This window comes from Procambarus clarkii, chromosome 39, assembly GCF_040958095.1.
Source record: "Procambarus clarkii isolate CNS0578487 chromosome 39, FALCON_Pclarkii_2.0, whole genome shotgun sequence".
NCBI lineage: Eukaryota > Metazoa > Arthropoda > Malacostraca > Decapoda > Cambaridae > Procambarus > Procambarus clarkii.
In genome coordinates, this window is record NC_091188.1 from 8,605,164 (window position 1) to 8,677,252 (window position 72,089).

Genomic DNA, 72,089 nt, shown 5'->3' on the forward strand with positions numbered 1-72,089 from the left:
TAGGGGTAAACAAGGATAGATTATTTAACATGGGTGGTACACGCACAAGGGGACACAGGTGGAAGCTGAGTACCCAAATGAGCCACAGAGACATTAGAAATAACTTTTCCGTATCAGAGTAGTTAGTAAATGGAATGCATTAAGAAGTGATGTGGTGGAGGCTGACTCCATACACAGTTTCAAATGCAGATATGATGGAGCTCGAGAAGCTCAGGAGTCTGTACACTAGTAGACTGAAGGTTGAGAGGTGCGACCAAAGAGCCAAACCTCAACCCTCGCAAGCACAACTAGGTGAATACAACTAGGTGAGTACACTTTTACATACGCCTTCCTAACAATAGTCCTAATTACATAAGCCTCAACCGGTAACCCCTCACTATAACACTCCTCACTATATTACTGCATGTAGGATATTACCCGAGCTGCGTCCGCTCACACCACGTCAACACACTAGTGAAAGGTTAGTGAGGCGAGTTTATCGTATAGAGAAGGTCAGCAAGAGCGACATCATGGGGTGTTGTTCCTGTAAACAGGAGAAGTCTTCTCTTGCCAAACGTTAGCTTAAATTACATGGCGATAAGCAATGGATAAAGAAGCATAAGAAAGTCCTTAAGGTTCGGGAGCTTGGAAGTGGAGCCTTTGGGAAGACTGAACTTTGGGACCTTCCCGGTCTCGACACCCCGGTTGTCCTTAAGATTATGCTTAACCCAGTAACCGGGACCGCAGACATGCTGAAAGAGGTGGCATTCCTGGAGCTGCTGGACGGTGCTGGGGGAGCACCCTATGTGCTGTGCACCTATCCTGAGGAGGCGTGTTTCTTCATGACCTACGCCGGCGCCGATAATCTGGACAGCTTGCTCCAGAAACATAGAAGAGGGGTCGTCCACATGGATGATCAGTTTTCCCTGCTGATAATTAAGGAAATGATCGTTAAACTGATGGAAATACACGAAAAGAAAGTGGTGCACGTGGACCTAAAGTCCGATAATGTTGTTATAGATCACAGCGACCCAATGGCGCCCAAGGTTTCTATTATAGACTACGGAGTCTCTACTTTCGTTGGACGAGTCTCCCCCTTTGAAACCACGTACGAAAACGGAGCAGATAAAGAGCTGAAACAGACTCCGTGGTACTCATATGAGACGATCATAGGGGAGCCCCTCACCTGTAGCACGGATATCTTCGGCTTGTCTCTAATGATCCTTGAGATCATTCAAGTCATGGTGCGCAAGCCTCGCGAACTTGAGACACTTGCAAAACGGGGAATAAGCCGCAAAACGGAAATGAGGCCAACAACAGAAGAGCTGTTGGACTCTACCCTGGATGCTATCTCAAGTTATTGAAAGCCCCCTATTGTTGAGTGAGCCACATGGACACTGGCATACATATCGCTATCCACCTTTGTTGTGTAAAAAAAAAAAAGAGTACGGAACTATTAGGAGAAAACGCCAAGCCATTACGACTATATAGCATTAGGAAGGGGTCAGGATAAGGATTTGGGATGGGACTTGGGAAAGAAATGGTGCCCAACCACTTGGACGGTCGAGGGTTGAAAGTCGACCTGCGTGAAGCGAGACCGTCGCTTATACCCTCCAGCCCAAGTAGTTGGAAAATAGTATAACAAAAATATATAATAAAAAGTGTGTGTGTTTTGCAGTGTGTGTGTGTGTGTGTGTGTGTGTGTTTACTAAAATGTGCAAGAACAAAACAAGAGCTGAGCTCTTGTTTGACTCATCTGAGCTCCATGACTCATGTCCTCTCACCCACCCTAGTAGTGGGATTGAAGCCTTAGCGGAGACATTTTTTATTTAGAATGTCATCGCTGCGTCACGGGGTATTTAGTGAACTCCCCGAAAGTCATCTCTCTCTCGCATAGTTTCGGGGGCGGAATTTTTTTCAGAGTCTAGTTTTAGGGAAATATTTCATAGTTCATATATTCAGAGAATATGTTCATTAGGAGTTTGTTAAAGAATTCTTATGTTAATAATATACACTCTGTTCTCGCTTAAGACTCAATTTTGTCAGAGTTTAATCCTCGCTGCGGCATTAAAGAATTCTTATGGAGAAAATAAACTCTTCGGACTTAAGCATATATTTTTAAAAAGTTCATCAGAAGTTAGTTCTTGGACCCGCCTTTATATGTTTTCAGAGTTTTATTTACACCTGCGGCATTAAAGAGTTCTTATGGATGAAAATAAACTCTACAGACTTAAGCTTCTCTTTTAAAAGTAATTCACAGCATCATAAGTTAGTTCTTGGACCTGGTTCTATATGTTAATAAGTGAAGTTTCACTACTAGTAGCGCAATTGGAGCACATAGCCTTCCCGGCTTGGTGCCTTTTTTTGATTATTACTTACTTGAGCCCAATTTAAGACATTTTCTTACTACGTCATATTTTTGACGTAGTAAGAAAATAAAATAGTTACCGAGCTCTGGCTCTTGTCCCCTGCCTTACTTCATTCATACAACTCCGCTATTATCTGATCAATTTCCTCGAGATTTAAAACATAGTTATTTCAAATGCAGTGAATCAGACTAAGACAGTAACCAAGCTCCAGCTCTTGTCCCCTGCCTTACTTTACTCATTTAACTTCATAAGTATCCAATTCTCCTGAAATTTAAAACCGCTACATTTCGGACGTAATAAAATAAATCAAAGCAATTACTGACATTCAGCTCCTGTCCTCCGCCCTAGTTCATTCGTACAACTCCGCTAATAACAGATCAATACCCTTGAAATTTAAAACAGCTGTATTTCAGACGTAGTAAATTACAGCAATTTAATTACCGAGTTCCAGCTCCTGTCCCCGCCTCAGTTCTCGTAAGTTGTTATTATCAGTTCAATCACAACAAAATTTAAAAACATGCATAATTCAAACTTAGTAAGAGAAGAAAACAGTATGACCGAGCTCCAACTCCTGTCCTCCAGCCATCAAGGTTCATCAAACGTAGTTATTCCTTAAGTTGTTCGACTTGAGAATGGTCCAGGACGGACCGAAACGTCGTCGTCCCTTCAACTTCTAGTGTGTGGTCTGGTCAACATACTTCAGCCACGTTATTGTGACTCATCACCTGCGTAGTTATTCCAGTACATCAGACTGGCACCCACCTATCACCTCTCCTTCAATACTCTTGTTTACTTAACTGTGGAAATACCCACTCACCGGGTAATGATCACACGGTCCTGACCGTCCAAGTCATTGGGCACCATTCCTCCCCCCTCCCCCCCCCCCCCCCGGCCCCATCCCATCCCCAAATTCTTATCCTGGCCCCTTCCGAGTGCTATATAGTCGTAATGGCTTTGCACTTTCTCCTGATAGTCCTCCCTTTCCCCTCCTCCCGCCCCTCCCCCCGAATATTCCCCCCCCCCCTCCATACCTTACTCCTTCATACCTCCCTCTCTCCCTCCATTCCCCTGCATGTTCACTGTGTTCTTCACATTCTCTAACATGTTCTTTAAAATTAAATGTAAAGTTGTTTCTTCAGTTCAGTAACTAGTTCATTGTTATATATTATTAACAGCATTACAGCATTTGATCGCATCGGATAAATTTATTTAATTGCAAATATTAATCGGTCGATCGGATAAATTTATTTAAATTTGATTTGATTGATTGGTTAGCAAATTTAGTTACAATTTATTTAGATATTTACAATTTATTTATTACATAATATTTATTTAGTCATTTGCTAAGATATATTTTCAATCAATTATGTCAATGTATTTCTTTATCAACTTAATATTTCTTACCGCAACTGTTCTTAAAAAAATGCACTTTATTCAGTAACAAATTTACTAAGACATTTTTTCTTAACGTTTCTTAACTAAAATCATTCATTAATCAACTGAAAATTGCCAAGTGAAACTTCTTTAAATCATTTCTTAAATAAAATGACTCCCTGTTCGTTCTTTCCAACATCGTTCTTAACTAAATAACACTTCACTTAACTGAAAATAGTAAAATGTAACTTCTTTCAACACTTTTGTAACTTACATTATACTTTGTGGAGTAAGAAAATTAGACCAAGATACACTTCAAGACATCAAAATACTATTCTTACCATCAAAAGTTATTCCCAGAGTCATCAAAGGTAATCTCGGAATCATTAAGAATACTCTTCAAGCATTAAAAGACTCTCTATGTTTTATTTATGTAAGAATGATACTCTCTAATCATCTTCATTCATTAAAGAATATCTCAAAGACATCTTTACTCAGCAAAAATACGTTCCAAGATATTTATAATTAACATTCGTACTTTCTAAGACATCTTTATGCATCAAATGATTCTCTCATGTCATCTTCGTGCATTTAAAGAATCTCTCCAAGAAAACAATAATACATTCCGATATAACTTAATTAACATTCGTCCACTTTAATCCGTCTTAATATAAAAAAATTTACTCTTTAGAACTTCTTTGTGCATCAAATAATGCTCTCTGTAACAAACATTGTTCTTCATTCAATTAATAAGTAGTCAAGGATAACTTTTCAAGAAATGTGTAAACTAAAGTTTGTGCTAAACTTACTAAGCTAAACTTACTAAGACACGTCATTATATAGGCACAATCAACTTTAAGTACCATATAAAACTAAGCACGTGTAACTTTAAGTACTAATAAACCAATGTGTTAAGTAAAAATGAGTAAAGTCTTTTCATCAACGTAATACAAAAGGGCCAAAACCAGTATGTTAGCGGCATTTTTATTACTATGTTTCACATCTCTGTTCATAATAACTTGTGAATTCTTGAAGTATCTAGTTCAATATTTCGTAACAAACTTTCATTTCTGTTATTAATTGTTATGTTAAAATATATTTTCTTAAGCATTTAATCTTGAACTGTTCTGTGATCAACAATGCATCATCCTATCTAACCTGACTTACTTGAGCTAACTTAACCTAATGTAACTTACCTAGCCCAACTTACCTACTTACCCCCTCTACCTGATGAAACTTCTATAATCTACCTTACTAACTTAACTTACCTAATCTACCCTACCTGAGGTAACTTATCTAGCGATTCCCCCCCCCTCCCTACATGATATCAGTTACATATCCTAGCCTACTTGACATAAATTACCTATCCAGACGTATCTTATATAACTTACCAAACTTATGTAACGTAACTTTACATAACCTAACCTACCTGACATAACTTAATGGTCATCATAGTCACATCGGACTTGCCTTGGAAGCCTCACATCAATACCCTGGTCATCACAGTCCCATTGGACTTGTCCTGGAAACCTCACATCAATACCCTGGTCATCACAGTCCCATTGGACTTGTCCTGGAAGCCTCACATCAATACCCTGGTCATCACAGTCCCATTGGACTTGTCCTGGAAGCCTCACATCAATACCCTGGTCATCACAGTCCCATTGGACTTGTCCTGGAAGCCTCACATCAATACGCTGGTCATCACAGTCCCATTGGACTTGTCCTGGAAGCCTCACATCAATATCAGAGAGTGCCAAGAGGGCTTCCATAAAGTTGGGGATCTTCTTTCAGCTCAAGCATTAAATTTCCCCAGCTATTTGAGTTCAAAAAAAAGTTTTCTCTGCACTTACCTTGACTACTGCTCTCTCGTTTAGGTAAGTTATTTATATACCAAGATTCCTGTTGCAACTCAAAGAGAGAGAGCTGTTCCTCTGAATTGTTACCCATCATCTAATATCCACACTCCAGTGTCTTCCAGTACCCGCACTCCAGTATCTTCCAGTACCCACACTCCAGCGTCTTCTACTCTCTAATTTCGTTGTATGTCGGTATACAGACTATGGTCCTCAACGTTACTATAAGGACTACCAACACAGGAGAATGGGCTGCTCTATCACATAGAGTGAACGACCTATATCTTCTCTGAGAGCTTTGTTCTCCAAGCTGTAAAGTACCTTCGTAGGAGCTTAATCTTGAAATCTAACTCGTTAGTTTTCCCTTTTTTTCCGAGGTTATGAACTTTAGAATAGTCAAGTTTACCTGCATTGTCACTCCTTAGAGGCGCCTGGCTGACAGAGAGGACATTCTGACAAGATTCCCCAGATTTTAGAACAGGCTCTGAGAAGATGCAAGATCCTGTGAAGCAAGTCCTGTAACAGGATACATGGCTGTTTGTCACCGGCACTGTACTGGGATACAAGACCTTCGGTACTACTAGTACTCTAACGGGATGCATAGTCCTTAATCCTGACACTGTAACTTGTATACACGAGTATCTCATGTTGACATTATTATAGCATGAGCTACTTGATCAGTTGGATTCGACATTCTGCCCTTTGGAACCTGATATATTAGTAGGATCCAAGGGCCATTGAACCAGGCATTAATAGGTTCCATGACCTCCTGTAACCTGACATTAATTTAGGATCCACAACCTCTGGAATCTGGGAATCTGACACGTGCTACGAAGCTTGACGTCATAACGTAACACTTTTCGACCTTGTTTGAGAGTCAGTCACACCCCACAAGTAGCAGCGTCAGCTTAACACATATTTTAGTATTAGCATGAATACATTACTGTAACGAGGTGATGTTAGGTTGGAAAAGTGTTTGTTTGGACTCACAGAATGGTGGGAGACGGAACTTTGACCTCATTTCCCTTGCCACCTCCACACACACACACACACACACACACACACACACACACACACACACACACACACACACACACACTCATACTGACCTAGGTCACGTGACCTGTCGTAGCCAATGAGAGGTGACCTGTGACAGTTGGCCATTGATCGGTATACCCGCCAAATACACGACGAAACGACGACATTGCTACAACATTCGAACAAGGTTTAACACCACCTAACAAGTTGTAACTACGTTCTAATACGTCACAAAAACGTTTTAACAAGAGGTAACAACTTTGATGCAACCTGTCATCTTAGAGTTGAGACGTTTGCCCTGCCCTTCCCCCTAACTTCCCCCCACCTCCCTCCCTCCCTTGCTCTGTGCTCAACATGGAATCATCGTCTATAGAGCCTCGTGCTCTATAGAATAAGCCAAAGAATCTGGACAGCATCACTCTCGAGCGCCTGTGTGTGTACTCACCTATTTGTGCTTGCAGGATCGAGCATTGGCTCTTGGATCCCGCCTTTCCAGCTATCGGTTGTTTACAGCAATGACTCCTGTCCCATTTCCCTATCATACCTAATTTTAAAATTATGAATAGAGTTTGCTTCCACAACCTGTTCCTTAAGTGCATTCCATTTTTCCACTACTCTCACGCTAAAAGAAAACTTCCTAACATCTCTGTGACTCATCTGGGTTTCCAGTTTCCACCCATGTCCCCTCGTTCTGTTATTATTACGTGTGAACATTTCGTCTATTTCCACTTTGTCAATTCTCCTGAGTATTTTATATGTCTCTGTCATATCTCCTCTCTCCCTTCTTTTCTCTAGTGTCGTAAGGTTCAGTTCCTTCAGACGCTCTTCATACCCCATCCCTCGTAACTCTGGGACAAACCTCGTTGCAAACCTCTGAACCTTCTCCAGTTTCTTTATGTGTTTCTTCAGGTGGGGGCTCCATGATAGCGCGGCATACTCTAAGACGGGTCTCACGTAGGCAGTGTAAAGCGCCCTAAAAGCCTCCTCATTTAGGTTTCTGAATGAAGTTCTAATTTTCGCCAGTGTAGAGTACGCTGCTGTCGTTGTCCTATTTATATGTGCCTCAAGAGTTAGATTAGATGTTACGTCCACTCCCAGGTCTCTTTCTCGAATCTTTCTCTTTCTCGTGTGTGTGTGTGTGTGTGTGTGTGTGTGTGTGTGTGTGTATGTGTGTGTGTGTGTGTGTGTGTGTGTGTGTGTGTGTGTGTGTGTGTGTGTGTGTGTGTGTGTGTGTGTGTGTGCTTGTTGGAGGCAAAACGATGTTGCCTGTGGACAGTGGAGGGATTTATTGATAAGACAGTGGAGAGCCTTCTCTCTGGTGAAACACAGCACCCGGGGTCACAGTAGATGGATCACAGTAGACGGGTCACAGGAGACAGGCCACAGTAGACAGGGCACAATAGACAGCCATAGCGGAAGTTGTGATAGACAGCAGTATAGCCGCCGATGGGCTAACCTCTGGTCTTTGTTGTCCAATATATTGCAAATTGCTTCCCGGTGCGCCTCTCGTTACTGTTTATAGGTCGTTGTATGCCGTGTTCACTGTGTTGTGTTCACTGTGTTGTGTTCACTGTGTTGTGTTCACTGTGTTGTGTTCACTGTGTTGTGTTCACTGTGTTGTGTTCACTGTGTTGTGTTCACTGTGATACTTCTGTGTGTTACATCACTCTAATGTCTCTCTTACTTTGACAGGGTAAGATAACTACTATAGAAACTAGTGTGGTACTAAACACTTAACCAACGAAGAGGATTAAGATGCTTTTACAAGCTCATGCTATAGTTACATAGTCAATCTTGGGTACAAGTCCAATATATCATCTAGTGTTCCAGTATTAAGACAATGTTTACAAAATTCAGCATATCTCATAACAGAGCCTGTTAATATGGGACATTCTACATTTTAATATTCAAGTGAGTGCATGTTTTCTCTTTCACAAAGTTGACACATTGTGTATATCCCATATTTGGGTTTTGAGAATGCTGCCAGATACGTCTATATCCCAGGCGTATTCTGGCCACTATAACATCACATTGTCGAGTTCTTGTTCTATTAGTTTCATGTATAAATGTTTCCTCAGGGTATTTATAATGTTTAATGCTGCAGCTTTCAGGAGGCCAGATTCACGAAGCAGTTACGCAAGTACTTGCGAACGTGTACATCTTTCCTCAATCTTTGACGGCTTTGGTTACATTTATAAAACAGTTTACAAGCATGAAAACTTCCCAATCAACTGTTGTTGTTGTTATAAACAGCCTCCTGGTGCTTAGAAGTTCATTAACTGCTTAATAATTGTAAACAAAGCCGCCAAAGATGGAGAAAAGATGAACAGGTTCGTAAGTGCTTGCGTAACTGCTTCGTGAATCTGGCCCCAAGTCTTTTTTACATTCATTTATGTATTCTCTCTTCACTGCAAATGAAAACTCTATATTAATTTCTACTACTCTTACCAGTCAGGTAAGGTTAGGTCAAGTCCAGTCTGGGAAGGTTAGGTCAAGTCCAGTCTGGGAAGGTTAGGTCAAGTCCAATCAGGGAAGGTTAGGTCAAGTCCAAATGTTGAATGTATTGCTGAATTTATTTTTATTTACACTGCTTCTCAGGATCGGGACGATATCTTGACAACGTCTTGGATCGCTATTATGACCCTCTTATGTCGCCTCTTGATCTTCTTATGTGGTATCAAGTCTTATGTGTCAAGATCAGTCTTTTATGTTCCAACTAACGTTTCTGGAGCCTGCGTCAGTGTTTCAGGAGTCTGCGTCAGTGTTTCAGGAGTCTGCGTCAGTGTTTCTAGAGTCTGCGTCAGTGTTTCCGGAATCTGCGTCAGTGTTTCCGGAGTCTGCGTCAGTGTTTCAGAAGCCTGCGTCAGTGTTTCCGGAGTCTGCGTCAGTGTTTCAAAAAGACCACATCAGTGTCCAAGAGCCCCACATCAGTGTCCAAGAGCCCTACATCAGCGTCCAAGAGCCTCACATCAGCGTCCAAGAGCCCCACATCAGTGTACAAGAGCCCCACATCAGCGTCCAAGACCCCACATCAGTGTCCAAGAGCCCCACATCAGCGTCCAAGACCCCACATCAGTGTCCAAGAGCCCCACATCAGTGTCCAAGAGCCCTACATCAGTGTCCAAGAGCCCTACATCAGTATCCAAGAGCCCCACATCAGTGTCCAAGAGCCCCACATCAGTGTCCAAGAGCCCCACATCAGTGTCCAAGAGCCCTACATCAGTGTCCAAGAGCCCCACATCAGTGTCCAAGAGCCCCACATCAGTGTCCAAGAGCCCCACATCAGTATCCAAGAGCCCCACATCAGTGTCCAAGAGCCCTACATCAGTGTCCAAGAGCCCCACATCAGTGTCCAAGAGCCCCACATCAGTGTCCAAGAGCCCCACATCAGTATCCAAGAGCCCCACATCAGTGTCCAAGAGCCCTACATCAGTGTCCAAGAGCCCCACATCAGTGTCCAAGAGCCCCACATCAGTGTCCAAGAGCCCCACATCAGTGTCGAAGAGCCCCACATCAGTATCCAAGAGCCCCACATCAGTGTCCCAGAGTCTACATCAGTGTCCAAGAGCCTACATCAGTGTCCAAGAGCCCACAACAGTGTCCAAGACCCCACATCAGTATCCAAGAGCCCCACATCAGTGTCCCAGAGTCTACATCAGTGTCCAAGAGCCCCACATCAGTGTCCAAGAGCCCTACATCAGTGTCCAAGAGCCCCACATCAGTGTCCAAGAGCCCCACGTCAATGTCCAAGAGCCTACATCAGTGTCCAAGAGCCCGACATCAGTGTCCAAGAGCCCTACATCAGTGTCCAAGAGCCCCACATCAGTCTCCAAGAGCCCCACATCAGCGTCCAAGAGCCCCACATCAGTGTCCAAGAGCCCCACATCAGTGTCTAAGAGCTCTACATCAGTGTCCAAGAGCCCCACATCAGTGTCCAAGAGCCCCACATCAGTGTCCAAGAACCCCACATCAGTGTCCAAGAGCCCTACATCAGCGTCCAAGAGCCCCACATCAGCGTCCAAGAGCCCCACATCAGTGTCCAAGAGCCCCACATCAGCGTCCAAGAGCCCCACATCAGCGTCCAAGAGCCCTACATCAGAGAGCTGTGGTCAGGACCCTGCAACACACTAGGGGATGCACAGCACTCTGTTGCACTCTCAGTGATAAAGACAAATTCCTTTCTCTGTCCAGCTGACTGGGCGAGTTGCTTTGACAAGTCTCCCTCGCTAGAGAATTACATATATATATATATATATATATATATATATATATATATATATATATATATATATATATATATATATATATATATATATATATATATATATATATATATATATATATCATTCACTTGGGCACTATAGGAGACTCGAATCATCGACCCTACGAGTGTGAGGCAGTAGCTCCTCCACTGTCCAACGAGACAGCCTTAATAAAAATCTCAGTTGGGCAGCGGTTTGTTGTGAGAGCAATGATGCTCTGGCAATTATTTATCTCTTCATTGTTTCATCCAAAAAATATTTACTTTTCTGTACTGTCCTGTTACCTCTCGTGACCTTTTAGTTTGAACGATAGTTCGTCCCTGGAGGTATCTTTTCCAAAGAAAACTGGGGCCCCAAAAACTTGCTTCAGTCAGCTTCAAAGTTTCCAGTATTCTTAAAATCTTTGCCGCTGTCTTTCTCATTTCCCGAAATCCAGTGACCATTTATCGTGAGTATTTTTGTATACTTTATTTCTGCCCTGAAGATGGCAGCACTGGCGTTGTTCTGACCAAGATGCCTCTATAAGCGTCTTGGTCTACTCTCTGAGTCCCCCCAACCACTTGGGGTGGACGGTAGAGCGACGGTATCGTTTCAAGTAGGTCGGCGTTCAAACCCCCGACCATCCAAGTGGTAGGGCACCATTTCCTTCCCCCCGTCCCATCCCAAATCCTTATCCTGACCCCTTCCAAGTGCTATATAGTCGTAATGGCTTGGCGCTTTCCCCCCCCCTGATAATTCCCTTCCCCTTCCCTACCCTCTGAGCACCAGTTTTAGAGAGAATATTGTCTTGAATGTCTTCTCAGCTTGCGTACATGGAACACATCGATTTCAGCTCTGAAATATTCACTTGTTTGCGTATGTTACAGATACGCAACACCACATATTACGCAAAACAAGGACTCACACACACACATACCAGCCCCTGCCCCCTCCCCTCCCCCCCCCCCTTCCCGCCGGTCTCCCCTACCTTACAAGGCGCTCGAACACAAGACTCGAGGATTTAAGAAGCATTTTCTTGCTCATTTACGCTACACATGTAACTTCCATCAATCATGGCGGCGGTCTGGGGCCAGATTCACGAAGCAGTAACGCAAGTACTTACGAATGTGTACATCTTTCCTCAATTTTTGACGACTTTGGTTACATTTATTAAACAGTTTACAAAAATAAAAATTTCAGAATCAACTGTTGTTATTGTTATAAACAGCCTCCTGGTGCTTCGGAGCTCATTAACTGTTTAATTTTTGTAAACAAAGCCAACAAAGATTGAGAAAAGATGTACAGGTTCGTAAGTGCTTGCGTAACTGCTTCGTGAATCTGGCCCAAGGTGTGGTTGGACGTTGCAATTCTTTCTTGGTTTTGCATGTTTTTGCAGATGACAGGAAGTGCCTAAGTGTATATGCTGGCGGTTGACACTTGGATGAGAGTGTTTGACATTTAGTGCTTCAGCTATATCTAATCTACTATGCATCTGTCGATTTCTTTTTTGTGAGTGTGTTGCTGGATAGTATATATATCTCTGGCGATGATCTGGTTGCGTGTCGAAATGATGGATATGTAATCCTTGTTTTAAAGACTTGTTTCTAGCGCATCGTTAGACGCACTCTCCACGGTCTCCGTGGAGTAGTGGTAAGACGCTCGCCTGGCGTTCCGCGAGCGCTTTGTCATGGGTTCGCATCCTGGCCAGGGAGGATTGACTGGGCGCAAATCCTTAACTGTAGCCTCTGTTTAACTCAACAGTAAAATGGGTACATGGATGTTAAAACGATTCTTCGCGGCAGGGGATCGTATTCCAGGGACCATAGGATTAAGGACTTGCCCGAAACGCTACGCGTACTAGTGGCTGTACAAGAATGAACAACTCTTGTATATATATATAAATAAAAAAAATTAAGATATGTCACCGTGCCAATATAGTTAGCAGGTTACAGTTGAGAGTCCACAGGTGAGGATGCAAAGGTATACACAATTTTCGTCTCTTTCAAGACGCTTCTTTGGGTGTCTATAGAGAGTTCTTCGTGAGCATCTTGGGCGGTCATCTTACTCTTGTCTTGTGTGTCGAGCTGTGTTTACTAGTTGTGTTTTGCGGGGGTTGAGCTTTGCTCTTTCGGCCCGCCTCTCAAATGTCAATCAACTGTTTACTAACTACTTTTTTTTTTTTTTTTTCACACCACACACCCCAGGAAGCAGCCCGTTACAGCTGACTAACTCCCAGGTACCTATTTACTGCTAGGTAACAGGGGCACTTAGGGTGAAAGAAACTTTGCCCATTTGTTTCTGCCTCGTGCGGGAATCGAACCCGCGCCACAGAATTACGAGTCCTGCGCGCTATCCAGCAGGCTACGAGGCCCCTAAGTAAAATAGGGGCCTCTGTGTGTGTGTGTGTGTGTGTGTGTGTGTGTGTGTGTGTGTGTGTGTGTGTGTGTGTGTGTGTGTGTGTGCGTGTGTGTGTGTATGTGCGTGTGTGCGTGCGCGTGTTTCGATAACTGAGTTTGGAGCTTGACTAGCATAACAAGTGAGCCAATTAACGAAAGACAAAAAAAAACTGATTTATTTTTATGGACGCACGAGAGAGCCAGTCTTCCCTATTGGTAATACCTTTTGTTCTGGTGATACGTAAGCCAAGTGATAGATATTGTCCCAGTGTGGTGAGTGGTGAGGGAGGGAGGTGGGAGGAGAGGATTACCCCCCTGGAGCCAGTGTGGTGAGTGATGTGGGAAGTAGGATGAAAGAATTACCCCCCTGGAGCCAGTGTGGTGAATGATGTGGGAAGTAGGATGAAAGAATTACCCCCCTGGAGCCAGTGTGGTGAGTGATGTGGGAAGTAGGATGAAAGAATTACCCCCCTGGAGCCAGTGTGGTGAATGATGTGGGAAGTAGGATGAAAGAATTACCCCCCTGGAGCCAGTGTGGTGACTAGTGAGGGAGGTAGGATGACAACAGCTGGCAGTAATCAGGATGACAGCAAACAGTGAACAAGTTATCCCCCCTTTCGTTCAGATGCAGTCATTTCTGGTCTTCAAGCTATAGGGGGACTAACCAGCTTAGTGAACATATATATAACAGGTTTTCTTGCAAAACTGGAACGAAACCTTTTGGGGATATTGAGCTCCTCAGCCGGTAATGGTCTGCAGGATCAATGTCGTTTTGCGGTCATTAAAACGATACAAAAACGAATCCACGGCATCTGGCTGGAATTTGACATCGAAAACACGACTACAGGAAAAATTCCCAAGGTGAAAATTTAGGAAAGGAAAATGTCCATCGACAGACATTTGTCTTATGTCTATCGCTGTGGAATGTCTTAATGCCGTCAGTCATCTGTGTCAGTGTAGAATGTATATCTTCATATTTGTTATGGTTGAGAATATCTTCATATCAGCCTTGTCAACACAGTGTCTTGATCGGCCAGCCAGCCAATCACAGGGTGTTTTAACCAACTAGGTAGCCAAAACGGTTGCGTCTAACCAAGCCAGCCAACCAATCATAGGGTGGGCTTAACCAGCTAGGTAGCCAAAACGGTTGCGTCTAACCAAGCCAGCCAACCAATCACAGGGTGGGCTTAACCAGCTAGGTAGCCAAAACGGTTGCGTCTAAGGTAGCCAGCCAACCAATCACAGGGTGGGCTTAACCAGCTAGGTAGCCAAAACGGTTGCGTCTAAGGTAGCCAGCCAACCAATCACAGGGTGGGCTTAACCAGCTGTCTCTAGAGGCAGAGGGAAGGAGGAACTAGCCTCGGCAGTCTGTGCGTCTCGTAGCTGCCTCCAGTAAAGGTGATGGATCACTGCACCTGAACAGTCTTCTTTTACTGGGGGCCTCTGTTCTCTGTTGGGGATCTGTGAGCTCTGTTGGGGGGTGTCTGTGCTCTGTTGGGGATCTGTGAGCTCTGTTGGGGGCCTCTGTGCTCTGTTGGGGATCTGTGAGCTCTGTTGGGGGCCTCTGTTCTCTGTTTGGGGCTCTGTGCTCTGTTGGAGGGTGGTATCTGTGCTCTGTTGGGAGGCCTCTGTGCTCTGTTGGGGAGCCTATGTGCTCTGTTGGGGGCCTATGTGTTCTCTGTTGGGGGCCTCTGTTCTCTGTTGGGGCTCTCTGTGCTCTGTTGGGGGTAACTGTTCTCTGTTGGGGGCCCTCTGTGCTCTGTTGGGGATCTGTGAGCTCTGTTGGGGGACTGTTCTCTGTTGGGGGGCCTCTGTGCTCTGTTGGGGAGCCACTGTGCTCTGTTTGGGGCTCTGTTGGAGGTATCTGTGCTCTGTTGGGGATCTGTGAGCTCTGTTGGGATCTGTGAGCTCTGTTGGGTGCCACTGTTCTCTGTTGGGGGATCTGTGAGCTCTGTTGGGGGCCTCTGTGCTCTGTTGGGGGTATCTGTGCTCTGTTGGGGGCCTCTGTTCTCTGTTGGGAGGCTTCTGTGCTCTGTTGGAAGGCCTCTGTGCTCTGTTGGGGGGTCTCTATGCTCTGCTGGGGGGCCACTGTGCTCTGTTTGGGGCTCTGTGCTCCACTGGGAGTTTCTGTGCTCTGATCATAATACTTTCTCCTAGCAGGTCTCGCCCGTGTTGAACGAGTGATGGTCAAGCAAGTCATCAACATCTGCAGAGTGCAGATGTTAGGGTGATGTGCAGATGTTAGGGTGATCTGCAGAGTGCAGATGTTAGGGGCTTTATTCCCACCTTCAACAGTTTCCTCCCTCTGTGTGAGCTAATTGCTCATGGTAATTGTTCCGGGGTAATAACACCTGCTAATTGCTTCATCATAATCTCCTTCATCTCTCAGGTGTTTGGTAGCTGGAATTATCTGGTAAGTGGGGGAGGTTTTCTCCTTTCTTGGAGTGCAGTGTTCTGGGGGACGTATATTGTGGGTTTCTTGCCTTGTTAGTGGATTATTTTCTATTGGCATAACTTTCCATTTTCCATTTCCATTGACATAACTTCCTGCGAAGTTATGTCGTGTTTGTGGCGTGTGATCTAATTACATGTTTGTCGTACATATTAATTAAAGTGGCTTAACAAGTCGAATTTTCCTGAAATTATTATATTTTTCCAATTTTTTGTTCTTGTGGAATGGAGGAAGTTTCTTTTATATTATAAATGATTTGATTTATCTTTATTTCAGTTAGAACTAACGTAGAAATTTGATTAGATCTACCCTAACTTATCTTAGCCTAAATAAATTAGTAATTTATGTTCTTAATGCAGTATAATATATTGTTAATTGGAATAAACCAATTTGGAAAGAAATATTTGAAAATAACGAAATCACTCTGTTAGGCAAATCGTGCTTTGCATACTAGGCCAAGTAGTGCGGCTCTGGAGTAATAGGTATCACACATACGCACGCACACACACACACACACACACACACACACACACACACACACACGCACACACACACACACACACACACACACACACACACACATATATATATATATATATATATATATATATATATATATATATATATATATATATATATATATATATGTCGTACCTAGTAGCCAGAACGCACTTCTCGGCCTACTATGCAAGGCCCGATTTGCCTAATAAGCCAAGTTTTCCTGAATTAATATATTTTCTCTATTTTTTTTCTTATGAAATGATAAAGCTACCCATTTCATTATGTATGAGGTCATTTTTCTTTTATTGGAGTTAAAATTAACGTAGATATATGACCGAACCTAACCAACCCTACCTAACCTATCTTTATAGGTTAGGTTAGGTTAGGTAGCCGAAAAAGTTAGGTTAGGTTAGGTTAGGTAGGTTAGGTAGTCGAAAAACAATTTTTGAATCATATATATATATATATATATATATATATATATATATATATATATATATATATATATATATATATATATATTCCAAGCCGTGACTATGGCAAGCTGTGTATCCGGAATGTCACCTGAGGTTTACGTGGGATGAATAACAATAACTGAATGACCCTGTTTGGATGACCAGAAAACTTTAACCCAGAAAAGATTTACCCAGAAAAGATTTACCCATAAAATTTTTACTCTGAAATCTTTTACCCGGAAAACTTAAAAAAAAAAAAATTGTCCCTCCCAAGGAACTTTTTAAGGGAGACATTGAAAAGTCACGTAATTGTTACTTTGTTTTTCCTGACTGGGATTGGCAGAGGAGAAACGAAGAATCATACTGGAGGGAATTTTACATAGACTCATAGATGACAACTCTGTTGTGATGAAGCCTTTTCTCTGGCATTCTTTGACACAGTCCCCCCCATAAGAGGCTGATGCATAAGCTAGAGAAACAGGCAGGAGTAACTGGTAAGGTGCTCCAGTGGATAAGGGAGTACCTAAGCAATAGGAAGCAGAGAGTTACTATGAGGGGGTGAGACCTCAGAATGGCGTGAAATCACAAGTGGAGTCCCACAGGGTACTGTACTCGAACCTATCCTGTTTCTGATATACGTACATGATCTCCCAGAGGGTATAGACTCATTCCTCTCAATTTTTGCTGATAATGCCAAAATTATGAGAAGGATTAATACTGAGGACAGCATGAGGCTTGAAGAAGACCTGGACAAACTGAAAAAATGGTCCAACAAATGATTGTTAGAGCTTAACCTGAGCAAATGTAATGTAATGATGATATGTGTAGGGAGCAAGAGGCCAGATACAAGGTATCATTTGGGAGATGAAATTCGTCAAGAATCAGAGAGAGAGAGAGAAAGACCTGGGGGTTAATATCACGCCAGACCTGTCCCCTGAAGCCCACATCAAGAGAATAACCTCAGCGGCATATGTCAGGTTGGCCAACATATGAACGGCCTTTAGAAACTTGTGTAAGGAATCATTCAGAACCTTGTATACCACGTATGTCAGACCAATCCTGGAGTATGCAGCTCCAGCATGGAGTCCATATCTCGTCAAGCATAAGAATTGAAGAAGGCTCAGAAGTTGGCCACCAGACTAATGCCCGAACTGGGAGGGGGGGGCATGAGCTATGAGGAAAGACTACGAGAATTAAACCTTACGTATCTGGTAGACAGGAGAGTTAGGGGGGGGGACATGATCGCCACATACAAGATTCTCAAAGGAATTAATAGGGTAAACAATAACAGTTTACTTAACAATAGGAGCACACCTACTAAGGGGACACAGGTGGAAATTGAGTGTCTAAGTGAGCCATAAAGACATTAAAATTTTGTTTAGTGTCAGAGTAGTTGACAAATGGAATGCACTAGGAAGTGATGTGGTGGAGGCTGACTCCACACCCAGTTTAAAGTGTAGATATGATAGAGCCCAATAGGTTCAGGAACCTATACACCTGTTGATTGACGGTTGAGAGGCGGGACCAACCCCCTCAAGCACAACTAGATGAGTTCAACTTGGTGAGTACACACACACACACACACGGAATTAATGGAATTCATTAGGAAGTGATGTGGTGGAGGCAGACTCCATACACAGTTTCAAATGTAGATATGATAGAGCCCATTAGGCTCAGGAATCTGTACACCAATTGATTGACAGTTGAGAGGCGGGACCAATGAACCAGAGCTCATCCCCCGCAACCACAACTAGGTAAGTACAACTAGGTAAGTACACACGCACACCTACCCCTTCAGTGCACTGTACCAACCAATTAATTCTTATGAATGCATAAATCCTGTATCGAGACTGAGAGTTGTTCGAAATTGTCCCAGACCGCTATGATGAATAGGCGCTGTGATTCCCAGCACCCAGCAGGCTGCAGAGGTGTTCACTCATGCCCAGCCGTGAGGTATTAGTATACCCACGACTAGGGCAATGGGGTGCCCTTCACGTACCTTATACCCAACACTCCTTCATATACACACCTTATCCAACATTCCTCCCTCAACACCGTCTCTGCATATCTAAATAAATCCAAAAGTGTGCGTGTATGTGTGTGTGTGTGTATGTGTGTGTGTGTGTGTGTGTGTGTGTGTGTGTGTGTGTGTGTATGTGTGTGTATGTGTGTGTGTGTGTGTGTGTGTGTGTGTGTGTGTGTGTGTGTGTGTGTGTGTGTGTGTGTGTGTGTGTGTGTGTGTGTGTGTGTGTGTGTGTGTGTGTGTGTGTGTGTGTGTGTGTGTGTGTGTGTGTGTGTGTGTGTGTGTGTGTGTGTGTGTGTGTGTGTGTGTGTGTGTGTGTGTGTGTGTGTGTGTGTTTTCGTACGCAATGCATTCAGAATCCTTTGAACGGAATTCAACTAGAATTTGCATGTTCCTCTCCTCCTCCTTCATCTCCCAGAGTATATATATAAGAACATCACCTTTTCCATTTCGCTGTAAAATGTTGAGTGACGGGAGCTATTATGACTCCTTTTCCAGCAACGGAAAGGAAATGGGATGGGTGCGGGGGGGGTGGAGGAGGGACTGGATAATGTGAGTTGTATCGTCATGCTTTTCCTATATGATTTATAAGTTCATTATGGGGTATTTCCCATTAAAATCGTTCATTCCACCCAGCGGCCGACCCCAAAGACTCATTCTTCGGTTTTTTTTTTTTTACACACTGTACTTTGGAAATATGATTTTTTTCTCTAATGAAACTTAGAGAAAAACTCGCTCAGCTGTGAATTGTTTTAATAAGGAAAGATTCCAGACGCAACTATATTGCTGCTATGGAATCTTTCCTTATTACGGTCACTTCACAGCTGAGTAGCTACATGTCTCTACCTCTCATGCGTTGGGTCCGTGGTTCGAGTCTCCTAGAACCCAGGTGAACGGAATTATTATATATTAGCTTATTGTGCATATTTAGGCGTAGGTTAGGTTAGGTTAGGTTAGGTTAGGCGTAGGTTAGGTTAGGTTAGGTTAGGTTAGGCGTAGGTTAGGTTAGGTTAGGTTAGGTTAGGTTCGGTGTTTAGGTTCTGTTGGCGATTATTGGTGGGTGTAGTACGTGGGTGAAGCATTTACAGTGAAGCGATTCGAACAGAGGTCATCATCAGCGAAGCACTGTTCGAGAAACGTTCGAACGTCATCAGTTGTAAGTCGTGTATAAACAGTTTTTCTTTCATAAACAGGGAGTTTAGCGGCTGCATGTAATTACTTTTGGCTTGTATTTGGTCTGTATTCCTGTATTTTCACTTATAAATATATAATAATATTAATTTATATATGAAAACAAACCAATTTTTAATATACAGTATGTTAAAATGGATGAATGCGTCTGGGGAGGACGGCCGCTGCTTTAACCACCCTAGTGTGAGGACGGGTTGGGTAAGGACAGGTGGGTAAATGCCTCACCCACCTGCTCTAAATCAATTAATTACCAACCTGTCCAAAACAAATTCAAATTCAAAATTCAAAACATACCAAAATATTCCTCACATCCTTAAAACATCTTAAATATTCTCTGACTAACTATACACTCAAATATAACATATTATCGAATTTATTTAGAGTTGAGAAATTGCCGATTTTGAATCTACAGTGTGCTAAAGTTTCAGCCCAATGGCCCGAAATGGCTAAATAGTTGCTATATGCTACATGGAAGAAAATGCAGAATAGAACCAGTGAAGAGCAGAGGTGCCATAGGCACAATGAGAGAACACTGTATGAACATCAGAGGTCCACGGTTGTTCAACGTCCTCCCAGCGAGCATCAGAAATATTGCAGGAACAACCGTGGACATCTTCAAGAGGAAACTAGATTGTTTCCTTCAAGGAGTGCCGAACCAACCGGGCTGTGGTGGGTATGTGGGCCTGCGGGCCGCTCCAAGCAACAGCCGGGTGGACCAAACATCTCACAAGTCAAGTCTGGCCTCGGGCCGGGCTTGGGAAGTAGAAGAACTCCCAGAACCCCATCAACCAGGTATCAACCAGGTATGGTACAAGTGCTATCATGTCAGGAGGACGGGGTTGCAAAATTGATGACAGTGTCTCTAGGGTCAGTCGCCGAGTGGAAAATCAAGGCTGCTGGGTCGTACAGAATTGGCTTCCTCCCTCCTAAAGTCATTCTGAAGAAAACGAAATGGTTTCATGGTCGTTACACATCATTCTGTGTTGGACTCGAGATATTGGTTCTTTTACTGAGTTTAGGGCATTGTTTTTAGATGGGGTTTTGTAATTGAAATTTTACATTGTTTTGAAAGGGGGCGTCGTGTGGAGGCTGCCAGAGGCACAATAACAGTCATAAAGGGGAAACGGTGTGTCATCTTCAGAGCCCCGGATGTTATATCGTCCAGGTTTGACTTTTATTTTTATTATGTAGTTGTTACACACACTGCTGCTTCTTACAAGTGATTTTGAATTTTCTTTTAAGTGAATCAACGTTACTTTAGAGAGTCTGTCACGCCCTCCTGAGTTAAGATACTATTTCACGTGTGATCTCAGACTTGCCTGAGCTGACCTTGTAAGTTTATTAATGTACTTCGCTTCTCGTTTTTGATATCTTCCTTCTTGTTGATATCTTCCTAATGTCATGCTTTGTTTTCTCGTGTTATCTTCAACCGGGTGTTATCTTGCGGGTGTGAAATAGTTTGTGCTTGAGGCACTGGTGATTATATCAACTCATCGATAATAGTTTTGCGAGCGCTCAGTGTTGCAGTCTAGAAAAGAAAGGTTGTTGGGCTGTTTCTTGAGTAATGTTGAAATATATTGCTTAATGATAAACTACAATTCACTCAACTGATTGTTTGGCTTCGAGGTTTTTTCCTTTCTGCCAGAATTTGTCATATATATATTTTTTGTAATTGCTAGATGAGGGTAGCCGGCGAATGCTGAGGTGGAGCCTGTGCCCAGTCCTCTCTCTCTCTCTCTCTCTCTCTCTCTCTCTCTCTCTCTCTCTCTCTCTCTCTCTCTCTCTCTCTCTCTCTCTCTCTCTCTCTCTCTCTCTCTCTCTCCCCACCCAAATTCCCCACCCACACATGCACACCCTCACAGTCTCCCCTAAACCCACCCACCTCTCTCTGCCCCTTCACAACCACACCTTCCCCTCTCCGCACATACACACACACACACACACACACACACCTCCCCCATCTCTCCCTATCACCGTAACCATGTTCACTGTTCACCGCCTACTATCATCACACTACTCCATGCTATCACTGTGATCGAACGGTTGGGCCCAGAACATAAATCTGCCACCTGACCATTCGTTACAAAATGACAATATCTGAAAACTATTTATTAAAATTAATGGAAAACTCTACGGCCCTTCCGTTGCATATTTCATATCCGCCGACTTAGCGACTAGGGTGTGGAGGCCGATTTCCCATCAATTTTTTTTTTTTTAATACATGAGGTACATCTGCATTAGTACAGCTACCATAGACTATATGAAGAGGAGTACAGTGTGTCAAAAAAGCTAACTAGGTGATGCTAAAAAATCCCCATCACACAGGATGGTTAGTCATACAGGGTCATGTGTTTAGTAGCCTGCACTGGCAAATTTTGGGTACACTGTGAGGATATCTTCATGAATACGAGAGTGAATAAAGTAATTGCAAAGCTCCAGGTACCTAATGCCAACTGGTCTGAAAGGTCTAATAACTGGGCATTCAGTGATGTAGTGTGGGAGATCATGCCGTAGTTCCTGCTCACAGAGTTTGCACCTTGGAGTGCTCAGGATTGGGAGATCCGTCACCTGCAGCCACCTGCCACAGGTAACGGTAACCCAACCTGATCCTTGCAACCACTGTGTCGCACAGTCTAGTGGACGTTTTGTGCTGCCCATAGATATAGGTTTCAGATCTGAACAGATCATAGCTTTTTATACTAGTACTTTCAGGTCGTTGGGAGTCGGTAATTTCTTTCTTATCAGACCTGAGTGTTTGGACCAATACAGTTTTGACAGCAGAGATGGGGATACCTAGATCTAATTCAACTTCAGACTTGTTACACGCTAATTTGGCTGCAATGTCTGTCTCATTATGATGGGTTATATTTATGTGTGAAGGTATCCATACAAAGGAGATTCGAGACCCTTTACTCTGTGCATCAATTAGGTCATTTATAATTGGGAGTATGAAGGTTCTTGCTGTCGATCTTCCAAGACAAGTTTTCGATTGCTTGAAGAGCAGACTTTGAATCACAGAATATTATTCCTCCTCCAATGTTTTTTAATGTACTGGTAGCTACATTAAAAAACATTGGAGGAATAATATTACCCCATCACGGGTGGTACAGGGCTGATCCCGACCACTGTGTGAGCCTCGCCATAAAGTCCCCAGTCACCATGCAAAGCTGTGTGAGGCTAGCCCAGCCCGTCTGGCCTTCAACTGTCCACAGACTATCCTCATCTAACTTTCATCATCCATAACAGCTGGGAAAACTGTTTGTAAACCTCAAGGGGACAACCAATGCTACTTTTAAAGACTTCACACGAGTCGTTGCTTAAAGCAATAGGAAGGAAGGAAGGAAGGAATTATCAGTGGCAAGTGCCAAGCCATTACGATTATATAGCACTGGGAAGAGGTGAGGATAAGGATTTGGGATGGGACGGGGGGGAGAAAGGAATGGTGCCCGACTAGTTGGATGGTCGGGGATTGAACGCCGACCTGCATGAAACGAGATAGCCAATCCTATTTAAAGAGAGGCATGAGGGCCGACCCCACCCACCTTATAACACTCGCTAACGACACTAGACAACTATACTAACTATAGGTACTATAAGTGAATATAACAGATTGATCACACTTTCAGAAAATGATACAGAACAGGTTAATATCATGAACAAATGCACAAGGGCCGTGACCAGGATTCGAACCTGTGTCCAGGAGCATCCCAGACGCTGCCTTAATCGACTGAACTACGACAACGTTCGAATCCTCGTCACGGCCCTTATGAATTTGTTCATTTGATGAATCACGTTAGTATGATCTCTGTGTGTAAAGGGTAATATCATAGGCCACTTACATGGGCAGAGATTTATTGAGGATGTATTGAGAGAACACAAGACAGAGACGGATGGTTATACCAAGTACAACCTCTACTCTCATGCTGCATATTATGTGGTGGAAGGAACGGGAAAGTAGCAGTCAAAATATACGTAATATCCTTGTAATGAATAGAGCAGACAAGGGACAGAATATTTGGCACGGGTGAAATACGAACAAATGGACATTGGATGAAGCTTAGCAGCCTAATTAAATGAGGCACAAATGTTAGAAAAATCAGAAGTTTTCATTGTGTGAATTAGTGAGTAAATGGAATGTTCTGAGCAGTGAAGTGCTGGAGGCACTGATATGTTCACAGGTTTTAATGTAGATATGACAGTGCCTTTGGAAAAGGGGAAAATTGTACAGCAATTGATTTAAGATTAAAAGGCGTGATCCAAGAGTTAAATCTATGTCCTCGCAAAGCACAGCTAGGTGAACAAAAACAAGGGTGCGTGTGTGTGTGCGCGCGGCACACACATACACATACACACAAATGGCTACTAGAATTCAACACGAGCAAATGTAAAGTTATGGAAATGGGACTAGGAGATAGGAGACCAAAGGGACAGTACACAATGAAGGGGAACAGCCTACCTGTAACGACGCGTGAAAGAGACCTGGGGGTGGACGTAACACCTAATCTATCTCCTGAGGCACATATTAATAGGATAACGACAGCAGCGTACTCTACACTGGCAAAAGTTAGAACATCATTCAGAAACCTAAGTAAGGAGGCATTTAGGGCGCTTTATACTGCCTACGTAAGGCCAGTCTTAGAGTATGCCGCCTCATCATGGAGTCCCCATCTGAAGAAGCATATAATGAAACTGGAAAAGGTTCAGAGGTTTGCAACGAGACTCGTCCCAGAGCTACGAGGGATGGGGTATGAAGAGCGCCTGAGGGAACTGTGCCTTACGACACTAGAAAGAAGAAGGGAGAGGGGGGACATGATAGGAACGTATAAGATACTCAGAGGAATTGACAGAGTGGACATAGACGAAATGTTCACACGGAATAGTAACAGAACGAGAGGACATGGATGGAAGCTTGAAACTCAGATGAGTCACAGAGATGTTAGGAAGTTTTCTTTTAGCGTGAGAGTAGTGGGGAAAAGGAATGCACTTCAGGAACAGGTTGTGGAAGCAAATACTATTCATAATTTTAAAACCAGGTATGATAGGGAAATAGGACAGGAGTCATTGCTGTAAACAACCGATGCTCGAAAGGCGGGATCCAAGAGTCAATGCTCGATCCTGCAGACACAACTAGGTGAGTACAACTAGGTGAGTACACAGACAGGGACCTCGTAGCCTGGTGGATACCGCGCAGGATTCGTAATTCTGTGGCGCGGGTTCGATTCCCGCACGAGGCAGAAACAAACGGGCAAAGCTTCTTTCACCCTGAATGCCCCTGTTACCTAGCAGTAAATAGGTACCTGGGAGTTAGTCAGCTGTCACGGGCTGCTTCCTGGGGTGTGTGTGTGGTGTGGAAAAAAAAAAAAGTAGTTAGTGTAGTTAGTAAACAGTTGATTGACAGTTGAGAGGCGTGCCGAAAGAGCAAAGCTCAACCCCCGCAAACACAACTAGGTGAATACAACTAGGTGAATACACACATTTCGCTGTTCGTTTCGTTTCGTTTCACACACACACACACACACACACACACACACACACACACACACACACACACACACACACACACACACACACACACACACCTAATCTTGGAGCCCCCCATCTAAAAAACACATAAGAAAACACGAAAAATGCAGAAGTTAGCAATGAGACTTGTCTCAGAGCTCAGGAGCTAAACCTGACGACGCTAGAAAGGAGTGAGAGAGTGAGGGGACTTGATATAGACGTATAAAATACTTAGAGGAATTGACAGGGTGGAAACCGAGGAATTGTTTATAATGAATTTCAACAGAACAAGGGGCGGCACGGATGGAAGCTTGAGACTCAAATATATCACATTCAGGTAATATTTCTGACCACCCAACAAGCTGAGGCGACACAGTTTATAACATGTAAACACACATCTTTAGAGAGTCTTGCTCGGGCGTCTCTCTGTGTCTCTCTCGCGCCTGATTGATTTCAGGTTCCTTGATGCATTAACCGTCAATTACCCTCAGGGAGCGATATTGAATATGAATTGCAGGTGTGGGCGGCTCTCCCTCACCTCAACCTCTGGCGGATGTCCTCACCTGGGGCCAGATTCACGAAAGCACTTACGCAAGCACTTACGAAACTGTACATCTTTTCCCAATCTTTGGCGGCTTTGTTTACAATTATTAAACAGTTAATGAGCTCCGAAGCACCAGGAGGCTATTTATAACAATAACAACAGTTGAATGGGAAGTTTTCATGCTTGTAAACTGTTTAATAAATGTAACCAAAGCCGTCAAAGATTGAGGAAAGATGTACACGTTCGTAAGTGCTTGCGTAACTGCTTTCGTGACTCTGGCCCCTGGCCCCGGTGTATAAGGGACACGAGGACACTATAAACTTGGAGAATGCGTTTAAGAATGATTTAACACGTGATGAATAATGGGACAATGTTTAACCACGAAGGCAAATGAAGCAAGAAATTCCTTATACATACTTTCGTGTTAATGAACACATTCTTCTGATGTTATGGTGTGATCCTTAGATGACGTGATATATATATATATATATATATATATATATATATATATATATATATATATATATATATATATATATATATATATATATATATATATATATATATATGTCGTACCTAATAGCCAGAACGCACTTCTCAGCCTACTATTCAAGGCCCGATTTGCCTAATAAGCCAAGTTTTCATGAATTAATGTTTTTTCGTCTACCTAACCTACCTAACCTAACCTAACCTAGCTTTTTTTGGCTACCTAACCTAACCTTATCTATAAATATAGGTTAGGTTAGGTTAGGTAGGGTTGGTTAGGTTCGGTCATATATCTACGTTAATTTTAACTCCAATAAAAAAAATTGACCTCATACATAGAGAAAAGGGTAGCTTTATCATTTCATAAGAAAAAAATTATAGTAAATATATTAATTCAGGAAAACTTGGCTTATTAGGCAAATCGGGCCTTGAATAGTAGGCTGAGAAGTGAGTTCTGGCTACTAGGTATATATATATATATATATATATATATATATATATATATATATATATATATATATATATATATATATATATATATATATATATATATGTACCTAGTATCCAGAACGCACTTCTCAGCCTATTATGCAAGGCCCGATTTGCCTAATAAGCCAAGTTTTCATGAATTAATGTTTTTTCGACTACCTAACCTACCTAACCTAACCTAACCTAACTTTTTCTGCTACCTAACCTAACCTAACCTAACCAATAAAGATAGGTTAGGTTAGGTTAGGTAGGGTTGGTTAGGTTCGGTCTAATATCTACGTTAATTTTAACTCCAATAAAAAAAAATTGACCTCATACATTATGAAATGTGTTGCTTTATCATTTCATAAGAAAAAAATTAGTGAAAATATATTAATTCATGAAAACTTGGCTTATTAGGCAAATCGGGCCTTGCATAGTAGGCTGAGAAGTGCGTTCTGGCTACTAGGTACGACATATATATATATATATATATATATATATATATATATATATATATATATATATATATATATATATATATATATATATATATATATATATGTACATATATATATATATATATATATATATATATATATATATATATATATATATATATATATATATGCGTTGCCACCACCTCCCACGGGAGCATAATAAACGTCTAAATTATATATGGGTTGAGAACCGTGGCAGCTTGGGACCCCTGGGAGTGACCCCTGACCCCTGAGGGTGGCCTCTGACCCCTGGGGGTGGCTCCTGACCCCTGGGGGTGACTCCTGACCCCTGGGGGTGGCTCCTGACCCCTGGGAGTGGCCCCTGACCCCTGGGGTGGCTCCTGACCCCTGGGGATGGCTCCTGACCCCTGGGAGTGGCCCCTGACCCCTGGGAGTGGCTCCTGACCCCTGGGGGTGGCCCTTGACCCCTGGGGGTGGCTCCTGACCCCTGGGGGTGACCCCCGGGGGTGGCCCTTGACCCCTGGGGGTGGCCCCTGACCCCTGGGAGTGGCCCCTGACCCATGGGGATGGCCCTTGACCCCTGGTGGTGGCCCCCCTGACCCCTGGTGGTGGCCCCTGACCTCTGGTGGTGGCCCCTGACTCCTGGGGATGGCCCCTGACCCCTGGGGGTGGCTCCTGACCCCTGGGGGTGGCCCCTGACCACCCCCAGGAGTCGGTCACACGGGCAGCTTCGCACGACGTTCCACTTAATGAATGCAACAAAAAAAGTTACTTTTGTGTTTAAATAGTAGTACGGTGTGCTATTATAACTAAATATATAAATATATACGGTTATAAGGTATATAAAATATATATATATAGATATATAATATAAATATTTAAGGTATATAAAATATACGGTTGTAATGTATTCCTCTATGGTGCTTTTTATTATACTAGTTAATCGGTTCAGAAACGTATGTATCTGTTTGTATCTGTCAGGTGAAACTTATGTATTCAGTTTGTATAGAGGTTTTCCAGTTTCCAGGAATCATAATTCGTATTTTTTTCCAGTTTCCAGCAATGATTTCTTGTTTTTTTTTTTTTATATTCCAGCAAACTAACTTGTCCTCCGCTATTTCCAGCGCCGTTTCCTGGTGGCAGGAGAAGTATTCACGGGATTCGCTCCAGTGCAACCCGGGATTAACATTCTTCCTGAGAGTAAAAAAGATATTTGCGTTCATACAGTTGTTTCGTATATATGTTAATTATCCCTCATTGGGTACTCACCCTCTGGCTTCTCATCCTGGAGGTAATGCAGCAGTTATATATATATACTCCCAAATACTCACCCATTGTTACTCACCCTTAAGACTTAACAGTAATCTGTGTAGCAGGACATGTCGGCCGCTAGGACATGGAGGTCTAGTGATGTAATTAATTTTGGGTTGAGTCCCGGAGAGATGGCTAGCGTCTCTCTCTCTGTGGGTGCTGGTTCAGGTATAGGTTATTACCAAGGGTTATTAAGGTCTTTATCAACCTCTGGAGGGTTATTAAGGCCTATATCAACCTCTGGAGGGTTATTAAGGTCTTTATCAACCTCTGGAGGGTTATTAAGGTCTTTATCAACCTCTGGAGGGTTATTAAGGTCTTTATCAACCTCTGGAGGGTTATTAAGGTCTTTATCAACCTCTGGAGGGTTATTAAGGTCTTTATCAACCTCTGGAGGGTTATTAAGGTCTTTATCAACCTCTGGAGGGTTATTAAGGTATTTATCAACCTCTGGAGGGTTATTAAGGTATTTATCAACCTCTGGAGGGTTATTAAGGTCTTTATCAACCTATGGAGGGTTATTAAGGCCTATATCAACCTCTGGAGGGTTATTAAGGTCTTTATCAACCTATGGAGGGTTATTAAGGTCTTTATCAACCTCTGGAGGGTTATTAAGGTCTTTATCAACCTATGGAGGGTTATTAAGGTCTTTATCAACCTCTGGAGGGTTATTAAGGTCTTTATCAACCTCTGGAGGGTTATTAAGGTATTTATCAACCTATGGAGGGTTATTAAGGTCTTTATCAACCTATGGAGGGTTATTAAGGCCTATATCAACCTCTGGAGGGTTATTAAGGTCTTTATCAACCTATGGAGGGTTATTAAGGTCTTTATCAACCTATGGAGGGTTATTAAGGTCTTTATCAACCTATGGAGGGTTATTAAGGTCTTTATCAACCTATGGAGGGTTATTAAGGTCTTTATCAACCTCTGGAGGGTTATTAAGGTCTTTATCAACCTCTGGAGGGTTATTAAGGTCTTTATCAACCTCTGGAGGGTTATTAAGGTCTTTATCAACCTCTGGAGGGTTATTAAGGTCTTAATCAACCTCTGGAGGGTTATTAAGGTCTTTATTAACCTCTGGAGGGTTATTAAGGTCTTTATTAACCTCTGGAGGGTTATTAAGGTCTTTATCAACCTCTGGAGGGTTATTAAGGTCTTTATCAACCTCTGGAGGGTTATTAAGGTCTTTATCAACCTCTGGAGGGTTATTAAGGCCTATATACACCTCTGGAGGGTTATTAAGGCCTATATACACCTCTGGAGGGTTATTAAGGCCTATATACACCTCTGAAGGGTTATTAAGGCCTATATACACCTCTGGAGGGTTATTAAGACTTACCAACCTCTGAAGGTTATTAAGTGCACCACAATAGGTTCCTGACCAACCAGGAAGTATACTTTAGTCCCCCGAACATAGTCCAAATGAACTAACGTAAACTCTCAGTATACACACACACACACACACACACCGAGACGCTGGGTATACAGCTCTAGGGGTATACACGGTATACACATCCCTCTTCTCCCTGTTGCTTCATTAGAGTGGTGTCGAGGCTGGTGTGAAAGCAGGCGAGGGTGTCCCCTTTGTGGCGGCCACCTCGTGTGTTGGACGGTGCCCACCAAACACACACACCGAAACTACGACGTTGGTACAACGTTCGAACAAGTTTTAACACCTCCTAACCAGTTATAACAACCAATATAGCAAGTTGTAACAACGTTCTAATACGTCATAGACACGTTAAGCGAAGATGTAACAACTTTATTGCAAGTTGTAACAAGCGGAAAATAGAGACAATTTCGGTTTGTGTTTCCAGGGTGGTGGTCATCCCGGCCTCAGGTGGACGGTGTTGTGAGGGGGCTGTGTCACCTGCCCGTCTTCATGCACCTGGTCTTAATTGGATGTGTAAATAATGGCCAAGGTGTTTCACTAACAGCCAGTGTGTGTGTGTGTGTTTCTCGCTTTACTGTACGCGTGTGTGGGTTATCTTGAGGTTGTCTTGAGATGATTTCGGGGCTTTAGTGTCCCCGCGGCCCGGTCCTCGACCAGGCCTCCACCCCCAGGAAGCAGCCCGTGACAGCTGACTAACTCCCAGGTACCTATTTACTGCTAGGTAACAGGGGCATTCAGGGTGAAAGAAACTTTGCCCATTTGTTTCTGCCTCGTGCGGGAATCGAACCCGCGCCACAGAATTACGAGTCCTGCGCCAGGCTACGAGGCCTGGTGGATAGGGGTGGGTGTACTCACCTAGTGGAACTTGTGGGGGGTTGAGTTTTGTCTCTTTGGTCCCGCCTATCAACTGTCAATCAACTGGTGTACAGATTCCTGAGCCTACTGGGCATTATCATATCTACATTTGAAACTGTGTATGGAGTCAGCCTCCACCACATCACTTCTTAGTGCATTCCATTTATTAACTACTCTGACACTGAAAACATTCTGTCTAACGTCTCTGTGGCTCATCTGGGTACTAAGTTTCCACCTGTGTCCCCTTGTTCGTGTCCCACCCGTGCTAAAGAGTTTGTCTTTGTCCACCCTGTCAATTTACCTGAGACTTTTGTAGGTGGTTATCATGTCTCCCCTTACTCTTCTGTTTTCCAGGGACGTGAGGTTTAGCTTCTTTAGCCTTTCCTCGTAGCTCATTCCTCTCAGTTCTGGGACGAGTCTGGTGAAATAACGCTGAATCTTCTCTAACTTTGTCTTGTCTTTAACTAGGTATGAACTCCAGGCAGGAGCTGCATGAGGCTCAGGATGGTTCCACTCTATTTTTCATGAGTTCTAACTCCTTTGTTCGTCGACAATGAGCTCACAGCTCCTCCGACATAAATCTTGCCTTGAGACAGTATTACGAATGTCTCCGGGAACTAAGCGTCTTACTTCTTGCTAACAACCCTGGTGCTGGCCGGAACAGCTTGTTTGGGGTCAGCCGGAAGGCATTCAGAGCGATGGTTGGGAATCACCTTCACCTCTTCCTGGCCTCAAGATAGCAGACAAACTAAGACTGCTTCATACTCTTAAGAATAAGCTCGATGGTTCTATTAGGGATCCAGTCTTTCAGACTCTTACTATTGGGAATGAGAACCGAAAATGAGAACCTCATTTTGAGCTTAGCATTTGAATTCCTAATGCTACTAACCTCATTGTTTCGATGTCAAGGGAATGGTTTATCATTAGTCATTCTGTCTCGACACGAAAAGCATTCCTCTCACACACCTACACGAACACCTGTTCCTCAACCTCCGCCTTACAACCACTCGCCACATACCTGCCTCCACACCTGCCAAGCAGCCGGCCAGGTGTTGTATGGTGAGGTCTGGTGCTGTATGGTGAGGTCTGGTGCTGTATGGTGAGGTCTGGTGTTGTATGGTGAGGTCTGGTGCTGTATGGTGAGGTCTGGTGCTGTATGGTGAGGTCTGGTACTGTATGGTGAGGTCTGGTACTGTATGGTGAGGCCTGGTACTGTATGGTGAGGTCTGGTACTATATGGTGAGGTCTGGTACTGTATGGTGAGGTCTGGTACTGTATGGTGAGGTCTGGTGCTGTATGGTGAAGTCTGGTGCTGTATGGTGAGGTCTGGTACTGTATGGTGAGGTCTGGTACTGTATGGTGAGGTCTGGTGCTGTATGGTGAAGTCTGGTGCTGTATGGTGAGGTCTGGTGCTGTATGGTGAGGTCTGGTACTATATGGTGAGGTCTGGTACTGTATGGTGAGGTCTGGTGCTGTATGGTGAGGTCTGGTACTGTATGGTGAGGCCTGGTACTGTATGGTGAGGTCTGGTACTATATGGTGAGGCCTGGTACTGTATGGTGAGGTCTGGTACTATATGGTGAGGTCTGGTACTGTATGGTGAGGTCTGGTACTATATGGTGAGGCCTGGTACTGTATGGTGAGGTCTGGTACTATATGGTGAGGCCTGGTACTATATGGTGAGGTCTGGTACTGTATGGTGAGGTCTGGTACTGTATGGTGAGGTCTGGTGCTGTATGGTGAGGTCTGGTACTATATGGTGAGGCCTGGTACTGTATGGTGAGGCCTGGTACTGTATGGTGAGGTCTGGTACTATATGGTGAGGTCTTGTACAGTATGGTGAGGTCTGGTACTATATGGTGAGGCCTGGTACTGTATGGTGAGGTCTGGTACTGTATGGTGAGGTCTGGTACTGTATGGTGAGGTCTGGTACTGTATGGTGAGGTCTGGTACTGTATGGTGAGGTCTGGTACAGTATGGTGAGGTCTGGTGCTGTATGGTGAGGTCTGGTGTAAGTGTCTGCACCTCCAACAGCATGTGTGTGTTTCCATGGCTCTTTCAGGTCTGACGAAGCCTTTACTTCGGGCAGCTGGAGACCTGAAGAATCCTCGCTTCCGGGAGATGATCTGATCCGGACACGGAGGGAAGCTGTGTCCTCCAGGGGTGGCTGGACGTGTGCGTGCATACGGCTCTCTTCCCGCGCGAGCACCACTCTCCTGGCAGGTGTTAAAGACATTAACGACGCTGTAGAACTAAAAGAGTTGAGCTTCGGGCGACAACAAAATGTTATTCATGCGGTAATGGATCATTTTAGTTAATATCTGGTGCTTTGTGGAGTGAAGATATTCACTTACTGGTGCTTATACAGCGTGTGGAGAGTTGACCGAGGGGAGAGGAAAGGGTTAATTGATCATGAATTGATCATAAGAGGGTGACGGAACGAGGGGAAAAATTATATAATCTTGATAATCTATCTTAAAAAAAGAGATAATGTTGGTTTGTTCCCATGTTCTCCTTGCCTGTTCGTGGTTGCAGGCCAGACGCTCGGGGCTAATCTCACCAAACTTTCCAGGATGACTGATGGATGTGCGGAGATAGTCATAGGCGGTATGGGGATCAAACCCTCTCGTGCTCTATCCATTTTTTCCCCTGAGGGGGGGGGGCGAACCGTCTCGAGTGGCCTCGGTGGGGACAGGAAGCCGGCGGCTTGTCAACGGTTTTCTCATTATTCCCGAGGGTTTCTCTCCCCCCCCCCCCCCCAGACGATGTTACGGCTTCGGATTTGAATGCTAGAAGATGCTGAGGATGAGAGCCGCATAGTGTGAGAGGAATCTCCACATCTCAGGCTCCCGGTGATGCTGAGGCAGGGAGGGTGGGATGCTGGTGTTCCGTGACGCTGGAGTGATATCATGCCGGTGTTCCGTGACGCTGGAGTGATATCATGCCGGTGTTCCGTGACGCTGGCAGGAATGTGAGGATGCTGTGGTTTACGGTGATGCTGGAGCACGGAGATGATGCTGATCTCTCCGCGATGCTGCAGGTGTGTGTGGTGTGTGGCACTCGTTCTCTGTGGCGCTTCAACGTGGCTAGGTGCACAACACCACACACCTGCCACGTTGATGATATGTAAGCTTTTCCTCAATCTTGCTCACATATTCCCCAACCTTAGGACTACGAATCCCGCCCGCTGTCCACTCAGCCAGCAGGCCCTCCCCCCCTTTAATGTAACAACACACTCATCTATTGTTTCTTAGTAATCCTTCTCTATTCTCTGGCATCCAGTCCTCCCCTCTCCTCTCCCCCCCCTCCTCATCCCTATTCTTCAGTCCACACTTCTCCCCCCTCCCCCCCCTCCTCCCCCTCACCCCTCCTCCCCACCCCCCCATCCCCAAGGCGTCTTTCCCATCTCCCAAACCGTCTTCGCATCCCTTTACCTCCTCACCCCATCTACTGCTACAGACGCTGCCTCTACCCCCTCTCCTTGCTAATGAAGGCGCAGTCTTGTTATGCCACTGGTATACCCATGAATATAATATAGAGCAGGGAGGGGAAGGAGGAGGAGCACGAGGAGGAATAGAAGGGAAAGGAGCACGAGAAGGGACAGGAGCTGGATTAAATGTGAAAAAAAAATATGACATTTCAGAAACTAAAATCCAAATGATACCTTAAATTATGCCTCCAACGCCACCTCAATGTTATCCCCCAGGAGGACAGAGTTAAATATGCTAAGCCATATATAAACACCTCCCCTCCCCCTTGCAGTAAAGGGGAAGGGGGTGGTGTTTACATCACCAAAGTAAAGGTGATGAAATCTTGAGATGATTTCGAGGCTTTTTAGTGTCCCCGCGGCCCGGTCCTCGACCAGGCCTCCACCCCCAGGAAGCAGCCCTTGACAGCTGACTAACACCCAGGTACCTATTTTACTGCTAGGTAACAGGGGCATAGGGTGAAAGAAACTCTGCCCATTGTTTCTCGCCTGCGCCCGGGATGGAACCCGGGACCACAGGATCACAAGTCCAGTGTAGCTGTCCCCTCGGCCGACCGGCTCCCTGTTATGGAGCTTCCTCTCCCCCAGATATAATAATCATGAGTTCTTAAATCAGTAAATGTATAGTTAGTTATATTCTGTATGCTGTATAGTTATATTCAACATCTACACCCAAACGACACGTTCTGGTTAATATATATATATATATATATATATATATATATATATATATATATATATATATATATATATATATATATATATATATATATATATATATATATATACTTGAGCAGCAGGCGTTCATTTAAGCATATTTGATTAAATATAACAAATATAACAGCATTTCTCGCGTTGTTGATCTCATAGTATAAGCTTTCTCTGCTTGTATTGTCCTCCTCTCGAGATTAAGAAGAGCGATCAAGTTATCAAAATTAATGGTAAAGAAACCCTAATGATTATTAAAGGGTAGTTCAAGTTCAAGTACGTTTATTGAGACAAGAAAAAAATACATCTCAAAGGGATAGAGCAGCTTAGGCTACTTCTATCCCCCCTTAAATTGAAGGGTATATTTTATACAACGTTACGTTCCACTCTTGAACATCTTTAGGTAAGGAATGAATATATGAGGTGTAAATATATCTTAAAGATTCGTGTGAAAGAGATGAAGTTGTGTGGATGGGGTGTGGAGGTGAAGTGGTCACACAGGTGAAGTGGTCACACACAGGTGAAGTAATCACACACAGGTGAAGTGGTCACACACAGGTGAAGTAATCACACACAGGTGAAGTAATCACACACAGGTGAAGTGGTCACACACAGGTGAAGTGGTCACACACAGGTGAAGTAATCACACACAGGTGAAGTGGTCACACACAGGTGAAGTAATCACACACAGGTGAAGTGGTCACACACAGGTGAAGTGGTCACACACAGGTGAAGTAATCGCACACAGGTGAAGTAATCGCACACAGGTGAAGTAATCACACACAGGTGAAGTAATCGCACACAGGTGAAGTAATCACACACAGGTGAAGAAATAGGGAAATAATGAGGATGGAAGCCGTTCAGACACTGGGTAAGGCAGTGGGAGAGGAGAACTGGGTAGAGTTGTCGTTATCTAGTGCTGTATGGTGAGGTCTGGTGCTGTATGGTGAGGTCTGGTGCTGCATGGTGAGGTCTGGTGCTGTATGGTGAGGTCTGGTGCTGTATGGTGAGGTCTGGTGATGTATGGTGAGGTCTGGTGATGTATGGTGAGGTCTGGTACTGTATGGTGAAGTCTGGTGCTGTATATGGTGAGGTCTGGTGCTGTATGGTGAGGTCTGGTGCTGTATGGTGAGGTCTGGTACTGTATGGTGAGGTCTGGTACTGTATGGTGAGGTCTGGTACTGTATGGTGAGGTCTAGGTCTCAGCGCAGGCAAGGTATCAAAGTTGTTTTGGCTGTTTTTTTATTGTGTTCAAACAAAGGCTGTTTTTTTTTTCTTCTTTTATGCGGTTTAGCTTCGAGGATTTGCAGTCTTCTCTAGTCAATGGTGGATGCCAGGATTGTTGTATTTTTTCTAATACAACCCCCACTAGGAACACCCACATGTTCCTACTGGGTGTTGTGGTATGAACATGTTACGGACCCGGATCGAGCGTCCGAGGACGGAGCAGTGACGACCACGCCATCTGTGGGTCAGCTCCCGAAACCCCCTCCAAATGGACGACGACACCTGGTGAGGACGAGGCGTACTGGCTACGAGGGCCAGTTTCCAGTCCCGTTCAGCCCACAACACCGCCGCTGCTGACCTCTGGTGAGGTGGTGCTCAGACGACAACGCCATCTATGGAGTGGATATGTCGGGCGTTTGTGTCTGAGCCTGTAAGTGAGGTGCTTTTGTGTGTACCTGTTATTGATGACGTGTCTGCTTACAGAGTCGACCTGGGACTGTTGTAAGGGAAGTTGAGTCAGTCTACCCAAGGCAGCCGTCCCCATACCTTGTGCTTTGCTGCAGCAGATGTGAGTCGCCTCCCGGAGGAACACTGTGGTGTTACCCTGCCAGTGAAGTGGCAGTTGAAGGATTGTCGTACCCGGGACCGACTGCTGGAGACGATTGACCACTGGGGTATTGTGGACAGGAGAGTGATCTGTGGTATCACACGAGGCTCCTGACTAGGGCGCTACCCTAGTATCGCTCGTGGAGTGGCCTGAACAGCGTTGCTGATCCGGAACCTGCCAGCAGCTTGCTGGACTTGTGGTTGACGGCCTCCATGGTGGTGCCCCCAGTGGAACTGTGTTTTGGCTGGCCTGTGTCAGGGGTAGACTCAGCTTGATCGAAGGATTCGTCAAGAGACCACGAGAGCACCGAGGACTTAGCACCGAGAGGATCCAGCGTCTTCAGGAGAAGACGACCGTGTATATACTTCCCCTGTGTAGTGTTAATACCCCTCCCCCTGTGTAACTTTTATATATTACTTATTGGTGAAGGTAATTATAATCTTAAGTTTTTGCCTTTCTTTCCCTTCCCCTTTTATTTTACTTGCGTCACGGATCTCATCCCTTGAAAGCCACTACTGGCTTGGGGCCGGATACCCTTCCTCTAATAACATCAGAGTACGAACCCAGTTGCGACCCGAGAGGGCCGTAAAAGAACACTTTACGTATGGAATCTTGGGGCACCAGCCTGTAGGTGGCAGGTCAGTCTTCTTGGAAGCTTTGTGGTGGTCATACCAATATAAGCAGCTCGAAGGTGACATCCTTCACTGGCACGTGTAAACTGGTATACCACGTTGACTTTTTAGAGTGTTGTATTGTTTACAATACAGGTGACATCCTTCACTGGGACGTGTAAATTGGTATACCACGTTGGCTTTTTGGAGAGTGTTGTATTGTTTACAATACAGGTGACATCCTTCACTGGGACGTGTAAATTGGTATGCCACGTTGGCTTTTTGGAGAGTGTTGTATTGTTTACAATACAGGTGACATCCTTCACTGGGACGTGTAAATTGGTATGCCACGTTGGCTTTTTGGAGAGTGTTGTATTGTTTACAATACAGGTGACATCCTTCACTGGGACGTGTAAACTGGTATACCGCGTTGGCTTTTTGGAGAGTGTTGTGTTGTTTATGGGGGCTGTTCCTATTATTAAATCAGTAGTCCTTTTTAGGTTTTGTAGTAAATCTTGAATTCCAATCTTTGGTCTGAGGCTGTCTCAGATCCGACAGGGAACTGAGACCCCCCTCCCCCCCCACCCCCCGACACCCTCTCCAAAGCATTGATTTGCTTTTAATAAACGACGGACTAATACGACTTACAAGGAAGAAATGTATATGTTTATCACTCACAATGTTCGGCAATATGTTTATTGTTTGTGATGTGTGTCTATGTATATATGAACACGTTGTACTGAACAGGGGTGAGAATAGCTTCAGTTATCTCATTCTTTTGTGTATTTTACCTCAAACTTATTTCAATTTCAATTTCAATTTCAAATCGATTTACCTGCCAATACCTTCTGTTGCAGCAGCCTTTCATCATGTTAGAGGTGACATTCTCTCAGTGCTGCATGTAGGTTATCTTGAGGTTATCTTGAGATGATTTCGGGGCTTAGTGTCCCCGCGGACCTGGTCCTCGACCAGGCCTCCACCCCCAGGAAGCAGCCCGTGGCAGCTGACAAACTCCCAGGTACCTAGTTTACTGCTAGGTAACAGGGGCATAGGATGAAAGAAACTCTGCCCATTATTTCTCGCCGGCGCCCGGGATCGAACCCGGGACCTACAGGATCACGCGTCCATGTAAGGTGATGGTACTTCACAGCTGTTTAAAGGTTCATACAACAGCCACAGTGGAAAACAAGATTGCAAAAGAAGAGAATGAAAAAAATGTTAATCAAGTCTAATTTATTACTCTAATTTATTACAAACAAATAAACTACCACATATATTGCATAGACTTGAATACAAGAAACTAAATTAACATATACAGTAACGTCACAGTAACATGATGTATCTGTTAGAAAATATTGAAACCACATGAGATGGAACCCGCATTCTGGAGAGTCCAAGGACGCCAGTTCGATCCCATTCTATGGCCCCAAATATTTCCTCATAATTGGACATGTTATTCATTAGAGTTTAACTCTCCGTGAAGCAAAAAAATAATGTGTTACGGGCTCTGAAGGTACAACATTTATCCTGTCACAACACAACTAGTTGAACAGTCGCTGAACGTGGATGAACAGTCGCTGAACATGGATGAGCAGTCGCTGAACATGGATGAACAGTCGCTGAACATGGATGAACAGTCGCTGAACATGGATGAACAGTCGCTGAACATAGATGAACAGTTGCTGAACGTAGATGAACAGTCGCTGAACATAGATGAACAGTCGCTGAACATAGATGAACAGTTGCTGAACGTAGATGAACAGACGCTGAACGTAGATGAACAGCCGCTGAACATAGATGAACAGTCGCTGAACATAGATGAACAGCCGCTGAACATAGATGAACAGTCGCTGAACATAGATGAACAGTCGCTGAACATAGATGAACAGTCGCTGAACATAGAAATCATTTCAAAATCGTAATTATCTAAGTCACTTCGCCCAAGAACGTTAACACTTACACGAGTGGATGATTACTCGTTCATTAGGCAGCCTCGTTGAACAGGTGACTTATATTAAAACACCCTTAGATATGTGTTCATTTACGCAGCTATCACATGCTAGGGATTTATTGAACAATCAACCACAATCACCTTCTGTGGTTGACTGTTCAATAAATTCCTGAACTATATGTTTAACAGATCTCTCACCCTGTCCATGGAGGACAGAAGAAAATGTATATATGCTGGTTAGCATTGTAAATGTGTGGCCACGTCTGTGGTAGAAAATAATAATAATAATAATAATAATAATAATAATAATAATAATAATAATAATAATAATAATAATAAAAATAATAATAAAAATAATAATAATAAATATGTTATATGAAGTGTTACATGGGGCAACACGTCCCCTTAAAGTAACGTCGCATTTTTGACGTATACTAAGGGCAAAAAAAAAAATCGTTCTAGAAAATGGTAGTGGCTCGCGTAACTGTCCCGTTTTCTGTTCTGGGTCCTCTGGTAGGTTAGGATAAGGGCACTTTAGTACGATAGTTTCTTGACGTTGGGAATTTTAGGATTACGGGGTGTTACAGGAGCTAGCTGTGTGATACTTAAACTCACCATCTCAAGGGCTGGTGCCACTACAGAGGGCGTGTGATCAATCAGCCTGTTATCTGGACTTGCCAAAACGTACAATATACAAGCTGCTAACCTAACCAGAGGCGCACGAACCCCAGCAACCCACCTAACCTAACCTAACCTACCAATGTATAGAGAATGTGGATATCTGTGTGCCGTTACTTTTCACATTACTTTGTAATTGGTACGTTAGCGGACCATAAGGTACAGAATATGACGTAGTGGTTGAGAGGCCGGGGTGAGCCTGCACATGTCGGGTGCATTATGAGGCTCTCCTCAAGAACCTGAGAGTGGATAAAGTCATTACAAAGCTCCAGGTCCCTCACACCGGCACGTCTGATGGGTCTAATGGCTTGACGTTCATTAATGTAGTGTGCAAGATCATGCCCCCAGTTGCTGCTCACAGAGTTTGCACCTAGAGTGCTCAGGATTGGGCGAATCTGTCACCTGTAGCCACCTGCCTGCAGCTAACGGATGCCCAACAATAGTCCTGGCTATTGTCCCGGCAATTACTCTCTCGCACTGTCTGGCGGACGTGCTGTGCTGTTGGTCCCTGAGGGGGCCCAGCTGAACCATCGGGCCCCCTAAGTACTGTCCTTGTCGCCCTGCCGCCCCTATCTCCTCCGAACAGCGATGTTTGCGGCTGTGTGTCGGCTGCCTTACACAGCAACGATGGTTTCATCTGTCGTAAGTCACAGGGAAAGACTGCTAGACCTGAAGCAGTTAATAACATCGTTAAAGAGATGTTTGACTACAGCTAAAATGTCCAGCACAAAGGGAACTTCACACGACAGACACCAGCAGCCAGGCGGAGTCACCCTGCAGGTAGACAGGTCGTGTGGGACTACACGTGTGTGTGTCTACATTGGCTGATGTACAATATGTATATATGCTGGGTAGCATTGTAAATCTACGTCACAGTACAGCTTATTACAAATCAAACCTGGCTCCAGGCTGCCCTTGGAGAGTAGAAGAACTTCCAGCATCCACTCCAGTATATAAAAGCATAAAAAAATAATTTTATACTCTTTTATATATATATATATATATATATATATATATATATATATATATATATATATATATATATATATATATATATATATATATTTGATAAAGTCCATGTATAAGGTCATAATTCTTTCATGCTAGTACTGCCTTCCAGCTTTTGAGTGTCTGTTGTTTATCTTTCAGACGTGAATAGTTAGGAGCAATATAGTTTTAACAATATAATACTAATTCTATTTCATCTTTTTTTTTCATACTAATTCAGCTGTCCGTATCATCATGGAGAGTTGTGTTCGTGTGAGATGGTATCCACATGAAAGAGATTCTGAACCCACCACCACCACCACCACCATTACCAACCACTACCACCACCATTCCCAACCACTACCACCACTATTACCACCACCATTAGCAACCACTACCACCACCATTACCACCACCTCCCGCCAGATAAAACAGATTTTATCAACAGATAAAAAAGTATCTCTTCGCTGCACAGAATAAATTCTAAGCACCGAACAGTTCATTTTTATATATTGCTAATACAGTATTAGATTTTTGCTGTGTTGCTGGTATAAGGCTTTTTCTGAACTTCAAAGTTTTCAATGAGTTTGAAAACTCAATGAAAACTTCAGCCTCCTGAGTTTTCAGTGAGCTGGTAGCTGGAGGCACTGCAGCTAGTTCTCTTTATGTGTCGAGTTCAGCCCACTTGTTTAACCTGACACTGATTATGTACAAGTATTGAGCAAATCAGTAGGAGCCGTAATGAGAATTCGAACCTCTGCTCCGGGTCTACTCCTAAACCAACGTCTTAGACGACCAGGCCACAACATAATCCAAGAAAAATTGCAACCTGGGATTCAACTGAACTGACTTCTGCAGGGTCAGAACTGCAGGGTTGACTTCTACTGAATCCACGAGGGTTTCTGAGGCTTCCACTGAAGCCGAAGCAGGATTTCACACAATCCTCCCCCATGATCTGTCGTTCAGGAATTCTTCTATCGCTTCCTCTTTCAGTTTACGTTTCCAAACACACACACACATTCATCAGCTCAGAGATAAGTGGGGGGGTTTTTTCTACTGGAAAGGATCAGCTGAAGGTTTTAGCCGGGTCACCCCTATTGTTAACGACCTTCAAACCTCCGCAAAATTCGGTGCATAATATTTGTATGTATTTGTAATAACCTGTGTTGTAATGTGTATGCTGTGTTGTAATGTGTATGCTGTGTTGTAATGTGTATGCTGTGTTGTAATGTGTATGCTGTGTTGTAATGTGTATGCTGTGTTGTAATGTGTATGCTGTGTTGTAATGTGTATGCTGTGTTGTAATGTGTATGCTGTGTTGTAATGTGTATGCTGTGTTGTAATGTGTATGCTGTGTTGTAATGTGTATGCTGTGTTGTAATGTGTATGCTGTGTTGTAATGTGTATGCTGTGTTGTAATGTGTATGCTGTGTTGTAATGTGTATGCTGTGTTGTAATGTGTATGCTGTGTTGTAACGTGTATGCTGTGTTGTAATGTGTATGCTGTGTTGTAATGTGTATGCTGTGTTGTAACGTGTATGCTGTGTTGTAATGTGTATGCTGTGTTGTAATGTGTATGCTGTGTTGTAATGTGTATGCTGTGTTGTAACGTGTATGCTGTGTTGTAATGTGTATGCTGTGTTGTAATGTGTATGCTGTGTTGTAATGTGTATGCTGTGTTGTAATGTGTATGCTGTGTTGTTATGTGTATGCTGTGTTGTAATGTGTATGCTTTGTTGTAATGTGTATGCTGTGTTGTAATGTGTATGCTTTGTTGTAATGTGTATGCTGTGTTGTAATGTGTATGCTGTGTTGTAATGTGTACGCTATGTTGTAATGTGTACGCTGTGTTGTAATGTGTACGCTATGTTGTAATGTGTACGCTGTGTTGTAATGTGTACACTATGTTGTAACGTATCCGCTATGTTGTAACGTCTACGCTATGTTGTAACGTATACGCTATGTTGTAACGTCTACGCTATGTTGTAACGTATACGCTATGTTGTAACGTCTACGCTATGTTGTAACGTATACGCTATGTTGTAACGTCTACGCTATGTTGTAACGTATACGCTATGTTGTAACGTCTACGCTATGTTGTAACGTATACGCTATGTTGTAACGTCTACGCTATGTTGTAACGTATACGCTATGTTGTAACGTCTACGCTATGTTGTAACGTATACGCTATGTTGTAACGTCTACGCTATGTTGTAACGTCTACGCTATGTTGTAACGTATACGCTATGTTGTAACGTCTACGCTATGTTGTAACGTATACGCTATGTTGTAACGTCTACGCTATGTTGTAACGTATACGCTATGTTGTAACGTCTACGCTATGTTGTAACGTATACGCTATGTTGTAACGTCTACGCTATGTTGTAACGTATACGCTATGTTGTAACGTCTACGCTATGTTGTAACGTCTACGCTATGTTGTAACGTATACGCTATGTTGTAACGTCTACGCTATGTTGTAACGTATACGCTATGTTGCATTCCTGTTTCTGCCTGCCGTACTCCTGTCACTGCATGACAGGAGTTCCTGCTTGAGTCCCTCTGCTTGCTTTATTACTCTTGAGGAATTTTTTTTTTATTCACATTTATAATAAACAGTTAATTCAGACATTTTTGTTATTATTATTTACACCCTTTGTAAATACAGACTCGTTCTCCCGACCCAATACTCGCGGCGGCACTCTGCAAAAGGTCGACTGATTTGACGGCCGAGCGGACAGCACGCTGGACTTGTGATCCTGTGGTCCTGGGTTCGATCCCAGGCGCCGGCGAGAAACAATGGGCAGAGTTTCTTTCCTATGCCCCTGTTACCTAGCAGTAAAATAGGTACCTGGGTGTTAGTCAGCTGTCACGGGTTGCTTCCTGGAGGTGGAGGCCTGGTCGAGGACCGGGCCGCGGGGACACTAAAAAGCCCCGAAATCATCTCAAGATAGCCTCAAGATTTCATGGAGACACTGGCAGAGCAGCAAATATATATAAGTAATATTTATATTTTTGCGTTGGAAGGTCAAAGGTTACGTCTGAGGGTCAACTTCCGTCGGGAACTCGCTACAGATGGCGGGAACTCAATGGGGAGGGCGGCGTGTTTGTGCTGTGTTCTGTACCTTTTTTTATTTTTTTTTTGAGGGATTGCTTACATATCTTTGAATACATTTCTCGTCGTTGATTTTGAAGGGTAAACATGGTAGGAAAGGCGGAACTGTTAGGCACTGTGCCTCTTTAGCTGCAGATGTAGTGGGTCTGCTGGCACTGTGCCTCTTTAGCTGCAGATGTAGTGGGTCTGCTGGCACTGTGCCTCTTTAGCTGCAGATGTAGTGGGTCTGCTGGCACTGTGCCTCTTTAGCTGCAGATGTAGTGGGTCTGCTGGCACTGTGCCTCTTTAGCTGCAGATGTAGTGGGTCTGCTGGCACTGTGCCTCTTTAGCTGCAGATGTAGTGGGTCTGCTGGCGCTGTGCCTCTTTAGCTGCAGATGTAGTGGGTCTGCTGGCACTGTGCCTCTTTAGCTGCAGATGTAGTGGGTCTGCTGGCGCTGTGCCTCTTTAGCTGCAGATGTAGTGGGTCTGCTGGCACTGTGCCTCTTTAGCTGCAGATGTAGTGGGTCTGCTGGCACTGTGCCTCTTCAGGTATATATGCTACTCTGTCCAAGGGGAGCCTCGACCCATCCTCGGTGATAAAGAAAGCCCCTCACTGATGTTATCAGGCTCAAGCCTGATAACATCACGCCTGATCAGGCTCAAGCCCCCCATACACTCCAGGACCTGCACGGCAACCGTCACTATAGAGTACTCACTGCAACCACGGTCAGCCCAGGGTGGAGGTGGAGCAGGCTGGTGGAGGAGCAGGCTGGTGGTGGAGCAGGCTGGTGGTGGCGCAGGCTGGTGGAGGAGCAGGCTGGTGGAGAAGCAGGCTGGTGGAGGAGCAGGCTGGTGGACGAGCAGGCTGGTGGAGAAGCAGGCTGGTGGAGGAGCAGGCTGGTGGAGGAGCAGGCTGGTGGAGGTGGAGCAGGCTGGTGGTGGAGCAGGCTGGTGGTGGAGCAGGCTGGTGGTGGAGCACGCTGGTGGAGGAGCAGGCTGGTGGTGGAGCAGGCTGGTGGAGGAGCAGGCTGGTGGAGGAGCAGGCTGGTGGTGGAGCAGGCTGGTGGAGGAGCAGGCTGGTGGAGGAGCAGGCTGGTGGTGGAGCAGGCTGGTGGAGGAGCAGGCTGGTGGTGGAACAGGCTGGTGGAGGAGCAGGCTGGTGGAGGAGCAGGCTGGTGGTGGAGCAGGCTGGTGGTGGAGCAGGCTGGTGGAGGAGCAGGCTGGTGGAGGAGCAGGCTGGTGGAGGAGCAGGCTGGTGGAGGAGCAGGCTGGTGGTGGAGCAGGCTGGTGGAGGAGCAGGCTGGTGGTGGAACAGGCTGGTGGAGGAGCAGGCTGGTGGAGGAGCAGGCTGGTGGAGGAGCAGGCTGGTGGAGGAGCAGGCTGGTGGTGGAGCAGGCTGGTGGTGGAGCAGGCTGGTGGTGGAGCAGGCTGGTGGAGGAGCAGGCTGGTGGAGGAGCAGGCTGGTGGAGGAGCAGGCTGGTGGTGGAGCAGGCTGGTGGAGGAGCAGGCTGGTGGTGGAACAGGCTGGTGGAGGAACAGGCTGGTGGAGAAGCAGGCTGGTGGAGGAGCAGGCTGGTGGAGGAACAGGCTGGTGGAGGAGCAGGCTGGTGGAGGAGCAGGCTGGTGGAGGAACAGGCTGGAGGAGGAGCAGGCTGGTGGTGGAGCAGGCTGGTGGACGTCGTACAGACTCCGTCAAACACACATACTGACACTCCACAGTCACTGGATCAAGCTTCACAGACAATAAGATACTAAATGCTGCCAAAAAAGTTTCAAGTCGTCTTCATCCTGTCACATTTCTTACTTCCGCCAACTTGGCGTAATCCTCTTACGCGGAATTAGGGACTCCGGCGTTGGGACTATACGTATTGCTAAATGTTTTCCCCTCAGGAAGCACCCGCGCGCTCTTAATAAGTCTGCTCCTGGCGACGTGTTCCGTTCCTGTTGTACAGAAATTGAAATTGAAATTTAAATAAGTTTAACAGTGTTGTACAGAAGGGAGAGTATGGCTCGTTAACGCTACCGGCGTCTGGTCATTGCGTAGTGGCCAGGGGCCAGATTCACGAAAGCACTTACGCAAGCACTTACGAACCTGTACATCTTTTCTCAATCTTTGGCGGCTTTGTTTATAATTATTAAACAGTTAATGAGCTCCGAAGCACCAGGAGGCTGTTTATAACAATAACAACAGTTGAATGGGAAGTTTTCATGCTTATTAACTGTTTAATGAATGTAACCAAAGCCGTCAAAGATTGAGGAAAGATGTACACGTTCGTAAGTGCTTGCGTAACTGCTTTCGTGAATCTGGCCCCTGGCCCTTCCACGGTTTACGGTACATAACGTTATCGTCTGTTTTGTGGGCCCGCGTGCATACACACACACACCACTGGAGGTTGAGTGGACAGCACGCTGGATACGTAGTCCTGTGTGTGTGTGTGTGTGTGTGTGTGTGTGTGTGTGTGTGTGTGTGTGTTGTGTGTGTGTGTGTGTGTGTGTGTGTGTGTGTGTGTGTGTGTGTGTGTGTGTGTGTGTGTGTGTGTGTGTGTACTCACCTAGTTGTGTTTGCGGGGGTTGAGCTCTGGCTCTTTGGTCCCGCCTCTCAACCGTCAATCAACAGGTGTACAGATTCCTGAGCCTATCGGGCTCTGTCATATCTACATTTGAAACTGTGTATGGAGTCAGCCTCCACCACATCACCCCCTAATGCATTCCATTTGTCAACCACTCTGACACTAAAAAAGTTCTTTCTAATATCTCTGTGGCTCATTTGGGCACTCAGTTTCCACCTGTGTCCCCTTGTGCGTGTTCCCCTTCTGTTAAATAGACTGTCTTTATCTACCCTATCAATTCCCTTCAGAATCTTGAATGTGGTGATCATGTCCCCCCTAACTCGTCTGTCTTCCAGCGAAGTGAGGTTTAATTCCCGTAGTCTCTCCTCATACCTCTCAGCTCGGGTACTAGTCTGGTGGCAAACCTTTGAATCTTTTCCAGTTTAGTCTTATCCTTGACTAGATATGGACTCCATGTTGGGGCTGCATACTCCAGGATTGGCCTGACATATGTGGTATACAAAGTTCTGAATGATTCTTTACACAAGTTTCTGAATGCCGTTCGTATGCTGGCCAGCCTGGCATATGCCGCTGATGTTATCCGCTTGATATGTGCTGCAGGAGACAGGTCTGGCGTGATATCAACCCCCAAGTCTTTTTCCTTCTCTGACTCCTGAAGAATTTCCTCTCCCAGATGATACCTTGTATCTGGCCTCCTGCTCCCTACACCTATCTTCATTACATTACATTTGGTTGGGTTAAACTCTAACAACCATTTGTTCGACCATTCCTTCAGCTTGTCTAGGTCTTCTTGAAGCCTCAAACAGTCCTCTTCTGTTTTAATCCTTCTCATAATTTTAGCATCGTCCGCAAACATTGAGAGAAATGAATCGATACCCTCCGGGAGATCATTTACATATATCAGAAACAAGATAGGACCGAGTACAGAGCCCTGTGGGATTCCACTGGTGACTTCACGCCAATCGGAGGTCTCACTCCTCACCGTAACTCTCTGCTTCCTATTGCTTAGATACTCCCTTATCCACTGGAGCACCTTACCAGCTACACCTGCCTGTCTCTCCAGCTTATGTACCAGCCTCTTATGCGGTACTGTGTCAAAGGCTTTCCGACAATCCAAGAAAATGCAGTCCACCCAGCCCTCTCTTTCTTGCTTAATCTGTGTCACCTGATCGTAGAATTCTATCAAGCCTGTAAGGCAAGATTTACCCTCCCTGAACCCATGTTGGCGATTTGTCACGAAGTCCCTTCTCTCCAGATGTGTTACCAGGTTTTTTCTCACGATCTTCTCCATCACCTTGCATGGTATACAAGTCAAGGAAACTGGCCTGTAGTTCAGTGCCTCTTGTCTGTCGCCCTTTTTGTATATTGGGACCACATTCGCCGTCTTCCATATTTCTGGTAGGTCTCCCGTCTCTAGTGACTTACTATACACTATGGAGAGTGGCAAGCAAAGTGCCTCTGCACACTCTTTCAGTACCCATGGTGAGATCCCATCTGGACCAACAGCCTTTCTAACATCCAGATCCAGCAGGTGTCTCTTGACCTCCTCTCTCGTAATTTCGAACTCCTCCAAGGCCGCCTGGTTTACCTCCCTTTCTCCTAGCACAGTGACCTCACCCTGTTCTATTGTGAAGACCTCCTGGAACCTCTTGTTGAGTTCCTCACACACCTCTCTGTCATTCTCTGTATACCTGTCCTTGCCTGTTCGAAGTTTCAATACCTGTTATTTCACTGTTGTTTTCCTTCTGATGTGACTGTGGAGTACCTTTGGTTCGGTCTTGGCTTTGTTTGCTATATCATTTTCAAAATTTTTCTCTGCTTCTCTTCTCACCCTGAGTGTGTGTGTGTGTGTGTGTGTGAAACAAAAAAAAAGAGAGAAGAAATTAGTTAATAGTAGTTAGTAACAGTTAATTAATTGACAGTTGAGAGACGGGCCGAAAGAGCAGAGCTCAACCCACGCAAGCACAACTAGGTGAATACACACACACACACACACACACACACACACACACACACACACACCACACACATCACACACACCACACACACCACACACACCACACACACACATATATATATATATATATATATATATATATATATATATATATATATATATATATACACACAGGATTGTCAGGATATACACACACATACACAGGATTGTCAGACCAATCCTGGAGTATGTAGCTCCAGCCTGGAGTCCATACCTAGTTAAACACAAGACAAAGTTAGAAACAATTCAGAGGTATGCCACCAGACTAGTCCCGAAATTGAGAGTTATGAGCTACGAGGAAAGGCTAAGGGAGCTAAACCTCACATCCCTGGAAGACAGAAGGGTGAGGGGAGACATGATAACCACCTACGAAATTCTCAGGGGAATAAACAGGGTGGACAAAGACAAACTCTTTAGCACGGGTGGGACACGAACAAGGGGACACAGGTGGAAACTGAGTACCCAAATGAGCCACAGAGACGTTAGAAAGAATTTGTTCAGTGTCAGAGTAGATAACAAATGGAATGCATTAGGCAGTGATGTGGTGGAGGTTGACTCCATACACAGTTTCAAATGTAGATATGATAGTGCCCAGTAGGCTCAGGAATCAGTACATCAGTTGATTGACGGTTGAGAGGCGGGACCAAAGAGCTCAAACTCAACCCCCGTAAGCACAACTAGGTGAGTACACACAATCCCCAGCATGGAACCCTTACTTGGAAAAGGACGAGGAGAAACCAGTAAAGGTCCAAATATATGCAAGAAAACTCGTTTCGGAGCTGAGGTGATTGAGCTATGAGGAATGACTAAAAGAACTGGACCTTACCACACTGGAGGAAAGGAGAGATACGGAGGTGGAGGCATGATAACAACATATAAGATTCTAAGAGAAAATAATAAGGTAGACAAATCACCATTGTTCAAAGCTAGGAACAGCAGAACGAGGGACTCGTGGAATCAAGTGACGCAAATGAGCCACAGGAACGTAAGAAAGAATTTTTCAGTGGTAGAGCTGTCAGTAAGTGGAACGGATTAGACGTAAAGTCGATGAAGCTAATTCGATCCCAAATTGTTAATGTAAACACGATGAAAGCGTGAGAAATGAGTCATTAAATCATAGAACGTTCGGAAGTGGAGCTTGGAGCCTAGCTGAACCCTGCAGGCACATCTAGGTGAGTACATCTAGATGAGTACACACACACACACACACACACACACACACACACACACACACACACACACACACACACACACACACACACACACACACATACACACACACATACACACACACACACACACACACACACATGATATGAGAGAGAGGGACCTTTAAGAGGCGGGACCAAAGAGCCAAAGCTCAACCCCCGCAAGCACAAATAGGTGAGTACAAATAGGTGAGTACACACACACACACACACACACACACACACACACACACACACACACACACACACACCACATATGTAAGACCAATCCTGGAGTATGCGGCCCCAGCATGGAGCCCGTACCTTGTCAAGCACAAGACGAAGCTGGAAAAAGTCCAAAGGTATGCCACTAGACTAGTCCCAGAACTAAGAGGCATGAGTTACGAGGAAAGGCTGCGGGAAATGCACCTTACGACACTGGAAGACAGAAGAGTAAGGGGAGACATGATCACAACCTACAAAATCCTCAGAGGAATCGACCGGGTAAACAAGGATAAACTATTCAACACTGGTGGGACGCGAACAAGGGGACACAGGTGGAAACTGAGTACCCACATGAGCCACAGAGACGTTAGAAGGAACTTTTTCAGTGTCAGAGTAGTTAACGGATGGAATGCATTAGGCAGTGATGTGGTGGAGGCTGACTCCATACACAGTTTTAAATGTAGATATGATAGAGCCCAGTAGGCTCAGGAATCTGCACACCAGTTGATTGACAGTTGAGAGGCGGGACCAAAGAGCCAAAGCTCAACCCCCGCAAGCACAAATAGGTGAGTACAAATAGGTGAGTACACACACACACACACACACACGGGGCCTTGCGTGTGTGTGTGTGTTCTGTATATCTTCAGGTGCACATGAAGTGGGGTCTGCTGGCTCCGTTCCTCTTCAGCTGCCCTCGGAGGTCGCAGTCCCTTAAGTGGCCCGGGTTCGATTCCTGGCCGAGGCAGAAACAAATGAAACAAAAACAGATACAGCGGCAGCAAAACAGCAGTAACAAAACAAAAAGCAGAAACAAACAGAACATTCTCTCTCTCTCTCTCTCTCTCTCTCTCTCTCTCTCTCTCTCTCTCTCTCTCTCTCTCTCTCTCTCTCTCTCTCTCTCTCTCTCTCTCTCTCCCACTCACTAGGGTGTATTGATGGTGAATGCGGGGATAGGAGGTAGGGGTAGAGAGAGCAGGGTGGTCCCGCCTCTCAACTGTCAATCAACTGATGTACAGATTCCTGAGCCTATTGGGCTCTATCATATCTACATTTGAAAATGTGTATGGAGTCAGCCTCCACCACATCACTGCCATTTGTTAACTACTCTGACACTGAAAAAGTTCTTTCTAATGTCTCTCTGGTTCATTTGGGTACTCAGTTTCCACCTGTGTCCCCTTGTCGTGTTCCACACGTGCTAAAGAGTTTGCCTTTGTTCACCCTGTCAATTCCCCTGAGAATTTTGTAGGTGGTTATCGTGTCTCCCCGTACTCTTCTATCTTCCAGGGACGTGAGGTTCAGCTCCTTTAGCCTTTCCTCGTAACTCATACCTCTCAGTTCCGGGACGAGTCTGGTGGCATACCGTTGAATCTTCTTGAACTTTGTTTTGTGTTTGACTACGTATGGACTCCAAGCTGGAGCTGCATATTCCAGGATTGGTCTGACGTAAGTGGTATACAGGGTCTTGAACGATTCCTTACATAAGTTTCTAAAGACAGTTCTTATGTTGGCCAACCTAGCATATGCCGCTGAGAATATCCTTTTGATGTAGGCCTCTGGGGACAGATTCGGTGTTATATCAACCCCCAGATCTTTCTCTTTATTTGAATGTTGTAGAATTTCACCTCCCAGATGGTACTTTGTGTTCAGCGTTCTGCTTCCTTCGCCTAATTTCATTACTTTGCCCTTTCCTGAGTTGAACTTTAGTAGTCATTTTCTAGACCATTACACCAGCCTGTCCAGGTCGTCCTGTAGTCTCTATCTATCATCATCCGTCTTGATTCTTCTCATAATTTTTGCATCAACAGCAAACATTGAGAGGAATGAGTCTATACCCTCTGAAAGATCGTTTACATATACTAGAAACAGGATGGATCCAAGTACAGAGCCCTGTGGGACTCCACTGGTGAGATCTCGCCACTCTGATGTCTTTCCCCTCACAATTACTCGTTGTTTCCTGTTGCTTAGATACTCCCTTATCCACTGGAGTTATTACCTTTTACTCCTGCCTGTTGCTCCAACTTTCGTAACAGCCTTTTATGGGATACTGTGTCAAAAGCTTTCTGACAGTCCAAGAAAATGCAGTATGCCCACCCTTCTCTTTCTTGCCTAATTTTTGTTACTTGGTCATAGAGTTCTATTAACCCTGTGAGGCACGATTTACCATCTCTGAACCCATGTTGATGGTGTGTTACAAAGCTATTTCCCTCCAGATGCTCTACGAGCCTTTTCCTCACGATCTTCTCTATCACTTTGCATGGTATACAAGTTAGGGAAACTGGCCTGTAGTTCAGTGCCTCTTGGCTGTCACCCTTCTTGTATATTGGGACCACGTTAGCTGTCTTCCATCTTTCCGGTAGATATCCTGTGTGTGGGGGGGGGGGGGGGGGGAATATCTATTCAAGAAATAAGTAGTCTTAAAATGAAAATATAACATCAACCTGTTTATTTAAAAATGCTGAATAAACACGACCAAACACAAGGTGTTCGCCGCTCACCACGACCCGGTGGCCAGCCCGCCAAAACTATTACCACAGGTGGTAATTTTGGCGGGAAGCCCGCCGTCCAAACTCCTTGATAACCTGGAAGATCGTACAGGCTGATGGGCGAAGAACGTCTCTTCTCTGCAAACGTCTCTCCTCTTCTCTGGGAGGTCCTGGAGGCCTCGAACCTGAGTCCCAACCTGGGTTTTACGTTCAAAACCTCGAGCCTTGTTGTGGAAACCACAAATCATAGTGCATAAACTTGAAGAGAACGATTCCATTCATATGGAACGCCAGGGGGGTGGGTTGGTGGCTTCTGGATTCCAGAAGCTGGAAAGGTCAGCTGGAGTCGTCCATGGAAGCTGACACATTTCTCACCTCCCACACTCGGGTCAAGTCCACTCTCCACAGTTTTGGGTTTTATATTTTTTATTTTTTTATATAAATTACAGATGCGAAGCTGAGCTGCAGCGCTTCCGTGGTGGAGTGTTGCTGTCCGTGGTGGTGGTGGTGTAGTGGAGTGGTGCCGCCGGTGGTGGTGGTGGTGTAGAGGAGTGGTGCCGCCGGTGGTGTAGCCCCCCGTGGTGCTCCTTGCTCACCCTAACAACGAAGACACCATCCACCGTAGCCTCGACGGGGACAGAAAGTGGGCGGCTCGTCAAAGGTCCCCTATACTTGGTTTTACAAAGGCGCCAAATCTCCTAATGGACCCGAAGGAACACTTGATCTTAGCATATAAGATTGCTTCTGCCTTCTCCCTCAGGAAGGTAGAAGTCTTCAGGTCAGAATTTCATCAAGACACGTGGCCAAAAAAGCCATCATGGGGAATTAAAAAATAACTCAGACATTCACGAAAGTAAAACCATTTTTTGGCCATTTATCGCGATTTTCGACTAAGTGAGAGTCGTCATTTTTTTCCCCCGACTTGAACGACGTCGTTCACTATTATCTCAATGTAGGAAATGCTCTTCATTCTCATTTAGCAGGATCAAACCATCTATTTTTAATTTCGATTTTGCGGATGTCTGCTTTATGGGGATGTAAAAAACAGGGTGTCTGCCTTTTGTGAAGTGCTGGCAATGTCTGCCTTTTGTGAAGTGCTGGCAATGTCTGCCTTTTGTGTTGTGCTGGCAATGTCTGCCTTTTGCGGAGTTCTGGCAATGTCTGCCTTTTGTGTTGTGCTGGCAATGTCTGCCTTTGTGGAGTGCTGGCAATGTCTGCCTTTTGTGGAGTGCTGGCAATGTCTGCCTTTTGTGGAGTGCTGGCAATGTCTGCCTTTGTGGAGTGCTGGCAATGTCTGCCTTTTGTGTTGTGCTGGCAATGTCTGCCTTTTGTGGAGTGCTGGCAATGTCTGCCTTTTGTGGAGTGCTGGCAATGTCTGCCTTTGTGGAGTGCTGGCAATGTCTGCCTTTTGTGTTGTGCTGGCAATGTCTGCCTTTGGAAAGGATTGACTGTGTCTGGATTTTTAACCTAACTCTTTTTATTAAAATAAAAGGCTGTTCTGTCCCTGGAAATAAAAGCTGATAGTGGGTATAGATTTGTAGAGATCTACAGAGTGGGGAGTAGAGCTCCAGAGAGCTGACACTAGAGTGGGGAGCTGTAGAGCTTCGTAGAGCTGGTCACACGAGTGCTTACCTAATTGGGGTTTACCTAGCAGTGAGTACAGGGGGGGGGGAGTGAGGTTCAGCTCTTCATGCTTCGCCTAATTGCCTTGCTCTGTGTTCAAATTATTTGTCGAATTTGACTTTAAAAGTTGTAGAAGGGCGTGGCGGATTACTTAATTTCTTTCTGTGCCTCCCACGTGTTGACCACCGGACGTGGGACAAGGAGTGTAGAGGACTCTGCTGCCTGTGCGTGAAGAGTGTAGAGGACTCTGCTGCCTGTGTGTGAAGAGTGTAGAGGACTCTGCTGCCTGTGTGTGAGAAGTGTAGAGGACTCTGCTGCCTGTGTGTGAGAAGTGTAGAGGACTCTGCTGCCTGTGTGTGAGGAGTGTAGAGGACTCTGCTGCCTGCTGTGTGAGGAGTGTAGAGGACTCTGCTGTCTACTGTGTGAGGAGTGTAGAGGACTCTGCTGCCTGTGTGTGAAGAGTGTAGAGGACTCTGCTGCCTGTGTGTGAGGAGTGTAGAGGACTCTGCTGTCTACTGTGTGAGGAGTGTAGAGGACTCTGCTGCCTGTGTGTGAGGAGTGAAGAGGACTCTGCTGCCTGCTGTGTGAGGAGTGTAGAGGACTCTGCTGTCTACTGTGTGAGGAGTGTAGAGGACTCTGCTGCCTCTATGTGAGGAGGGTAGAGGACTCTGCTGCCTGTGTATGAGGAGTGTAGAGGACTCTGCTGCCTGTGTATGAGGAGTGTAGAGGACTCTGGAAAGTGCTTGTGGGTGTACTCAGGTTCGGGTCCACTAAATTTTGTCATTGTTAAGTACAGATTCTCTTTATTTATGTATGATGTTGGAAGTTCAGGTTATTTGGCATGTAAAGAGGATTACTTTCTCCCTTGCCTCCTCTTTCCTCCCTCTCCTACTCCCTCCCTACTCTCTTCCTCCCTCTACTCTCTCCTCATCTTGCTTCCCCTCCCCCTCTTTCATCCTCTTCCTTCGGCCCCTCCCTCTTCCTCCTCTATCTCTCTCTTTCTTCATGCTCCCTCATGCTTTCCCTTCCCATTTTTCTACTTACTCTTCGTCCTCCTCCTCCGTCCCCTTCCTTTCTTCCTTCCTTCCTTCCTTCCTCTCATCTGTCTTCTCATCTTCTTCTTCCTACTCCTCCCTTTCTTCCTTCCCTCCTCCCCCACCCCCTCCCCTCCTCCTCCTCCTCCTCCTCGTCTTCCAAGAATGTGAGTTGTCTTCCTTGGTCTTGTACATTATCGCATGTTCCTCCTCTCCATTTTCTTAGCTTAATCCTCCTTCCCTGTGTTATGTTTATCTGTTTTTTGCCTTCTCTCAGCTTCTTCCACTTTCAGTTCCTCTCCTAACATCTCTTGTTTCCCCTTCCTCTCTTCTGCTCCATTTCCTCCTCCGCTCTCCCTTCCTCCTGTATTTATCACCTTTACTGTATTCTCTTTTTTTTGTCTCTGCCTCTCCTTCTCCCCCCCCTCCTCTCTCTCTCTCTCTCTCTCTCTCTCTCTCTCTCTCTCTCTCTCTCTCTCTCTCTCTCTCTCTCTCTCTCTCTCTCTCTTTCTCTCACTCTCTCTCTCTCTCTCTCTCTCTCTCTCTCTCTCTCTCTCTCTCTCTCTCTCTCTCTCTCTCTCTCTCTCTCTCTCTCTCTCTCTCTCTCTCTCTCTCACTCTCTCTCACTCTCTCTCTCTCTCTCTCTCACTCTCTCTCACTCTCTCTCTCTCTCTCTCTCACTCTCTCTCACTCTCTCTCTCTCTCTCTCTCTAGGGAGGCAAGTGAGGGGAGGGAGAGAGCCTTGTTAAGAGGAGTCCAGCCTCGCCTCTACAACGGGCTCACCATAGCCCGTGCTACATGGACACTTCTATCTGAGTAGCTAAATCTAAAACAACGACAACAACAACAACGAGCCTCGACAATTGTGGAGGAAGCTCAAGCTCCGGGACCCGCCTGAGGGAAGGCTGGCTGATTGAATTGCTCAGAACGCCGGTGAGAGAGAAAGTTTTGGGGGCGTCTGGGAAGGTGTTTGTGTGTGCGTTGAGGGTGTGGGGTGTGGGGTTCGGGGTGGGGGTGAATGAGGTTGGGGAAGTACCACTTCTCCAGCGACTGCTTCGAGCATGCACCAGGAGTTATTAGAAAAAAAATGCTGTACCACGAGTTTAGCCTGGGAATGGTCAGTCACGGAGTTTAGTTAATGAGCTCCGTGATTGACTGTGCGTTCATTGTAAACAATCGCTGGTGAGGTGGTTATGGTACTGTGTACGCCAGGGAGTGGTGGGTGGGGCCCCGGGCATTGCAGGCTCGAACTCTGGTTTGCGTGTCAAAGCGGTTTTTTAAGTGATTTATAGTTTAGGGGAGCCATTCAAGCTTTCTTTCATATAGAGTATGTGAGGTGATCGCTCCCATGAGGAGTATCCTCTACTCATTGGTATTATTCGTACCTCTATGAGGGAGATGTCTGAAAATGAGTCGCATCCTTGTGCTCGGTTCACAGACGCCTCACACAGCCTCACACAGCCTCACACAGCCTCACACAGCCTCACACACCTCACACAGCCTCACACAGCCTCACACACCTCACACAGCCTCACACAGCCTCACACACCTCACACAGCCTCACACAGCCTCACACACCTCACACAGCCTCACACAGTCTCACACAGCCTCACACAGCCTCACACACCTCACACACCTCACACAGCCTTACACAGCCTCACACAGCCTCACACAGCCTCACACAGCCTCACACAGCCTCACACAGCCTCACACAGCCTCACACAGCCTCACACACCTCACACAGCCTCACACAGCCTCACACACCTCACACAGCCTCACACACCTCACACAGCCTCACACAGCCTCACACAGCCTCACACAGCCTCACACACCTCACACAGCCTCACACAGCCTCACACAGTCTCACACAGCCTCACACAGCCTCACACACCTCACACAGCCTCACACAGCCTCACACAGTCTCACACAGCCTCACACAGTCTCACACAGCCTCACACCTGTCATTAAACCCTCACTACAACACACATCATATAACGTTAATAATGCTCATTTATGAGGAACACTGGCACAAAGCAATACTCTCTAATCCATAACACATATTTATCAAGCATTAATGAGTAATATTAATACAGGCTTGCGCTCACTCATCTACCATCCGTGAGGTCGCTGCCACTCACTCATCTACCATCCGTGAGGTCGCTGCCACTCACTCATCTACCATCCGTGAGGTGACAACCTCATATATTGAGATAAGTTCCCATTCGCCACCACCGTGAGGGTGTGGGAGCCGAGTATAAACTCTCCACCAACCACAAAAAGCGAGGCAATACAGGTCAATACCTTTCACTGAGAATTCGAGCCAATCCTTCTGTATCTCGACAGAAAAAGCCTGACACCCAATCACCCAATCAACGTACGAGACTCGACTGAGGACCACCTGGTTGTTGGTCTCCTTGTTGGTTGATGACTGGTGAAGACCTCGTGGTTGTTGGTTGATGACTGGTGAGGACCTCGTGGTTCTTGGTTGATGACAGCTGAGAACCTCGTGGTTGTTGGTTGATGACTGGTGAGGACCTCGTGGTTGTTGGTTGATGACTGCTGAGGACATCGTGGTTCTTGGTTGATGACTGCTGAGGACCTCGTGGTTCTTGGTTGATGACTGCTAAGGACCTCGTGGTTCTTGGTTGATGACTGCTGAGGACCTCGTGGTTCTTGGTTGATGACTGCTAAGGACCTCGTGGATGTTGGTTGATGACTGCTAAGGACCTCGTGGTTGTTGGTTGATGACTGCTGAGGACCTCGTGGTTCTTGGTTGATGACTGCTAAGGACCTCGTGGATGTTGGTTGATGACTGCTAAGGACCTCGTGGTTGTTGGTTGATGACTGCTGAGGACCTCGTGGTTCTTGGTTGATGACTGCTGAGGACCTCGTGGTTCTTGGTTGATGACTGGTGAGGACCTCGTGGTTCTTGGTTGATGACTGCTGATGAGGACCTCGTGGTTCTTGGTTGATGACTGCTAAGGACCTCGTGGTTCTTGGTTGATGACTGCTGATGAGGACCTCGTGGTTCTTGGTTGATGACTGCTAAGGACCTCGTGGTTCTTGGTTGATGACTGCTGATGAGGACCTCGTGGTTCTTGGTTGATGACTGCTGATGAGGACCACGTGGTTCTTGGTTGATAACTACTAAGGACCTCGTGGTTCTTGGTTGATGACTGCTGATGAGGACCTCGTGGTTCTTGGTTGATGACTGCTAAGAACCTCGTGGTTCTTGGTTGATGACTGCTGATGAGGACCTCGTGGTTCTTGGTTGATGACTGCTAAGGACCTCGTGGTTGTTGGTTGATGACTGCTGATGAGGACCACGTAGTCGCTAGTCCCCCTGAAGATTGATGACTGGGTCAAACTCCCCCAACAAGAATACATCGGTGTTGGGAAGTTTCCCAGGTAATCCCACTTGCGTGTCAGCGCCCATCATTCACTCGTAATCTCCTCTGCGGTGTGTATACACATTCCAAATTACTCATTAGGAATTTCATGGACATAAGACTTCTTCACTGAGAACAGATTACCGGAAGACCCGCACGAACTCTTCACCATCATATCTTGTTTAACACTTTCGCGCTTTAGATTAGAGATAGCTCGTCACCGTTTTTTCTTACGATTCCGCATAACAGATTACTTTTGTAGTCCATCGAATAATATTTCTATAAATTCCATTTTCTAACCGAAATGGATGGGGATACTCTCAGATTTTTCTCCATGAAATAGTTTTCATGGAGTTTCATTCATGGAGTTTTCATGGAAATAGAAATCATGTTATAGTTTTAATATCGATTCAGTGTTAAAGGCATCATAACTGCCTATAGACCCCCGAGTGAACTGGTCAAGTTACTTGTATACTGCAAACTTTTGCCAGTCTATTTCACCTGGCATGAAGCACTCCGGCTGACAGATCTGCTTTTTACCATTACGTTCTGAAGAATGAATTTCCTCTCCACGCGCGCGCGTGCACACACACACACACACACACACACACACACACACACACACACACACACACACACACACACACTCACACTCACACACACACACACACACCAACCGTAAGTTAAGCCAGTTCTTGGCACTTAAATGCAACCTTGTTGAGAAAGGCTCAGAGTAATCCGTGCCTGGCTTGGTGTGTGTGTGTGTGTGTGTGTGTGTGTGTGTGTGTGTGTGTGTGTGTGTGTGTGTGTGTGTGTGTGTGTGTGTGTGTGTGTGTGTGTGTGTGTGTGTGTGTGTGTACAGTCCTTTTAACTCCCAACACTTGCACAGGACGGGAGAACCTGCCCTTCATCTTGGTACCAGCACACTCACGTCAGTCTCTTGGTCTAGCAGTGGCGGGAATGGTTCATCAACCGCGTTTAGGTTATTTAAGTCTCCACAAAAGTGGAGACCTAAGTAACCACTTACCTCAATAACCTAAATAACCGGTTGACACCACTCACCCGGTGGTGTCAACCGGGACGTTGGTAAACGACACCACCACGTGTTCCTCACGTGTGCTTCCAAAAAATGAGGTGATTTGATAAAATGCTATGCCCAAGATTACCATCCGAGTGCCGGCGAGGAAGTGGTTCAAATAGCTTCGGCTATCACTTCCTTATTGTTTGGTCGTGATGGTCAAGCGGATTAAGGCATCCTGTACATACCAGTTGCGTTGCTCCTGGCAGTATGGGTTCGAGTCACTTTTGGAGTGTGAGTTTTCAGTTGCATATAGTCCTGGGGACCATTCAGGCTTGTTCGCATATATATATAAAATACAGCTTCACCCTTCTGAAGATTAAATACGAAAGTACTTAAGGAAATTCCTATTTCAATTCTTCCTTTGGTAAATACCTTACCTTATATGTAATAACAAGTAAGGTAAATAGGTAAGAATTGAATACACAAGGTGCACATTTATCTTAAATACATATGTGGAAGGCGTTATGTTGAGGAAGGGGAGAGGGGGGTGATAAGATGGAGGGAATGGACATATGGGTAATCCCAAGACAATCAATCATCAACCACCTCCCCAGAACTACTTCAGACAATCGTTGACAGCCACTGAACAACAGTGAACAACAGTCCTGTCAACAGTCCTCTCTGTTGTTCCTGACAGGGGTTAACAGCCCCCCCCCTGCCCCTCCCTCCAGACTCCAATTCCAGACGACCATTAACAGCCGCGAGACAGCTCCTGACAGCCACTAAGACAACTATTAACACATATATGGCCGACCCTGACAGCATCTTAACTAGCGTCTGATAGCCAGTAGGCGGGTCTTAATTGTCTTGTTGCGTGGACCTAACAGTCATCATCTTTCTGCAGCTGTACGCTGTTGTTCACTGTTGTTCCTGTCTGTTGTTCACTGTTGTTCCTGTCTGTTGTTCACTGTTGTTCCTGTCTGTTGTTCACTGTTGTTCCTGTCTGTTGTTCACTGTTGTTCCTGTCTGTTGTTCACTGTTGTTCCGGTCTGTTGTTCACTGTTGTTCCTGTCTGTTGTTCACTGTTGTTCATGTGTGTTGTTCACTGTTGTTCATGTGTGTTGTTCACTGTTGTTCCTGTCTGTTGTTCACTGTTGTTCCTGTGTGTTGTTCACTGTTGTTCCTGTCTGTTGTTCACTGTTGTTCCTGTGTGTTGTTCACTGTTGTTCCTGTCTGTTGTTCACTGTTGTTCCTGTGAGTTGTTCACCGTTGTTCCTGTCTGTTGTTCACTGTTGTTCCTGTCTGTTGTTCACTGTTGCTCCTGTCTGTTGTTCACTGTTGTTCATGTCTGTTGTTCACTGTTGTTCCTGTCTGTTGTTCACTGTTGTTCCTGTCTGTTTTTCACTGTTGTTCCTGTCTGTTGTTCACTGTTGTTCCTGTCTGTTGTTCACTGTTGTTCCTGTGAGTTGTTCACCGTTGTTCCTGTCTGTTGTTCACTGTTGTTCCTGTCTGTTGTTCACTGTTGCTCCTGTCTGTTGTTCACTATTGTTCATGTCTGTTGTTCACTGTTGTTCCTGTCTGTTGTTCACTGTTGTTCCTGTCTGTTGTTCACTGTTGTTCACTGTTGTTCCTGTGTGTTGTTCACTGTTGTTCACTGTTGTTCCTGTGTGTTGTTCACTGTTGTTCCTGTCTGTTGTTCACTGTTGTTCCTGTCTGTTGTTCATTGTTGCTCTTGTCTGTTGGTTACTGTTGCTCCTGTGTTGTTTAATGTTGAATTAACAGAGATCAGTGATTCATCTGTTAAGAATTTCTTATTTCTTACGTTGTCTGTTCGTCGGGCCAAGGTTCGAGTCCAGATGCTTTGGGCTAGTTTCGCTCAGCTTTTGCAGAGTGACTGGTGGCTTGCAGGGGACTGTCACAGGCTAGTCGGGGTATAGGCCCCATTAACTCCATTTAAGTGTGGTCGGCTGTCATGGCTACCTACACAAAGTCAATGGGCGTGAAATGTGGCAGCTGAGTCCGCAGAGTTTTACTTTCTGTTCATTCATGTCAAGGGCATATTATGAAGCCAGTTCAGCATTCTAGGGGCTCCCAGAACTTATAAATGGTGCTATGTTTCGAGGTGGACCCGGGTACCGCCGGGTATTCCAATTAGTTTTTATGTAATTTCCTGTTGTTGGTGAGTAAGTTAGGATTGAGCGCCGGATGCTGAGTATTACGTGAATGTGTTGGATATGAGTTTGTTTCAGTAACTCAATCTGTTGAATGTCTTGTATTGATTGGGTCTTAGTGTATTTTAATCATCCCAATCTTCACGGAATTGATTTCCAATCTCTTCTTATTCCTTCCTTCCCACATTCTTTCCTGTCTCTTCCTCTCTTTTTATCCTTTTCATTCCGATTCCTCGATCGACTCCCCTCATTTTCCGGGATGCTCAGCTGCAATGTGACCTCGGTCAACATGACCTGTGACCTCTGACCCGGGACTGGAACGGAGCCCGCTCCACCCCCCTTCAAGACCACCCACACTCACCAGTACACCACAGAACCACCTGTGTGGACAGTGGTGTTAGTAAGCAGTACCTTTGTGTGGGTGACCTGGCACTGCCGGCCCATTCACCGCTCAGGACAACGTCTGCAGTTGACGTGGTGTTGCAGAGACCATCAATCGTGGAGGAGCAGTCATGGTCCATCCTTGAAGGAGGTTCCGATGATTGGTTACCTGGTGGGACCCATCAAAGGTCTATTGTCTCTCTATATCCTTTGGTGTGTAGCTGCTTCTCCTTACATAGTCCAGGCACTCCCTCCCACTGCCTCTCCTTATATAATCCCGGCACTCTCTCCCACTGACTCTCCTTATATAATCCCGGCACTCTCTCCCACTGACTCTCCTTACATAGTCCAGGCACTCTCTCCCACTGCCTCTCCTTACATAGTCCAGGCACTCTCTCCCACTGCCTCTCCTTACATAGTCCAGGCACTCTCTCCCTCTGCCTCTCCTTACATAGTGGGAGGGAGTGCCTCCCTCTGCCTCTCCTTACATAGTGGGAGGGAGTGCCTCCCATTAAGTCTCTTTTTTTTTCTTCTGTTCCATTCACCTGTTCCTCAATCTTTCTGTAGACAACTTCTGTTGCCTCTCTGATTCTGTCCCTCTCCTCCTCCTCCGCCCCTGTGCTCCCATTCATCTTATATTCTTCCTTTTCCATTCTCTCTTTCGCATATTCCATCCTTCTCCCTTTCCATCCTATACCCTCCTCCACCCTCCCATCCGCCCCTATCCCTGGAACCAGTGGTGGGGTCCGATAATACCGAACGTTGTGCTTCCATCCCCCTATCCCTCCATCCCCCTGCCTTCTCTATTGTGCACCTCAATCATGGATAAATGGATTCCTGGGTGGATGGTTGGATGGCCTCCCGGCTAGGCGGATGGCTGACTGGATGGTCTTCTGACTGGATGGATGATCGGATGGCCTGCTGGCTGGTGGGACGGCTGGGAATGTGGATGAGATAATTCAGAGACTGTCGGATAGAATAGGGAATGGATGGTTTCATGGAATGTCGTCTGGGTGGATAGAATAGGGAATGGATGGTCTGTTGGATGGTTCGACTGATGATGGATTTACTAGATTTGTGATTGAGTGGATGGGTGGAACTAGGGGATGGGTTGAGAAATGGGTGAAGAGGGTGGTGGATGGATTGATGGGGTGGTGGATGGATTGATGGGGTGGCGGATGGATTGATGGGGTGGTGGATGGATTGATGGGGTGGTGGATGGATTGATGGGGTGGTGGATGGATTGATGGGGTGGTGGATGGATTGATGGGGTGGCGGATGGATTGATGGGGTGGTGGATGGATTGATGGGGTGGTGGATGGATTGATGGGGTGGTGGATGGATTGATGGGGTGGTGGATGGATTGATGGGGTGGTGGATGGATTGATGGGGTGGTGGATGGATTGATGGGGTGGTGGATGGATTGATGGGGTGGTGGATGGATTGATGGGGTGGTGGATGGATTGATTTGGTAGCGGATGGATTGATGGGGTGGTGGATGGATTGATGGGTCGTGAATGGATTGATGGGGTGAGCTCCAGCTGTTGGGTCGCGGCATCCTACCTGTGGGATGCCTGAGGGCTCGACGACCCCTCAGGTGGTGGCTGGTGGTATACACACCTGTTGCTGTGACCACGTACACACCTGTCGCTGTGACCTCGTACACACCTGTTGCTGTGACCACGTAAACACACCTGCCGCTGTGACCACGTACACACCTGTCGCTGTGACCACGTAAACACACCTGTCGCTGTGACATATTATAACGACTTTGTGCTTGACGACAGCTGTGTTCCTGGAAGATGGTCCCTCTTCAAGATGCTCCTTCATGCTCTCTCGTGTTTTCTAATCTATTATGTAATAATAAAAATAAAAAAAGGTTTCGAGGACGACGTGTCTCAAGCTTCCTCTCGAAGACTGGAAAAGACTGGCTGATGGCGCTGGAGGCTTCGGGAAGTCAACAACACGTGAGATTCAGTTTTGAACTCTTGGAGGAATACAAAGTCTTCTGCCTCATAACTTCCAGAGGTTGCTGTGTTTACATAGAGCTGTCTTGAAAAGCTATTTGCGGATGATAGCGGTTAGTGTAGATGTCAACAGTTAGATGCCAGAGTGTCTTGCTGGAATTTTGAGTACAAGAGTGGATATAGGGATTGGCAGTACTTCCTGGGCAGGGTTCGAACCTAGATGAAATTGCTGGTGAGACGCTGAGAGAAGTCTGTTACCTCTGGACCACAGCGATTCTTGTCGTGAGTTTAACGATTGTTGACTAATTTGCTCTGATTTACTCACTCTCTCTCTCTCTCTCTCTCTCTCTCTCTCTCCCTTGTTTAACGAAGACAAGTGTACATTATGAATGGCAATGACATTCTTAAGGAAACTTAAGCAATCTAAGAGATCTTATAATAATATTAACATTAATTTAGTGTTACAATCCCTATTCAAGTGGGTTCTCTTCACAATATTTAACCTGTAGATGTGTGCCAGAGCCTTCATATGGCAGGTCCCCTTGAGGTCATCAGCGGCCCCTGTGCACGCGAGGAGTCACAATAACGTGGCTGAAGTATGTTGACCAGACCACACACTAGAAGGTGAAGGGACGACGACGTTTCGGTCCGTCCTGGACCATTCCCAAGTCGATTGTGAGAATCGACTTGAGAATGGTCCAGGACGGACCGAAACGTCGTCGTCCCTTCACTTTCTAGTGTGTGGTCTGGTCAACATACTTCAGCCACGTTATTGTGACTCATCGCCTGCATGGGGGAGAACTCTAATATATACCCGAATATATATATATATATATATATATATATATATATATATATATATATATATATATATATATATATATATATATATATATATAGTCAACATATTTGCCCGAAACGCTATGCGTACTAGTGGCTTTAGGTATTGTATGTACTACCTCTATCTTTAAATCTAACATTATGTATGTATCTTTACCCGAATAATATAAATCTAATCTAATCTAATATAGGTTGGAATGGTCACACACCATATTTTCAGGGTTGAAAATTGATAGATCAATAAAAGTCTCTCTGATTGAGACACTGGTTGATGTCACCCCCCCCCCCCTCCCCCTGACCTTTATAATATAATGACCGTTATGTTTTATTACTCTGGGGTCATTATATTACTCTGGGGTCATTATATTACTCTGGGGTCATTATTGCCCCCTTAGAGAGTTGCCTGGGTAAGCATCCTGTCATTTAGGTCTCTTCACGGCCCTAAAAGAAGAACATAATTTTTGTTCTTCTTTAAAATAACATAATTTCATTTTGAAGAACATAATTTCCAGGGGGGGGGGGGTCAAGGAAGGAAGGAATTATCAGGGGAAAGCGGGAAGCCATTATGACTATATAGCACTTGGAAGGGGTCAGGATAATGATTTGGGATGGGACGGGGGGGAAGGAATGGTACCCAACCACTTGTGGACGGTCGGGAATTGAACGCCAACCTGCATGAAACCAGACCGTCGCTCTACCGTCCAGCCCAAGTGGTTTGTGGGGGGGGGGGACAAGGCCTGTCACGACGCCATCTGTGATGTGCAGCCAGCCGTCTTAACAGAGTTCTCAGGAGTCTTCTCGTTTGAAAAATACAAATTTCCAGCAAAAATAACCACATCAGGACATCAAAGAGTTCACAAAACTGTGTATGAGATCGATCATTCCGACTGAGACATGTTGTAAACACGTATTGCCTCATGTGTTCTTGGTGTCTATGATGGCAGGTGTCTATGATGGCTATCTCTGTCATACAAGGCAGAGAGGCAGGTGTCTATGATGGCTATCTCTGTCATACAAGGCACAGAGGCAGGTGTCTGTGATGGCTATCTCTGTCATACAAGGCAGAGAGGCAGGTGTCTATGATGGTTATCTCTGTCATACAAGGCACAGAGGCAGGTGTCTATGATGGCTATCTCTGTCATACAAGGCAGAGAGGCAGGTGTTTATGATAGCTATCTCTGTCATACAAGGCTCAGAGGCAGGTGTCTATGATGGTTATCTCTGTCATACAAGGCACAGAGGCAGGTGTTTATGATAGCTATCTCTGTCATACAAGGCTCAGAGGCAGGTGTCTATGATGGCTATCTCAGTCATACAAGGCAGAGAAGCAGGTGTCTATGATGGCTATCTCAGTCATACAAGGCACAGAGGCAGGTGTCTATGATGGCTATCTCAGTCATACAAGGCAGAGAAGCAGGTGTCTATGATGGCTATCTCAGTCATACAAGGCACAGAGGCAGGTGTCTATGATGGCTATCTCTGTCATACAAGGCACAGAGGCAGGTGTCTATGATGGCTATCTCTGTCATACAAGGCACAGAGGCAGGTATCTATGATGGCTATCTCAGTCATACAAGGCAGAGAGGCAGGTGTCTATGATGGTTATCTCTGTCATACAAGGCACAGAGGCAGGTGTCTGTGATGGCTATCTCTGTCATACAAGGCACATAGGTAGGTGTCTATGATGGTTATCTCTGTCATACAAGGCACAGAGGCAGGTGTCTATGATGGTTATCTCTGTCATACAAGGCACAGAGGCAGGTGTCTATGATGGCTATCTCTGTCATACAAGGCACAGAGGCAGGTGTCTATGATGGCTATCTCTGTCATACAAGGCTCTGTCATACAATACAGAAATCACAAAACACTTTATTCTGTCAAGCATTTCAGAAGTGCTTGGGTAGGCATCGTTCTGAGGCCAACTCTCGCAGTAGAGTGGTGATTGATGAAGATTAAGCCACCCAAGAGGCGGCACGGGCATGAATAGCCCGTAAGTCTCGCACTAGTGGTTACTGTTATTATATATATCGCCAGCTGTTGTTTGTTGTTTAAGATTCGCTACCTGGAACAAAAAGTTCCAAGTAGCACTGGTTATGGTGAGCCCGTAGTTTTTTTTTTCTCCGGATTCGACAGCTGAGTATATAGGGTGCTGAGGACGCTGGTGATGCTGTTGTCGCTCAGACTCTTGCTGAGATTGATCATGCAGCGCCTCATGACTATGCTGGAGGCTGTGAAGGACGCGATAAGGTGGCCACCTCCGATTTCCTATTACCAACACATTTATAACTTTACACTTGATGGATTGGACTCTAGTAGCCACTTGTTATATCATTCTTACGGTTTGTCATGGGGTTTTTCCCCGTGTGAGTATATGGTGGTGTTCCCGCCCCAGGGCTGCTAACACCAGGGATGTTGTGGTCGAAGTCTTATGACATTTCAAACTAAAACAGAAAGTGTCGAAATTTTTTATACCTTCACTTTGGGGGATAAGACAATCGACGTGGCATAATTACTGTGAGCAACAGTGAGTATAATAATTATTATTAAATGATTAGAACGGAGCGACAGTGACCATTATCACGGGACACAGACCAATAAAGACCAACTTCTTGGTTTTATGAACTAGTTCTTGGGGGGGAATGTGTGCAGACAGTGGGGAGGGGCAGTGCTGGCCCGGCCCACAAGGGAGAGCGGGCCGCACCGCTGTCTGGGAGCAAGATCATGGTGGTGAGAAGTGACCAGATGTCTGGAGTGTGTGTGTGTGTGTGGCATGTTTGTTGGGGAGCTGTCAGGTGGTTGGTGAAGGTGTGGTGGTGTTGATGAAGGTGTGGTGGTGTTGGTGAAGGTGTGGTGGTGTTGCTGAAGGTGTGGTGCTGCTGGTTGGTGGGGTGGTGGTGTTGGTGGGGTGGTGGTGTTGGTTGGTGAAGGTGTGGTGGTGCTGGTTGGTGGGGTGGTGGTGTTGGTTGGTGAGGGTGTGGTGGTGTTGGTTGCTGAAGGTGTGGTGGACGATTGTAAAAGTGTGCCGATGGAAAGTAGAGGTAAGCTACGGGGTCGCCATAGTTCGTGCTACTTGGAACTTGTTCCGAGTAGCTGAATCTATGACAACAACAATGGGTAGTAGAGGTGTGTTGGTCAATAGTCAGGTGTGGTAGAGCAGTATACAGATGTGTTGCTGCATTGGCAGGTGATGAATTGTAAAAATATGACAGATATTTCTTTTTTTTTGTAATTGTAACACAATTCGATGACCACTAACACATATTAAATATCAGCATATTTGACATATCACATATCAGCTCAATAGCAGTCGTACACAAATTATATGCCAGGATATATTATATGTCAGGCGCTGCCTCGTATGGGCCATTCAGGTTTTCAAGATAAACTCAAATATTCACAATAAATTAGTATGTCACATATGCATTTATTAATAAGTCAAATATTGACTATAAGTGGGAGAATGGGTTGCAACTCCAATAGGCCTTCTGCAGTTACCTTTAATCTTATGTTCTTACATGGCCGCTATACGGCAGGGGGTCATATAAGCAGCGTCGAGGCGGGTTAATTATACCAATGGCGGCTTTGGTTACTTGCATATTGGGTATTGGAATTTGCAAATTGGTCTCGATCACCATTCAGTGTCCTATTTTGACTTAATCAGTACCCGGTGCTTGAAATGTTTCTCTCTCTCTCTCTCTCTCTCTCTCTCTCTCTCTCTCTCTCTCTCTCTCTCTCTCTCTCTCTCTCTCTCTCTCTCTCTCTCTCTCTCTCTCTCTCTCTCTTGATCAACTGGATTTCTTAGGTTAATGGCCCAAATCACTGATAGTCACACATAACATGACAAATACTCGACTCATGATGTATACTCTATGATGTATACTCATGATGTATACTCATGATGTATACTTATGATGTATACTCATGATGTATACACCCTCCTGGTCCCGTGACGCTCTTCACCGTCACGCCTGACCAGCCAGGCTCCAGCGGAGTGACTCGAGGTTTCTGGCTACTATAGGAGTGTGCAAAGCCATTTTATTTTTAATCTTGCCGCCTTGCGTCTTATCAGGTGACATTGCGTCTTATCAGGGGACATTGCGTCTTGTAAGAGGACATTCACTATAAGACTAGTCAACTCAGGCGTCCCTGGGTAGGTCTGGTCACGGTGTTCACCTGTAACAAGCCCATTCGTATAGAAACCATTTAGAGATTTGAACAGGTGTGGAGGAAGTATGGGCTGCTCCCATGGCGACCCGAGGCAGCCCTAACGGCCCGAGGCAGCCCTGACGGCCCGAGGCAGCCCTGACGGCCCGAGGCAGCCCTGACGGCCCGAGGCAGCCCTGACGGCCCGAGGCAGCCCTGACGGCCCGAGGCAGCCCTGACGGCCCGAGGCAGCCCTGACGGCCCGAGGCAGCCCTGACGGCCCGAGGCAGCCCTGACGGAGGTAAAGAAAACGGGCTTCGTGTGGTACACAAATTGAACCATATTGCTATATATACCTCTTATTGCACTCTTGTTTGCCAGGGATGAAGGTGTGGGAGACGCAGGCGGCTGTAGCTGTTCATCCCACCAGCTGCCATGGCCGCAGTTGGGCTTCAGCTCATGGGCCAGCTTTTTTCAACATTCGTTAGACTGGCGGTATATTGGGACGAGTTATGGGTTTAAGTTAGTCCCAGCTTTTAATTTATTATATTATCGTGATGCACTAATTCGTAATATTCTTCATGACATACCTTGGGCTCGTGTGTGTGTGTGTGTGTGTGTGTGTGTGTGTGTGTGTGTGTGTGTGTGTGTGTGTGTGTGTGTGTGTGTGTGTGTGTGTGTGTGTGTGTGTGTGTTTAGTTTACATGTGTGTGGTGGCGAGCCTGGATGTGGAGCCCCCTTCATACATAGAGGGATAGGCGACAGACTAAGAGTATTTCATCCTCTAGAGGTCTCTGTAGAGTCCTTTTTGAGCGTCAGTAACCTGTCCGCTCCGGTTTGATGGTTCCTGTTGAGCTGTTAAGCCAATATTTAAGATACCGATAAGAGATACTGGTGTTGGTAAGGGATCACGTGTATATATATATATGATTTTAGCAATTAATCTGTCAACCACAACACAAACCTTGTCTACCTATACTAATACACACTCATATCCCTTCACCACAACCCTCCTCTACCATGTCTACCATCTACCCAATCACCACACCCCTCCCTAATACGTCTACCATCTACCCAGAGTGTTCTACCAACTTCCTCAGTACGCCAGTGTACCTCCCGCCCCCCGCCCCCCGCCCCCCCCCCCCATCCTGACCAGCCGACAATCAATATTGCTGGCCACATCCACAGGTGGCTCCGGTGGCCCATCCCCCACAGCCCATCCCCCACAGCCCATCCCCCACACCCCATCCCCCACACCCCATCCCCCACAGCCCATCCCCCACAGCCCATCCCCCACAGCCCACCCCATATGCCACACAATCTCCAATTCCTGCCTTGACTGTACAGTGCTGGTGTACTCAAGCTGCACACTGTACGTTGATGTGCTGTTGATGCGGGTAGTGCTGGCTATGTTGTTGCTGGTGCTGCTACTGCTACTGGTGCTGGTGGTGCAACTGCTGCTACTGCTGCTGCTGGTGCTGCTGGTGGTGCTGCTGATGCTACTGCTGCTACTGCTGCTACTGGTGTTACTGGTGTTACTGGTACTGCTGCTACTGTTGCTACTAGTGTTACTGGCACTGCTGCTACTGGTGCTACTGGTGTTACTGGTACTGCTGCTACTGGTGCTACTGATGCTGCTGGTGCTACTGGTGCTGCTACTGGTGCTGCTACTGGTGTTGCTGATGCTACTGCTGCTACTGGTGCTGCTACTGGTGCTGCTACTGGTGCTGCCGATGATATTGCTGATGCTTGCTCTCTGAGGCAACATTTGTCGGACTAGATATATCAGTCCGTCTGTCTGTTGATTCTTTCCTCCGAATTGCGGAATAATCTTTAGAACATTCATGCGGTAAATCCTATTCACATTTGTTTCTGGGAACCAGAAGACAGAGAGGCTGTGATCTGGCACAATACAAAGATATCAGACTCCGTCCCCCAAGATATCAGGACCTGCGTGTTTATCAGACGCTCGTCCTGTGATATATGCTCGCCCCTGAGCATATTTCTGGTGACGGTGGTATGCTCAGGACGAGGCTAGGGCTCTGAACATATCACTGTCAATTCAGCTTTTAATGATTGGAAGCGGTCAGTGTTGGAACGTCTTTGAATGGTGGATTCCCAAAAGGAGTTTTTTTTTTTTTGAGTCTAATTTGGCAGTCTGCTGAGAGATTCGGTAGGGTGAGCAGGTTAGTATTGTTGTGGGGATTAGGATAGGATTAGGAGATTGGTCGTTGTTAGTTGATGTGATGTCTCGCCTGTTGAGGCTGCCTGTGACGTCTCTCCCGTTGACGTTGTTTGTGACGTCTCTCCTGTTGAGGTTTCCTGTGACGTCTCTCCTGTTGAGGTTTCCTGTGACGTCTCTCCTGTTGAGGTTTCCTGTGACGTCTCTCCTGTTGAGGCTTCCTGTGACGTCTCTCCCGTTGACGTTGTTTGTGACGTCTCTCCTGTTGAGGTTTCCTGTGACGTCTTTCCTGTTAACGTTGCCTGTGACGTCTCTCCTGTTAACGTTGCCTGTGACGTCTCTCCTGTTAACGTTGCCTGTGATGTCTCTCCTGTTAACGTTGCCTGTGACGTCTCTCCTGTTAACGTTGCCTGTGATGTCTCTCCTGTTGACGTTGCCTGTGATGTCTCTCCTGTTGACGTTGCCTGGGATGTCTCTCCTGTTGACGATGCCTGTGATGTCTCTCCTGTTGACGTTGCCTGTGACGTCTCTTCTGTTGACGTTGCCTGGGATGTCTCTCCTGTTAACGTTGCCTGTGACGTCTCTCCTGTTGACGTTGCCTGGGATGTCTCTCCTGTTAACGTTGCCT

General features: G+C 45.5%; 4 protein-coding genes across 4 annotated transcripts; 3 read left to right on the forward strand and 1 right to left on the reverse strand.

The window, feature by feature from the left end:
• Positions 1-728: 728 nt before the first annotated feature.
• LOC123760477 (serine/threonine-protein kinase 17B-like) lies at positions 729-1,343 on the forward strand. The gene has a single exon (XM_045746165.2). It carries the CDS (start codon positions 729-731, stop codon positions 1,341-1,343), a length of 615 nt encoding a protein of 204 aa, XP_045602121.2.
• A 7,910-nt stretch (positions 1,344-9,253) lies between these two features.
• On the forward strand, positions 9,254-10,747 carry LOC138372498 (zonadhesin-like). Its single transcript, XM_069337970.1, has one exon. It carries the CDS (start codon positions 9,254-9,256, stop codon positions 10,745-10,747), a length of 1,494 nt encoding a protein of 497 aa, XP_069194071.1.
• Positions 10,748-14,607: 3,860 nt separating this feature from the next.
• Positions 14,608-15,453, reverse strand: LOC123760478 (ataxin-2 homolog). The gene has a single exon (XM_045746166.2). It carries the CDS (start codon positions 15,451-15,453, stop codon positions 14,608-14,610), a length of 846 nt encoding a protein of 281 aa, XP_045602122.2.
• Positions 15,454-39,121: 23,668 nt separating this feature from the next.
• Positions 39,122-39,460, forward strand: LOC138372499 (uncharacterized). The gene has a single exon (XM_069337971.1). It carries the CDS (start codon positions 39,122-39,124, stop codon positions 39,458-39,460), a length of 339 nt encoding a protein of 112 aa, XP_069194072.1.
• The last annotated feature ends 32,629 nt before the right edge of the window (positions 39,461-72,089 follow it).

Bases quoted from the DNA above. Each gene is read 5' to 3' on its own strand.
- LOC138372498 (XM_069337970.1), top strand. From the start codon at position 9,254: ATGACCCTCTTATGTCGCCTCTTGATCTTCTTATGTGGTATCAAGTCT.
- LOC123760478 (XM_045746166.2), bottom strand. From the start codon at position 15,453: ATGACTTGCTTGACCATCACTCGTTCAACACGGGCGAGACCTGCTAGG.
- LOC138372499 (XM_069337971.1), top strand. From the start codon at position 39,122: ATGGATGAGCAGTCGCTGAACATGGATGAACAGTCGCTGAACATGGAT.
- LOC123760477 (XM_045746165.2), top strand. From the start codon at position 729: ATGCTGAAAGAGGTGGCATTCCTGGAGCTGCTGGACGGTGCTGGGGGA.